At 39.8% G+C, this 72,089-nt stretch overlaps 1 protein-coding gene across 3 annotated transcripts; it reads left to right on the top strand.

Moving 5' to 3' along the window:
- The first annotated feature begins 43,068 nt into the window (after positions 1–43,068).
- disco-r (disco-related basonuclin zinc finger protein) lies at positions 43,069–71,281 on the top strand. 3 transcript variants are annotated; one of them, XM_070109557.1, is made up of 3 exons: positions 43,069–43,452; positions 45,345–45,532; positions 65,461–71,281. In XM_070109557.1, exon 3 carries the CDS (start codon positions 65,671–65,673, stop codon positions 69,988–69,990), a length of 4,320 nt encoding a protein of 1,439 aa, XP_069965658.1. In that variant the 5' UTR covers positions 43,069–43,452; positions 45,345–45,532; positions 65,461–65,670; the 3' UTR covers positions 69,991–71,281. The 3 variants fall into 3 exon arrangements, with proteins under 3 accessions (XP_069965658.1, XP_069965657.1, XP_069965656.1); XM_070109556.1 differs by having other exon boundaries at positions 45,326–45,532; XM_070109555.1 differs by having other exon boundaries at positions 43,069–43,466.
- Positions 71,282–72,089: the final 808 nt, after the last annotated feature.

Here is a 72,089-nt window from a genome sequence, read left to right as displayed (position 1 = left end):
GGTGCGAGATTGCAGAGAAAGCCTCCGACTCCACCGTTTCTTAAACGTATCCAACTGCCAGTGGTCGTTGGCCGTATGATTTGACGCTTTCGCACCGAACTGACGGCCGGGCATTTGGTCAGCAATCGCCCAAAGTGTTTCATTTTTCGCCATCGGCTACTGCCACGCTTCGTTGAGCACTCGCGCCAATTGGTAAAGAGAATGTGGCAGATTGTCGCTTTCAGAGAGAAGAATGACGGGATTTACTTGCACAAATAACGCTGCGATATTGTTGCAAATGATGAAATGGTTGGAACACAGCTCTTTCAATGAAGTGTTATCAACACAACCCAGATGAATATCGGTAAGCACCGAGTTTCGGGGACCGCCAATGTACTTCTTTGTTTTTGTTAAGCGGCTATAAATTCAGCTTCTAGAGTCCACTAACTGAAACTAACGAGCGGAAAAATTCACAGTTCTTGTCATTACACAAAACCACATTGTGACTGTCTACAGATATGAACTCTTTCATAAGGCACATACGGTGGTAGTGGTAAATGGTGGAAGCGGAACGGTACCGGGGTGAGTGTGAAGATTGTCATAAATTGTCCTCTCCTGTAAAAGAAGCGGATCATTAATAAGACACACAACAATGGTAACGAAGATCGGACGTTCCCTCCCGACTGGCAGCGCAAAAACGCCACAATTTCATGTTAACAGTCTTCCAGCAGTTGCTGGCTGCTCGTTTCGCTTGAGTTACAATCGACTTGGTGTTGTTGCCGCTTCTTGCCGTTGGGACATTTTTCCCGACTATTCGTTTTCTTTTCATCGTTTTATTCTGGCTTTAAAGCGTTTTTTGTGTGGTGTTGCACTTGTTGTTGTATAATTACCATATGAAATATAGCGACAATTTCATTAACCTGCGCCAAGTGTGCGGTCGCGGTGGCCGTGGCAATCGAGGCGGTTACTCAAGTGTCGCGTTCCGCTGCTATTTTACTATGCCAAGTAGGCAGGGGATGAGTAAGGCCAGTGATGTCGATACCAACAGGTGCACATACGGATGAGTGTCTTAATTACATACGCTCGTATTTCGGGCTTTAAGGTAATAAAAATACACTTACTAACTTAGACAAGTTTTTATTAAACAAATGACTTCGGAGCCAGACGTTTGAGTGGTGAGCCGACGTTAATCTCGGCAAACGCGAAGGAAATGGAAACTGTTAAATATGAAACTTTGTAGAATGTTTCCTTCGGAATTGAGCAGAGTTCAACAGAAAGCGCCAACTGGCCAGCTGAGCGACAGTTTTGTTATGCAACATTTCTAATTATGAGTTCAAACTAATTTACCTCTTGCTGGATAAGCACATTGCATATGTTGAACCCATTTACGGAACTTAGCTGGGCAGGGGCAGGGAAGTGTGAAACGAAGAAAATTGTCCGAAATACCAATGCGTTCGGGGAGCCATAATTGCAACACTCGGGTCGCACTGCATGACGTCTGCTGCCCATCAATAATAATAAGACAATAAGCAGAACATAGCTCCCATGCCGCCACCGTCCAACGCTCTTGCACTACACACGCTGCGGTCACAAGTCTTGACGCGTCATCTTCGTCACGATAATCAACGACGGCAACAGCCGCAAACAATGAACGCACAGCTTTATTGTGATTTTCTACAATTTGTTATTATTGTTGTTGTTGTTATTGTTGCAACCATCCACAACAAATCCATCAGCGAAATATCATAACTACAACAGCCATCAAGCACCAGCCATGTTGCTATAACTACAACTAGCCGCTACACAGCGAGACGAAAGAAGACAAGGCAAGATCAGCCGTCCCATTGTGTACGACGTTTTTCAATCTCAATCCAATTTCCCCTGCACTCAATTCCATCGGGCGAAGCAGAGTTCCCGCCGCGCGTCCCTACACCCAACGACAAAGTTTACCTGCGCGCCGCTTCATATTTTGAGGCGTCTGCCGCCAGGTCCACTCTGCGGCAGCAAAGACGGTTGCTACACAACACCAGCAACGAGGCGATCAGCGATCAAAGTGGACGACAAAAAAGCTGAAATCTACCGGAGACCGATAGCGCGGTCAACCTTCTGTCCATCATTTGTCCGCACTGAGTGCGTGTTGCTGTCGTCGTCGTCATCGTCGTCGCCGGAGTCACCATATATAATATATTTATACATATGCTTGCTTGTACATTCAACCGTGTGTGTGTGTGTGTTTGTGTGAGCAGTTGCTCTGACACATCCGTCGCTGTTGTTGATCGTTATTGGATTTTTGCTGGATCATTATTATAGCCAACAATCAAAAACACAATAAAAACAAAAACAACAACTACTAATAGCAATAGCTGACTATGTCGCTGCTAATGTAACAGCAACAGCGGCGAAAACGTGGCAAATACAGAAGACATCCAATGGATTTAAACAACTTTAACGCAAATCCAAAAAACAGTGACGCGGACGACGAATGAAAACAAAACTTGAAATATTGTTTACACGTAAATATGTGTGTCGTATACTAAGGATGTCCTTTTATTACACGTTAATATTTTAATGCTCACCATTATTTGTTATTGCAGCCTAAAATAATATTGTATACCCTGAACAAGGTATATTAAGTTTGTCACGAAGTTTGATCAGGTATAAATGAAATTATATATATGCGTAATAATGCCTAAATTTTTGAGATCTCTATATATAGGTATAAAATATAAATCTTAAGTAAATTACATATATATATAATATTATTATAGTTAATATAATCAAATTGATTGTTTCTTTTTTTAATTAAAGATATTTGATGGCTTTTACACTTTCATATGTGACTTAGAACACCCCTAATACGCGCAAACGTATAGTGTACGTGAATAAGGCATATTTGGGAAACATTCAGCATCGTAGAAATGCGGTGGAGTACTTTGAGTTACAAAATTATTAAAAGCGCCGCCATATAGCGCGTAGCCTTCATTCACACACAGCTGCCACCAAGCGGTTAAGCCTCGTGGCCATCAGCGCAACCACAACAGCAACTGTGGCAACGATCACCTCTACCTTCAATGCCGCTAACACCAATTCCATTAGTCGAAAGTGGCAAGCTGCATTTTTATTATAACCGCGCCCCCTCCACTTACTCTGCTGACCAACTGACCGATCAACTACAATTTTATGTGCACGAACGTTATCATGGTAACCATCCTCCCGCATTTCAGTCAATCTACTCCCCTTTGCCCCGTTTAGCTCTCGCCCCGCAACATCCGCTAGAACAGAGCGGTGAGAATCGCGACTTTATCAGATGCATCTTCGAAGCAGAATTCAATATCTTGCCCACATTTTGACACATTTGACAAATTGTTTTTGCGTACGCAAATGGCCTGTCTCCGCAGAGCTCCTTCGGCAATGCGGGGAGTAGTGGCGATTCAGCTTGCAATGGCCTAGCAATCGCGCATAAACTGTTTTTTGCACAGACACGTAATATATCTCACCTTTAAATGGCATAATTTTCACATTTTGATGCCATTTCCATTAATGTTGCATGATCCATTCGCTAAGGAAGAACGCGCAGCATGAGTGCAACTTCTCAAGATAGCAGTTTTTGTTGTTATGAATTTATAGATGAGAGAATACCATGTAATCCTTTATTATATAGAATTGTTGCAGAAAACGGGGTTAAATTAAAATTCTTGAATATGAGATTTATCTAATTAAGCCTCGAAAGAATCGAAACATAAAACTCATTTGAAGAAATACCGCAGACAGGCTCATTTCCACACGAAATTTTAACAGTTACTCTTGAGACATTGGCTTCATTGGTCGATGAAGCTAAGTGCTTATGGGACCACCCTCGTATTTTTAAGATAAAATTATAGTTTTTCCTAATCGAAGCTCTCTTCAGGCACTGCGTACAGTTTCTTTATAGTAAAATATTAATTATCGTATTGCATCGTATTAACTTTGAACTTTACCGCATATGGCAGCCTCATCTGTTGCGACACAAACAAATTAATTGACACCCCATCAAATAACGGCCAACAACCTACTAAAAAGAAACGTGATTTCATCGGTGTTCGACTACTGCCGATATGCATGACTTGAAGAAAAGTGACTAACCATCTATAAGGAGGAGGGAAGAGAAAGAACGACGACATGGCGCCAATATTCTGTGCTCATTGTCATGGCCGAAATCATGAAGGAATTGCTGCCGGATTTTACCACAAAAACGCATGAGTACGCATGAGCCGGATAAACAAGGCAAAGCTAACACAGTGAAATAAAGTCGGCAAGCGTACGAACACATTCGGGAAAATATGTGAGTGTATCATCGCCAAACACATGAAACTAAGCTACATATTTGCATTTTAACGGCGATTGTCTTACTACTTCCTTTAAATGCGAATATTGGAGTCACTATAGACTTATGTACCTTCAATATACATTATATACCTGAATGATGCGCTCGCTATTATATACATGTTAGTATTATTGTTGCATTGTCACTGATACGTTCACGCATTTAGAGTTCTTCACCTAACAACATTATTGTATCACCCGAGCCGTGTAGCAACCACTGGTGCCCACCAATCAGAACAAATCCGAGAAATAAAAATTCAAAGCCAAAGATCAGGGAATTTGAGCCGCTGCTGCAGCTTTTACTTGCTGCTGCTGTTGTATTTACATTGGCTCCGCAGCAGCCACCGATGAAGACATGGCGATGCGAAAGACGAACACGAAAGCAAGCGCTCAAAAGCAGCGTTTATGATGCGAAATTGCAAACTTTACCAGGCGGTCCGCTAAATAATTGGCCGCAAGCGGTGGAAGACACCACTAGCACCACCAGGTAATCCACAAACTGCCGCCGCAGCAGCAACAGTAAGCAAACAAATTGATGACAAGGGTCATGTGGAGGTCGCCGCCGCAAACAATACAGAGAACATACAGCGAACGCACACTTACCCTACGAAGCAACTCGGTTCTGGTGCGTTGCGTTGGCGTAAACACCGGCGCTGTACTTTTTGACTGGCATGTGTGCAACTGCGCAGTTTTCATCTCTTTCCTAATTCGAAATTCCCCAACAGATGCGGAAACAATTTTCACTGCCGCTTAGATCCTGCGGTTAGTAATGCCGCGCCGTTGAAGGTTTGCTTGCAATTGTTAAGTAGCTGCCGACACGATTGCTGCGCGATTATCGGTTTATGCCCACACGCAATTGCGGCCACGTCGCACTCCCGGACGCTCGCGCTGTGAGCTGGAGTGTTGTCATTAGGTCTAATGCAATGTTTAGTCAATTTTTGTGTGTAAAACACGATAATTAAGGTAATTAAATATTTGAAAATTGGTAACGCCTGTCACACGGCGTAGCGTTTTTACGGAATTATGTGCTACAAAGTGAAGGGATGCATGTGCACATGTGGTCAGGGTCAGTCGATATTGCGATGCTCGCAATGACCAATAGACTAACCATCGAGTGGACAACATATGGTGGGGTTAAGTGCAATTTATTTTTGTAGCGGATTATTGAATTAGGATTTCTGATCGTTGAACAGATGTGGTCTCATTGAAGCTTCCATTACCTGGGCATCCCTCTTTCTTAAATTTCTCTTCATACTTTTTATTGGTCCATAATTACTCAAATTAATTTTCACAAAATTTTCGTTTAATGCTCATATGTGTATAGGCTATTGGGTCTGCAAATGGTGGACTTAGAAACAAAACGATCGCTGTACAATGAAGTTGGTGCTATAAAAAGTGAAAGAGGTTTACTTCCAACGAACGCTGACTTTCTCGCAGCATTTGCTTTAAAAGTAAAAACACAAGAAAAAACCTGTAGCAATGCTCTTTCTAGTATTTCAGGAAAATAGGTCAGTTTGAATGGCAAATATACATAGCTGTAGTGCTCCGATCTGAACAATTTGTACGGAGATTATAGCGTTGACTTGAAGATAAAAAGTTTTGCAAGCAAGAATTCGATTTAGAACTCGATCAGTTTGTATGAGAACGATATACTATGGTGGTCCGATGTCGACGGTTCCGACCAATGAGCAGCTTCTTGGGTGACATGTGCAAAATTTCAGATGAATATCTCAAAAATTGAGAGGCTAGATTGCGCATATACAAACAAACGGACATAACTAAATCGACTCAGCTCGTCATGCCGATTATTTATGCATACATATATGATATAATATAGGTACTCCGACGCTTGCATTTAGCTATTACATACTTTCTGGTAAACTTATTATACCCTGTTTAAAGCATAAATATGTATTTTCAATAAAATAAAACAAAATATTACAATTTGAGTTCATATACTCAACACTAAATGGTATTCCATAAGTTTTACTGGAACCAGTGGTGCCACTCCATATTTATACCAACCAGATACACATAGCTGTTTTTTCACCGCGTAGTCACCGGTTGGTTGACTAAAATATAGTACTTTAATGTTGATCAGATTTCGATTTGTTTCTTATTCACATCCAGGCAAGCGAGGCGATTCTTATTGAAATCGAGTGTTGTGCTCAGATGCAAACGCTGTCTCATGTACTTCTATTAATTTTACAGTTAAAGCTTGTTATATATTCCTAATCCTCTCATTTCGCAAGAATCCTAAAAAGTGTAGGTCATATTGGACTATTCTTCAACACACATCTAAAAATTAAAAGCCGCACTTCATCTTTATTGCTCTTTGAACAGCAATTTAATTTATTTTTAGTACAAACCAAATATAAATACTAGTTCCCCTCAGTGCCTTCTATTCATATCCTTTCTTTTGCCTGCAATTATCGATCTTTCTGTTTTCTTTTTTCGGAACTACCTCTTCCTTTCGCTATACATCGCTTACCCATTTCCCTGCACACATTTCCACAACTCTAACCTGGGTAATTCTTATACGTTAAACGGAGACGCCCAGCAGCTGTGCATAAGCCAAGCTGCTTTTTGGGCCAATACCATTTCCCATTACAGTTTAAATGTCCACATTGCGTTAATTGGCGGTTGGCCGTCCAAACGAATTTGGTAGGCGGTCGCGGCTAAAAGTCAAAGTGAAATTTATGTTATGACATGCTTTCAGGGTGTGATGTCCCTGGTGCGGTCGCCGCAATCAAATGCATGTGCGAGCACACTTATACGTTTGTAAATATATCCGGGCATGTGGGCATTTGCAGCGCAATGTTGAGCTATCGAATCGGAGGGGTGTAACCAATTTTAAGTAATTTTTATGAAATATCGCATTTGATTTCGAAGATTGTGAACTGTACGAGCCTCGAGTAATTATAGAGCTTTTGAACCAACACTGCTGATAACTTTTATTCCAAATACGCATTTGCATAAGAACTTTCCAAGTAAATAAACGCCCTTTAGCCTTGAAGTGATGATTTCGCTTTGATTTGTAACTCAATCGAGTAGTAATGCGCCCGAAAGCTCCTAGCTGTAATAAAATGCGCTATTGATTCCGGTGATAGTGATAAAAGGATGGGATCTTTACTATTTTTGCCTTGCTGTGCCTCGCATATATTTATTGTACATACATATGTACATATAATTGCGCTATTTTCCGTCTAGTTATAATTACAAAAGAATATATTTTTATCGATTGCAACCTCTTGAGCCTACGAAAAGTCTAAAGATAATGACTACTAACCAATTTATACTTAACGCGTATGACAACACAAGCTTCGCTCTGTACCGCAACCAGGAGCAACTTAAACATATGTATGCATATAGTATATAGGCACGTTCTAACACGCTCTTGTTTAGCTAACATTACGAGATAGAGTTTATCCGTCAAAACAGCAGCAGCGGAAAACGGCCAAGCGCAGACTTCTGCAACACTGACGAGGAGTAGCAGCATCAAATTTCGCGAAAACGTGCGTTACATCGTGCTGGTCGAGAAGCCACATGCCACATAGTGTAGCCTATAATAAAACCACAGTGCTCCCAGCATTGAATCTACAGCCTTCACTGTACTCTCCTCTTTGTTTATTTTCGCTTTTCTCTTCCTTCTTTTGTGGAAGTACAAAGCTGAACGCTGCTGGCGACACGTTCATCCGCCGCTGACAGAAGCGACGTTGAATAGCCACTTATGGACGTCTATGAAGCAGTCATGCAATCGGACTGATCGGCAGCGCAACAGCCCAACGCATGAATGGAGTGCTCGGGCGAACCAGAACGAAAACTCCAGCCGGCTACAATGTACTATCCGATATATGTATATACTAGTATATGTACACGCATGTATTTATCTAAAACTATATATGTTCATTACTCTTTGGCCAAACGGATTCAAGTCATACAAACTTTTAGTTTAGAAATAGGGTAGCTTCGCGGTAGCCTAAAATAATTATTTATACCCTGGTCTAGGTTATATTCTTACCGGTTATCTTACTATTTGCACGTGTTTTACTTAAGTGTGGGAGAAAAAATTTATCAAACTATTAGAACTGTAATACGGAGTTGTATACCGTATAACTGGGGGCAATATACAGACAAAGAGTCAACTATTATTAACAAGTGACAGTATTTTTCCTTGAATGAACTACAAAATTCACATCTCTAATCCACTTACCAATCCATACATGGGTGTAGATCCTGACATGAGAAATACGGAGGAAAACAGATGTAAGCATCAAGTTGGCATAGATTGCGACCCTTCGTTTAGACCTGAGTGTGTCACTGCTTCGGATAATAATAATCTTAAGGTTCTCTCTTCTTTAACAATTTCAGAACTTTTGAAAAAGATTTATAATTACAACTTTAGATTTACTCTATCTTCTGCGCTAACTATAATATTCCTTAGCCCCCACCACATATACAAATGCATGTATGTGCGTAAATATGCACGCACGTAGTGAGTATGACGGCACATCGAGCTCGTATGGTATAGACTGAATAACTGAATATAATTGGTAAATAGGAGATGGCGTGGACTCCATTGGCCATCTGCTAGTTTCTAATCGTGTGGGCCTGCTTCGCTTCTGTCAATCACATGTAAATTATCGAAGGATTAATCGTATGTATCGAAAACTTGTTTGATGTTTTATTGCCTCAGTCACACTGTACGGGAATATAGGTGTGCAAGCTAGAGAAAAGTAACAGTAACACAAAAGCACAAAAAAAAATACAAAGAGCATATGCCACCGCGACCAGATCGTTCAAACGCCTGTCCTCTCTATTGGACATTGGCTGTCGCCCATTTTATTGCAGCAAAGTGCGATCGACGCCGCTCACTTTCTCTGTCATCCATTCGCCCTAGAAGTGGAGCATAAAGACACATATATATAGGTACAAGCATTGTTCGCTGTTTTGTGGATGAGTACATTGCGCACAAACACGAGTTAATATTCTGAGATCGAGAAAGTCACATTTTTACAAATATGCCTCCTACACTTGGCCTTGCTATGGTATCGGATCAGCCATATAGCTTTAGGTCGGTTGTGGCTTCTGTTTGCCTCTCACCTTTGTGTTTGCACCATCACTATGCTCGATTGATGATTCGACATTCTCGAAGACAATTTTGGTTGGAACTCTCAGGTAATAATTTTCTAAATCTTCTGACTTGTTCGCGGCAAGTTGTTACGGGAATTGATGCACGAGATAAGAAAGGAGAAAAGGTGTACAACGAAGATGATGGAAGCCCAAAGAGCAACTGTTTGAAGATGAGTGGCGCGTTGGTCGTATTTTATCTTGAAGTGTGTCGGAGGCGCCTGCTAAAGTATTTTGTCAATAATTTGTCACCGCCGTGTCATCGCAGCAATGTTGTGTGTCATGTCGCCATTAAGATTCGATGTTGTCGATAAGTGGAGTGACAAAACAATTAAAAGTCATCATCCCTTGCGCTTGACACAATCATGAGGAGGTCATCAACGCAGAGCAAATGCAGCAGGCACCACTCAGTAATTATTGCTGTTGTTGTTCACGAGCAAACTTTAAAATTTAATAACTGCAGCAATTATTAGAGAGGGCCAACGGAGAGTGTTCAAACTTTTCAGTTTTGATTTTTATTTATTTCTTATCTTATTTCACATAATTCTTCGCCGCAAATTGATTAATTATGGCTTTCGAATATTTTCGAATAGTAAATGGAAGTTTACATACAATAATTAGGCATAAACCACTGCAGGCAAATTATTGCATCAATCACATAGAAGCGCGGAAGACGCATTTGTCAATGGTCATAGAAGTTTCCCAGGAAATCTGAGGCAAAGGCCATTTATCGCGTTTTATTATTATTATTTATTTTGTTTTGTTTTTGTGTTATAAGCGCATACAAGTGTTAATATACAAATATATATGTATGTGTAGTGGTATTGATGAAAGTCCAGCTAAGCACAGAAAGGGCCTTTAGGGCACTCACATATGGAGCGCAGAGTAAAGAAATTTGAAAGTCGAAAGGCGGCCAACTCATTCACCAGTTTACTTCACATGATTAAAAATTTCATACCTAAACGATTAAAGGGCATTTGGAAAAGTTTTGGGCAGATCAGCTCATAAAGCGAAAAACTGATTTGTAATAATCATCAGTCATTATGTGTGCTATTCAAGCCAGCATCAGCACAACAGGGACTTTACAGCAGCAACTGCGCCCTGCGCGGCACATAACCAAATTTCGATCAACGAACTTGACGAGTTACAGTTGTGCGTATGAACATATTTACACGCTTTTAGTTTTTTCTTCGCTTTGTGCCTAGTAGTTTCCTTTCATTTGCCGTGCGTTGCCACATTCGGTTAACGCCTATTTCACTCTACCTTAATTAACTTGGCTGGAATCGAATCGAACTATACTGTGCCAAGTACAAACTGGAGGGGGGCGTGGATAAAATGGCTGTTGCTGCGTGGCAGCGCGCTGTGACGCTCACTTTGACTCTACATATTGTCATTACATTTAATGCTTTGCTTCAACAATTACAAATAACACAAAATTTAAGCCGCGCCGGCAGCTTCATATATACATGGCTAGATACATATGCGGAGATAAGAGTCAACTGCGCGACACGGCTGGCCATCGCACAGATTCAAATCCACAAACGAGTAAATGGCCATAGAAGCAGCGAGCCTACCAACCAATAAACAACAACAAATCACTAGCGACGCCCCACTCCTAATGGCATTTCAACATTAATTTCACTTGAGTACCGTCCGAAAAGTTCCCATAACTCAAAATCATTGGAAACTATTTATTGTGATTACTTCTTGTCATTCCGCTGCTGATGCGATCAATCAAGTCACTTTCAAGATTGCTCTTTGAGTTCATCCGCACTAACTCCGCAAGATCAAAGCGACTTATTTGGGCGTCGTTGCTTCACGCACACGTACGTAGGAATGTGTGTACTATGTACACGGAATAGATACCCATCACGCTGCCACTGTCCAAGACTTCCACAATGTACTTGTTCCTTGCCACTTGGTTACTTAGTTGCTGATGCAGCTAAGTTGTTGTTGTTGTGTTACCATTGCTATTGTCATTATAGCTGCAACTACTCTCGTTGCTTCGTCACTTCGTGCTTGCGTAAAGTTCTATTTAACTTGCAACTGATTACTGCGTTCCCCAGGTTTTTTAAATAAATTATTGATTTTACGGGGTGTTCGAGCTCCGACGTGGAGCGGTAATTAAATGCTATCAAAGGCGCTGCCAAGTTACTCAGTTGCTTACTGCCGCTTTGTTCTTGGGAAATTTTTAATGCTGAAGTTAAAGAAACCTCACAGCGCTTATAGAAACAAAAGAAACCACTAGAATTCTAAACATTCCAAACTTTTTCCGAAAGTGGACAAATCGTAAGGGGACTGTTTACGTAGCACGACGGTAAATATCTGGCAATCAATAAACGAGTAGAAGTTTTCCGCGTATTAAAGGTGACAATGCCGTCAATGAAATTTTGAATTAGATTGGCCCAACAAACCTAAGACTGTCCCTGTTGCAACAGATACATTAAATACTGATCACAGAGCAATAGAACACACAAAGTCATGATCCTTTATATGATCACTTTTCTTGTGTTATCCCGCCCGTCGCATCACCTGAGTTGTAGGGATGCAGCCATCTTCAGAAGCATTATGCATTCTGGTATATATTTATATTATAATTTCAAAGTTCCATAGCACTTTGCAACGATAATATTTAGCACTTTTTTATTCCAAATTATAGTATATGTACATATGTATATACACAGATGATGCCTTCGTATGGCTTCTACGGCCCGTTGTATGGCCCCACGTCAACTGCAGCGACTGGCCTATGCTCGATCCTTGCTTATTACTTCATATCTCATCCCGGCTGCAGAGACGCGTCGCCGATTGCATCGCAAGTAAACGACAGCGACTGTGAATGCTATTAATTTAGGCAATTGACATTTTTTGTTGTTGGCTACAACAAGCATGAAGACATATTTCACAGTATGATACAAATGCACTTAACGGGGGTGTGAACAAATGCCGCAAAATGCATGCCACTTTTCGGCGCTGAAAAGCTCAGTGTACTCACAGGCATTCGATTATTTACAACCATAGGCGATATTTATAGATCAGGCCTTAGTATCGAGCCGGCATAACGCACCACTACACAATGTTCTCTGCCGGAATATGTCCCGTGCATAAAACGTGTGAAAATCACACCATGGCAGGCATGGCAGGGTCGCAATGGCTCCCTTCTGAACTTGGGCTCGCATGTGGACACTGCCTGTGACGGCAACACCCGCCGAGCTGTTGACTGCTCGGTGCTGTGATTTGCAAACGTTGGAAGTGCTCCTTCGATCAGCGCCGAATGCACAGCTTGACAATAAAAATAATTTAGTGCAATGTAAAAATTTTATAACATTATAAAGTGGCATATTACACAACGCAATGGTGAGCGGGATTACATAGTCATTTAAGCGACCACTGTACTGCCCTTTGGCATAATCGAAACACAATGAACTTCACCAATAATATAAGCTGGGAAAAAGTCGCGATTGACTTTAGTCAACAGCAATCGTGCTCCCAAAGTCCCAGTCGTTCTGGGCTCCAAGGCATTCATTCAAAAGAGATAGGAGGAGACATTGATTTCTCGCGAAAAAATTGGATCGCACATTTCAGGCGGCCAACGATCGCGGTATGTATTAATTTTTCTATCAAAGTGTCAAAATGAAAGACGTTTTCAGAAACAAATCTAATTCCGTACGAGTGAAAATACGAACACCAACAAACCAAATATACCATACCAATACAAGCCGGCCGATCAAAGCACTCGCTTGCTGATAATAGTTGTTGCGCGCACTGAAGGGGCGGGGAACTCATATGACGGGGACGAGGTGTTCGTGTCTCTTATGGAGTGTTAGTGTGAGCGGTGTTTCTTTTCTGAAATGACGCCAATGTTTCGCCGCGCCGATCACTTGCAATGCTCTTGATTGTGCGCGATTGTTGTTATTGCGCACGCTGGAGACAACCTGCTGCGCTGGATGCTTCACAAGCACTTTTTTAGAAGCAAAAGCCCGTATGCCCCCACAACCTATACACAAACATCGGTGGCCACACGGCCACACACACTTGTACATCGCCGATGGCATGGCGCGAAGGGAGTGCGATGCCGCAGTGACGTTTAACCAAAAGCTTTTGGGCAAGACCGATTGCCTCATGGGCCATGTGTTCCACATCATTCGCACACGCCGATGGCATTGTATGCGGCATTAATGATAATCACATACTTTGTGTACACACTACGTCTCGAAAAGTGCGATGAGACGAAATTGGTCTATTCGTTTGTTCTTTTGTCTGTTGGATCGTTCATTTCTTGGTACGATCATTGGCGCTACTTTAATTTGCAACGATCTAATGGTAGCGGTAATAAATTGGAGGGCAAATTTCTGAAGAAATTTTATATTTCGGAAGCAATGAGAATGTGGATGAGCGCATGTTTCTTACATATTATTCACCTAACGGTTGTTGTAACACCCCCAAGATATTTTAAATAAATCTAATACATATGTGTACATTTTCTTTCCAAAATTGTTTAACAAACCAGGTCGCGAGCTTTGGAAAGGTATCAGTCACCAGCTACTACCACACCACTTAAAAATATCTCTTGAAAAATGGGATAGAGTTTAGATATAATGTTTATATTGTCTGATTTCGCCCCATAGATCTTAGGCATTCTCGCACCGTCACATATAAGAAACATAAACGGTCTTTAGACGCTTGTTCTAGAACATATCGATCTACTATTTTCAAAATTATGTTATTACCTCGCACTCTCCTTCGTCCAATGCCATAATTTAACAATTTTATAACAAATAAAAACATTTGGAATATTTTTATTAAAACATTTTGACTGTGTTTCTGTTTTTGCAAATGAGTGAATTCACGATATAACATAATTTATAACAAACAATCATCAATATCACAAAATATAACCTAAACCAACTAATTGGGGCATCTGAAGACGCCGTTCCTTTCCATCGCACGCACCATTACCTTAGCCGAATACACTGTACAAACCAAGTTCGATCGAAGCCCCTGCACTTGTCTTTGCGCCATTAGCACCGCTTTCAGGCCACAAGTAAATAAAGTAGTGTTGGCGATTCTAGTGTTTCTTGCAGCATAATAACAACACACCGTCAATTCCATATTGAGTAAATAGTAATTATTGGGTGGAACAAATATCAGAGAGAGCAGTAATTTCATTTGTTAATGGCAGAAGTGTACTTACAGATATGAACTGTCAGTGATGATCAATGATAAAATCATTTGAGATATGCGCGACCGCTCAGCATGGGATCAATTCTGCTCCAGCAATGAACGCAATAGCTTGCCAACATATATATATTTGCCTGCTAAAGAACGGTAACCTGCGCCACCCCTTAGTACATACCTGTGTATGGGTGGATACTAGCGGCGCGGCGCGGAAAACTACCTGATATTTTCCTAAACAAATCGTAAAGCAAACAAACTGCCAAATCGTAAAACTCATTTCACCAACATTAATACCAAAAAAAAAAAAACGAAAAAACAACAAAAAATTGAAAAATAAATAAAAGGAGGCAATAGCAAAATAAGAACATTCATATTCACAGTTTCACCAGAATTTATTGTGTTGTCTAATATAAAATGGAAGATTTGCTGCTGACAGTTACTAAGAGCGCTCCGCTAAGCAAGATATAAACTTTTTACTTTTATCTGAGGATGGACAAAACAGATCCAAGTCCCAATGGTTTCTGCTTTTCCATCACCTGCCTTCACTCGCCGTTTGTTTTAGTTATTGCATTAGTATTGGTATTCGGACAATTACGCAATCACAATCTGATGTTGTTGGCACTTTTCTTTGAGATTCTTCCATACTTCCGAAGTTGCCAAACTTTTCCGACTGATTCTCACTACGAGTACACTTGCACATGTATGCATTAAAAGCGACGCAAATTTTTGGAACTTGCCGTGCGGACTCACTTGACCGATAACTAAACAAAAAGTCACACACAACGGTAATGCAGTGCAAAGACGGTTTTTTACACAACAACATAGGTATGTATACGAGTATGTAGATATGTATGCATATTGGCAGTCACACACCGACGAGATCGACAACAGACAGTCAACAGCCGACAATAGATAGCGTCAGTTTTGAGCTTAACACCTTCGTAATTTTTATTTTTTCTTCGAGTAAACATTTCACTTCGAAAAAACAGTCGAAAAAAGACAGAACAACACCTAAACAGATATAATGCTGTAAACAAATTATTTTGAGAACAATTCTGTGGTACTTGGAAGTTGAGTTCCTATGTTGGCTAGTACTAATATCAGTGGAAGCTTTTCTGTTTATTACCAAAGGCATTCGCGGTGATGAGGTGATAATGGCACGACGTTATTTTAATGACTACATCTATAAAGCTCGAAAAGTCTACAATATATTCATGTACATACATATAGTATATGTTACATATGTACATATATGTAGTTTATATATAATCCTGCCATAACATCTATTATAAGTTCAGCGCGTTATAAAAATTTAACTAGAATACATTTTTTAATAAAGTTATTTTATTTAATAATGCATATATAAATTAAGCTATGTACAAAGTTTGATTCGAAAGGGTCATCCTTTGCTTTTACACAAGCCATCAAAGGGTTCGTTCACGTTCTCCGATTCTGGCTACAAACTGTACTCCAATGGTTTCAAATACGTACTTCCACACGTCCAATTATCTGCATCTATAAAACCAGCCTTTCAGCCTCTGCTGGGTAGTATTTGCCTTGGAAAATTCAATGCTCTCCAACGAAGAGAGTTTGCTTAACTCAAAAACATCCTGAAGCCACTGAAGAAGCCGCTTGCATTTGTTGAGCTTTATTTGTTTAAAGCACGTTATCAGAAGATGACCAATTGACCGCCAGGAGGTTTTCATGTGAAGATCATTTCGGAAAAGTCTTGATATTGTTCTGGTCGATATATCCATTCCCCTCAAATGTACACATACTTGTATAGGAAAAACGATCAATAGAGCGGTAAATGTGTAAAGAAATCACCAGCATTTGCATACAAATTATAATAAGAGATAACGACAGTTTTCTACGAATTCGTCCTCGTTGCAGAGTTTGTGGCAAGACTAAGTTTATATGTAAATAGTGCGTGCATACTTGCATTCCCACAAGTTCGGGCATACCGGCGTTGAAAAAAAGGCGTATTGGCTGGCCTGCGAGTTCGCCCAAGTTAACAAAATTCGCTACAACATTGACAAAAAAAATGTCCCATGTCCCTAACTAACTTATTTCCTAAGCAACAGCACACAATATCACTCGAACTCCAAAAAATTGCCAAGCATGATCAACTGAGGGTTATCTATATGTGGTTGGACCAGGATAACTGTTCAGCTGTTTGCTTTGGACTCAGGTAGACGTATGTTACTCAATATTTCTCAGGATGTGAATTGCATTGTAACCCGCTAATCGTTTTTGCGCTTCTGATAAAGTCATATACAGCTACTTTGTTTGCCTTAGTTCACAAACGCATTGTTGTTTTTGTTTATGTTTTATAGCTCACATTCGGCGACTGATTGGACGATTTTTTAGTTCAAAAACTAATTTTCAACAGAACAACAAAATAAATTAGTAAATGGAATCACGAAATCACTTCAGCCTTCCAGCCTCGGTAAGACCAATCAGTTAGCCAGCAATCAGCCAACTCCTGTGTGCTCAAAAAGACGCGCGCTTTGAAGTGCTTACTTCGGGATATGCTTTTACTTTGGTTAAAAATCCATTAAAATCAGTGGAGATATCTTTTATTTGCCCTTTCAGTCGTCTACGCATAGCGAAAATTCACACATACTTATGTATATGAAAAAAAAAACGAAGCAATTAGAATGAAGAAGCAAACGACAAATGGTCGAGATTGAAGTCGTTTTATGGCTCTCGCTATTGCACTGACCCGACACACAGTGCGACGCGGAGCGGCGTAACTCGAGTGACTTAATGAATTTCGATTTGGTGTGCGTGGAACCGGACGTCAACAACAAAAGCAACAACAGTACAACAAACAGCAATTGCAATGCCAACAACATGGGCAATGGAAGCGAAAACGGCGGGGACAATGGCAGCAAAATCAGTAAGGGTCTGCAGTGGGTGTTACCCTTGCGGCTATAAAAGCAGTCGTCGAGTGGTCAAAATACGACAACGACATTCCAGACTAAAAGGGGTGGACACCGAAAGCACATATTCGCTTATATCCATATATAACACAAATGCACAGCTAAGAACAATACACACTCATACTGCTCAGAGGACTTTGAAACCAAGTACCCGAATGTCTGTGAATGTGCGTGTATGCAAGTAAATCTTGAAGACATCAGAGAAAAAATCTGAGAGTCGGTTCCAAACAATACAGAACGTCAAATTCGCACATCTTTCTTTAATGAATTGCAATTTTAAGCTGCCAATGACCACGACTAGGGATTTAGTTGCACAGTACAGTAGCATCTTCTAAATTACAACTCGCAGAAATTTTAATATTTCACAAGCGTTGAATGCATCGCTATATTAGGACGGTGCTGCAAAGGGAGCACTTCATCTATATATAGTTTACCTCTATTTCTATTTAAAAAAGGTCTAGATATTAGTTGAACCTGAGCTAAAATGGTTCCAATTTGTGAGCCCACACTGTGCACTGCTGCGTATAACAGCTTTTGCTTTGTCCCCACATAATCTTTGTTTTACTGAGATTCCTTCGTGATAATGAAGCACAGGTTCATTTCGAGGGCGGCTACACATTTGACGATCCATGGACATCGCATTCTGCCTTACTCAGATGACGACACTCAAATTACACTTAACCCGCAAAGGGCGTAAGCGATATTGACTTGCCATTTTCGGGAGACCACAAGGTGGCCAGATTGCGAGCCGTTCAACTATAATTTGGTGCCTCTTGTTGTAGATTGTTGTTAACAGCACAACTGGTCTGTTGGTCTGCTGGTCTGCTGGTCTGCTTAATGGGCATAATGCACCATAGCCAGTAATAATTCAGTCATATTGATTCGTTGTGCAGCATTCAACTCAACTTTGCGACGCCTCGTCCTTTATGACAAAAATCAGCGAAGACGGTGATTCGCGCTTTGGCGTAGCCACTACTAGAAGCTGAATATTCACAATGAGCAATGGCTTTATGAGTAGATCTTGTTCTCGCTATTTGAGCCTCTGCCATTCAAAGCACTTCACAACAACAGCCGCAGTGAGGCCACCACGGGCATTATATAATATGTAAGAATGTGTGTGCGAGGTAGCAGTGGCGCTGAACGATGAAGGGGATGGTGTAGGGGAAGTTAGTGTCGTGATTTTGACGGACACCAGCTTGTGTTTGTCGCCGTTGCGCGTCAACAGCCAGCAACAACGAAAGCGGTTAAGACAGCAGCCTCAGCAGCAAACGCTCGAATGGCAGTTGCACACACACGCACGTAATTTGTAGCAATTTAAGCGATCAAATGCAGCTTAGGTCATCACAGTAGAAACTGTACAAAATTCTGTGAAAATTGCAGAAATCGGAACCACATATCACCGGCGTGCAACAACGCACAACCCATCGGATCGCAAACATAGCAACGGAATAGTCGCAGCGCCGAGCCTTAACCGCCGACATTGTTACTGAATTCACGAACCAGCTCGTGCAACGCATAACTCCTGCCCCATGGTGTATAATTAAGATAGTCAGTCGCCGTGAAACCAATTTTCTGTCCTTTTGAAAAGGCTCCAGGCACGGCAAGCTTTTTTCTCACATCGATGGCACCAGCATACAGCCGACATGTGTGTGTATTGGAAATTATATAATAACACGTATCTAGGTGCACACCCGTAATCATGTGATTGCAAGCGTCGCAAAAGCTAAACACTTAACGTTCTTGCAGACATACCGCTATGTATGTGTAAATATGTTCATCGGCTGGAAATAGTTTATAAAATTCGCCCTTGGTGTATATCTGAAAATTATCTGGCCTTATTAAAGATGACATCAACGCAGAAAGTGGTTAAAAATCAAAATATAAAATTCAAATTGATAATAAATTTATCAAAATGCACCGGTATTGTAAACGTGCTCAAGTGAGATCCTTGCTGGCGTTTGCAGGATCGACCATTTAAAATGACGTTAAATTTAAATTTTCTAACCGGAAACAATAAAAAACGTTTACGTTTGAATATATATTTAAAATCGGATCAAAGTTGTTGCTTTCATTAGTAAGATTGCAACTTTAGTATGTCCGTGTTCCAAAGGAATTAATTATAGCAAGCATAGAAGTTCCAATTTCAAGGTTTCAAGTTTCAGCTAATGAAATTTTGCACACTCTTCCTGAACGTAAACTAAAAAATTGCAAATACAGACATAATTATGTCACCTATAATGTTAACATATCAAGGTTAAGGCTTTGTCTTGGCTTTCGTGCGACGACTTTCTAAGAAAAAGCTTTCTTATGCTTTCTACTCATTGCTTTCCCTTCCGTCAATTACTTTATTTATTAGAAGTAATCAAAGAGCCGTTGGCTAATTATACTGAAGTTACGAATATTCAAATTTCCTAATTGTAGAATTTCATTCATACATACATATGTACATAGATAATTCCAATTATGGAATCATCTATAGAGCAAGTAATTTTGCCTATAAATTCACAAATTCAAATCATAATCGCAGACGCAAGCACCATTCACCCTTGAACAACTCCGTCTTCGGCTGTGAAGGTTTACGAAACACCTGGTTGTTTAAGTAAATGGCTATCATGTGAAATATTAATACTCCTTATTGGAATTAGCCCGAGTATGTTTCCATTCTTACCACTGTTGGGTAACCTCCATATACTAGTTCGTCTCATTCATTAGTCGAAATTCATTCATGTTTTGCACTAAACAAATCTCGAGTTACAGCGACTGTAGCAGTAGTGGAGTTCAAAAAAACGGCAAGGACATCAGTAGACGGATAGGCACTACCTATTTCGCGCCAGCTTATCACCCGACAATAAGAACTGGAGCGTCGTTTAGACGGCCAACAATAACCAAATAACAAATTTTCGATTTTACGCTATAAATTATGGGGCCCGCTTGAAGCCATCCGATCCGTTCTGGTTGTTTCTTAAAATCCACCGTGAGATGTATTAAAGCTCTTCAATATTTTCGTTAGCGAGCACATTTGCTATTGTGTTGTTGCTGTTGTCATTATTCTTTATTTCGCCTCACTCTGGTCATTGGTTTTTGTGTGTGGTGAATTGTGATTTTTGGGCGCTTCTTTCCGTTTTTCATAAATTTAAATTATTAATTTTTTTGTGTGCCTCACATCGCTGTGTATTAGAAGAGCAGCAACCAAGCGCTCAGACTATGGCGGCAGTGGCGACGATGATTGTGTCGTTTTGGTGTCCAGCCTGGCTGCCCCCCGCCGTTTGTTCGACGTCCACGAGTCTGCTGGGCGGTTAGTCTGTCTTTTGCTCCATAAAAAGTGTGTCTGCGCAATATATAAATATACATATATGTGTATAGGTATGTATGTTAATGCACACATTCGTGTTAGTCATTGTTTCTCCTAACTCCGGCTCTTCTTGTCTTTTAGGCAGCATAATTTGGGATTTATTATTAGTATTTGTGGTTGGTGTTGTTTTGATCTGCTGTAGTTCGATAGAGCGGCTGGATGTGAAAACAAAAACACGATGAATACGCATTTGAAACGGAAATTGGAAATTTAAAATCGATTTTTTTCTCCACTTTTTCGTAATTTGTCTTTTTAGGGCTGGTTTATTAGATTTGGATGTTTTGTGGCCCCAGTTGCACAGTTGATGAAAATTATGTAGTAATTTTAGAGGACAAAGGCGGACACATCCAACAAAAAAGTAAATTGGTATTTTAGACGGTGAATTTGCATTTCAAGTGGATTCTAATTGTGTCTCAACTTTTGGTTTGCCTGAGGTTTTCGTATATATTATAAGTTATGTACACTTGAGCTTCTATATATTCACGCATCTCTAATTATCCTCTGTCCCTTTAGTTGGCATCATTTCCTCTGTCATTATAATAGCCTCCAAGATTTCGTGCTCATAATTATGGTCTCCAAACCAAAGGAATTTCCAAATAGTCCAGTTTTATTGTAATTTTAAGGTTGTCAGAAGTGCGGTCTACTGACATCTTTAATAGATGCGAGAAACTGTTGTATCTCAGCGTTTTAATTTATATATGTTAATTTTTAGCATATTTTCATTTATTTCTGCTTTTGAAAGGTCTTCTTAGTGAAACTGTTAAAGCTCTCGTTCAATATGGCTGTATCTCTTTGTTGTTGTCTGATATTTTTTACAACAGCATCGTGTTGGTGTCGACTGATAGCCGCATTTGGCGGGTAATTACTAGACCCCGCAGAATCGCGAAAATCTCACCGAAATCACACGCCTAGCTCATCTAATGACACTAAAACTTCACAACTTCATTAGTGCAACTCAGTCGTGAGGCAGCGGATGTATTAAACCAGCAATTTGCAACAAGTGCAAACGCAACTTGCCACGCATCAATGCAACGTGAAGCAGTACAACGGAGAGTCTGGCAACCAATTATTCAAGCATATAAAAAGCACGCACTTGTTGGTTGCATAAACCACGACGATTCTGGAAGCGCAGATGTTAGTGGTGCGTTGCAGCAGCCATTGACGGTGACGGTGACAAACATCGATTCTATCTAGCTTGCAACGCATTGCAACAGCACTACCAGACCAACAATAGCAATAACTGTAATGAGTAATAAATCAACTAAAAAGTATAAGCAACACACACACAAGCTTGCATCTGCATAAATAACTTAAGAAGCGCTGCATATGGCATGTGGCAAGAGTTTTGTTTAGGAGAAATCTACGAGCGGACGGGCCGCAACTAACAGCCAAACTTGCAGCCGGCGGCACTTAACACCCAAATTGCGAATCAGGGAGTAGGAGTAACGGCAGCCACAGCAATAATAACAGTCGTGTTAGCGCGACAGCCGAATGAGCTCGTAAAATAATTGAAGCGTTTACAACAACAGCAATACCGATTTCTTGAACATTATGCGCTTTGCAACACGCTGCATGCAACATACGATGCAATGTTGGTGCTTCTGAGCAAAAACTTACTTCTTGGAAGACTGAGGGGACGCACGCAGGCCAGTGGGTGAATAGGCGAGCGCCCCAACCGAGTGGCCAATGACTTTTGCTGTAAAGTTTGTTATGTTGCACCGCGCGGTGCATGTTTTCGTTGATGCAACATAATAAAATGATTAAAACAACATCTTAAACAACAGCCATTTCCAAAACAGCATCAACGGTATACGGTATACTGCATGCCCCTCCGCCTCATGGCGTTGACGTGCATAAAAATGTTGCTGTTGCTCCTGCCGCTGCAGTTATTATTGCCTCTGTAGCGGTGTCGCGGTTGATGAGATTTGTAAAACGTGTACAATCGACGAAGAGGAACCACCAACAGCTGAGCAGAAAGTGAAGCAACCGTCAAAACCGAAGCAACGAATCAACATTTCACCATCGCAGCAACGAATTCTTCACTAATCATAAAATTTTTCATTTTATGTATTCTTATGCATTAAGAAAATAAACATTTTGCAGGAAGTAAGTGTGTATGCATGAGAGCAGCGGTGTTTGCCTAGCATTAATGCTTTGGCACCCTGTGTTGCCCGGATTTTGTATTGCCCTCAGGTGGCATATAGGCGTCTTAATCCCAGCAGACCAAGGTAAGTGCAACACTTGCCGTCACAAACGCCTCCATATGTATGAGTGTCACTGCGTTCATCTTTCCCGCCGACGCGGGACCAGCCACATCACGTCACTTATTCCTCTGAAATGACGAAATTAAAAAAAAGCAGAAGACGACACATTGAAATACCAACGAAATTGGTTTATCGAAATGAACGCGCGCACAAATTAATTAATTTAAAGTGCTTTAATCTGATAAATGTTCAATTGACGCATGCCAATCCGTCCATGCCTCACAACGTGATCCTCAATTACACACACATGCGTACGTCCATATGTCTGGTAAATATAATGCATGGCAGTTTCCGAATTCTCATTTTTTATCTCGACCGGCACTGTGGCTCTGAACTCGAGACGCGCTGCTCGCAATAGTAATTTAAATGTCTTTTCATAAATTTTAATTCCCCATACGTTTCGACTGCTTCTGTGTACACTAAATGCGTTCAAGTGTCTCCTTTGTGCGAGCTATTAGTGGAACAATTGAATTTTTTAATGCGATACAAATGCTGAATTCCATTCAATTCAACTGATAAACCGTTATTGAGTGAATTTACTTAATCATTCTATAAAGTAAATCATCAAACCGCCCGCGACTCCGAAATAGATGAGCGGCAGCTTTGCTTGTATGTTGGTACACCCTTTGGGATTCAGACTAGAATTCCACCGATTTCCTGATTAGCCCGATCTCGTTGTTGCACCTTGAGTTACGTCCTTCTTTACAAACGGCGACGATTGAGCAATAAATTTTCTCCCGATGGCGATTTAGAGGTGGACCCTAACCAGGGTTGCAAATAATGCATTAAAAAATAATTGAAATTTGAACTAAAACTTTTTTTTTCATTTTGTAATCCCATATTCGAGATTTTTTGAGCCCACATACCGGATTAAAAAATAAAAAATAAAAATTTTAATCTTAAGCATGTAATTAAGAATTATAGAAAATTAAAAAAAAGAATTTGCTTTAGAAATAACATTTTTTCACGTTCATTCAAATTAAAAAGTAATATTTTCAATTTTTAATTCCAACCCTCTTTGATTAAAAAATTAAAATCTAATAATTAAAATGAATCCCAAGTTTTTTTATTAAAAATTTCGCAATCCTGACCCTAATATATTTACGCTCTGGGAATGAAAAGTATCTACAAACTCCTAGAAATTCGCAATAATTACTAAACCACCGTAGTTTATGTAAGGTACAAAATTGAGAACATACCAGCTCCTTAGGCTTTTTTGTGATCAAGTTGGATTTTCTTTTTTGTTATATTTTTTAAGCTTTCGTTGTCACTTCTAAGCAGTAGCAAATGTATGCACATATTTAACATTAGTTTAACCCAAAATCACAACATATAATATAAATTGAGATTTGAGATTTGAGACCTTTCTTGTTTTCTTTTAGTTCTTCCTTTCTTTATAGATTTCTTTTGTATTCCATGCTTTCTTTAAGTACTTAAGTATTTGCTCTTATCTAATGCTTCTTGGAGTGCTTAATTAAGGAAAATTTTATGCGCGTATTCACTGAGGACGATCGCTGCCAGCTGCGCAATTACCGTCTCCAACACCGTCATCATCGCCGTGATCAAAAACCAAAAACAACATTGGCAGTGGCAGTGGCAGTGGCAGTGGCGACCAATGTAAAGCGGTCGGTCAACAACTGTAACTGCAGTTGACCGCACTCGTTCACTTAGAGCGTTGAGGGGTATTTTCTCTTGGTTTCTGAAAATTAATTGCATATTCCGGTGCGCAATGACTGCCTCCGAAAAGATCCGCTAGATCTGCACATTACCGCGAATAGCACGCCGCCCATGTACATACCGCACAGACATGCATACATAAGCAGCTACATACTTGTATATATGAAACTCAAGTCAGTCACTTGCAAGTACGATTTTACGGTATGATTTAATTCGCGCTCCTCATTCCTCAACCGCAGCCCTGTTTTGCGCTGGTTGCGCTCAACCGCATAGCACAACATCTCATAAGTCCATACTGATAAGTAAATCTAAGCTAAGCGCACACGAACGAACACATGTGCACGTGCGTTTTTTCATTTTATTTTTTTTGCGGAGCATTTGTATGTAAATATATGCGCCGCTCAGAAACACCACATACAGGGCAACACTCACGGCACATAGTTATTAACAACGAAAAACCGTAATGAACGCTTGCGCGCGTGCGCACATTCATTCACCGACCATCGCCCCTCCCGATCCTCACACCGTGGTAAAAGCCAGCTGGTTGTTGGGCAGCCAATGGTCATTGCACTGGTCGAGTTGTGCCGAACAACCCAACACACCGTCACTCCATTTGCCACTGGCAGCGCACATGTCGCTTCATGTGCTATATGTTGCCACATAAAAAATAACATTCTCCACAATTACCACAAAGTTAATAAGCGAAAAAGAAGCAAAATAATATAAATATATATACTTGTATAACAATGGGGGAACAGTGGCTGGCACTTTCTTAGAAATACTATTAGAATTTAAGTTGAGCTCATTTGCGCACATATCGCGCGGCCTATTACTTAGACGAGTATGCACGTAAGTACGCAACCGTATCTTGCACTTGTTGCATGTGGCGCTCGAAATGAAGAAGAGAAAAGCGGATAATTAGAAATGCGTATACGACACGAGCGAACTCGCCAACTGGTCAAGCGGCACAGCGCTTCCACGCAGCTGACAATGCGTGTTCTCTTGCTATTACAATGACCAGTTATTCCGTCGTGGCGCGGACTGAGCTATACGACAGAAAGTGGAAAGCACAAAACGCTCCACACGCAGTTTTAACTTAATAGAGTCGCCCCGATAGAACTGATTTCGAATCAACCGTCAGCGGTAAGTGCAACAGCAACCCAATTGCAGCGGCGAGCGGGTGAGAAAGCGTACGACGTGTGGACGTCAGATATGCAGCTGCAACGCGCGATAATGAGGCGTCGGTTTTTGCGCCATTTAACTCGGAATTATTTTCACTGCAATCGCCTCTACAACTGAGCTTATTTATGGCCGTTTTGCATTAACATGCCACAAGCCATCGCGCTGAGCGTCATAATGGTGCACCGATCTGCTCCATGTCATCTTGGCTATACTAACGAGAGCTAAAAGAAAACCGAATTATTACACACTATTCTAAAACGTCTACCGTAAACATTCTTTTAGGAAGGCATTCATCTGAGTTAACTATGCTTTAACTTTTCTCTCTAACTATCAAAGGATCAATACCAGACTGCTATTTCGATGAATCGTCACCAAACGAACAACCAACACACCGAATAAAATACGCGAATCGCACTCAATTAGCCAGTCGTGTCCAGCGTTGCCGTCAACTACAATACTATTCCTTACTATTAGTTCTAATTGCTGTACATTTTTGAAACAGAAAAAAGTATATTTTGTAAATGCTCTTATTCTGCAAAAATTATTATCTTGATAGTTTTATCATTTCAGGCCATACATTCCGTTATATTATCTCTTTTTAATTTATTATCATATTAGATCACAACTTAATGCAATTTTAGTACCAGTATTGTAGCTGTTGTCAATTGGTTTGTTTTTTGCATTTTCGGTAAGTGTAATATCTTGAAAATATTCTCTGAAAATTTCAAGTTGATCCGATAACTTCTTTTTGAGTTATTCGACAAATAACAAAGAGCGCTCAGGCACTTCAAAGCGTTCGGCAGCAGGTAGCTAGCGGCAGCTGCAAAAAACTTTAAAAGCGCTTTTCTCAAAACTATGTTTTTCGAACTGGTGACAACTGTAACTCGTAAACCGCTCAGTAGATTTTAGTGAAATTTATACAGCTTTTAGAATACATAATAAACTCGGGCCTGATCGAAGGTTTTTATTTCAAAAATTTCGATTTTTTAAGACCAATGTTGATTTTTCCTCAAAAATCTAGAAAAAATTTTCCTGAAGCCGCCATTTTGTTAATTTTTGAAAAAAAAGCTAATATTTTTCATCCGATTGATTTTAGATGAATCTCCAAGAACTTATGATTGTCCCCGCAAGGAAATTTTTTTTGAAACTGGGTCAACACAGACAGCTAAAACTTTGGATATAAATTTTTTGTTTTATGTTGAAATTTTCGGAACTTCAATTCAAAACATTGTATAATAATGCCATATTTCTACTTTTGTAAAATAACATGATTTTATATCAAAAAAAAATTACTGAAAATTCTTATTTTTTCGTGCCTATGACTACCCCTAACCCCTTAAATACTTGTATGTACGTATATTGTAAAAAGCTATCTAAAGATTTTTAATACAAAAGTCGATTGTAGAGTTTAATATGCTCTCTTAAAATATATAGATACATACACATACAACTACCAATTAAAACACCATCACCGTTATACTCTAATATCCTACAACCAGTGGGGAAACTATTTCCTTAAATACTTCTTCAAATATATTTACAAAGTATTTTAATAATCAAACCCTAAATAATTTATTTGTTACAAGTTGTTTGCAGACGCTAGGTTATTACCGTTATAAAGCATTGTCATTGGCTGTCATAACGCCGCCAATGGGAAGGCGGAGCGGCTCAAATGTCAACTTTGTCAATTGAAGACCGTGTCACCATATTGTGGACAGAAAATGTCAACTAACCAATGACATTGCGACAAGATATAGAAAGCCATGGAACATTTATAACACACCGAGCGTCACTCACGGTGAATACAGGGTTAACACACACAACACTTACAACTGCTACCCCTCCATCGTCTGCCATGACAGCAGAAATTGCGAACAGGAAAAATAATCGAATGGAATAGAAATGAAAGACTTAAACTCGAACAAACAGATATAATAAATGTGTGTACACACTCAAGTTATTGTCTTGCTTTCATGGATATGTATGTAACTACCTGAGTACCGTCGGATATATAAATTATATACATATATATAGGGAATGATCATATAATATGGTGTGTCACAAACAGCCTGGGGACTTTGTCAAGGCCGCAAGGACGGGAATCAAAAATGAAAACGCTCCCATGGTATTGCATCGCCGATATCCCTTACAGCTCGGCAGTTCACAGCTCGCATAAATGCGCAACTTGTGTGTTTTTTGCCCATGCCACTTCCAATTCGTCTGATTTTCGCTACCTGAGTGCAATGTGAAAGTGCCATGGAATTATTGGTGCTGTCAGTGGTTGCTGCGAAGCATCACGAGGATAATAATGTGATATTTAAGTCAACACAATAGACGTACGTCCCATTTTCATTTCTACATACATATGTACGTTATTGCAACTGAATGAGTGGCATAAATAGAATTTCAATATTATTGTTAGGGCAGTTGCGATGTCGCTTAATGTGGGGGTTGATGGTAATATTTGTGCGACTGATATTTGAAATAATATTTGTCTATGTCTGCGTTGATCAAGCGTGCTTATATACCAAGTAAACTGTGTGCTTATGTACATAATTACTTACATAATAAAAGCAGACAATAGAAAATGTACTTAACGCTTCCGTGGCCATCGGTACTCACAATGTTTTCCTGCCTCGAACGAGGGTGAAGAACTTTAGACGCACACCAATAGGCCAACTGACATATCAGTCGCACCGTAACATATGACACTGGAAGCGAGTGTTGTATCGGTTTAGATGCAAAAGGAAATGTAAAAAGGTGGCGGTTGGTGAATTATGAACGCGCTCGGCTTGTTAGCGGCTGGTAACAACAACAACATTCCCAACAACAATACAGAACTGCATAGGCACACATTTGCAGACGTCTCTAGATGCTTGGGCAGATGTTTGAGATGCGAAGGCAAGGTACCGCTCATAGCTTAGGATTATAATTGCGTTTATTGCTCTATTATATTTTTGAAGTTTTTACAATTATGAAATGCAGTTTTTAATCTTGTTCGGGGATAGTGATTGCACACATACGTGCATGTTTGTGCACAAACTCGCAGACAATGGAGCCCCAGGCTTACAATTGACAATTCGCTGCATACAAATACACATACATACATAAGTACATAGTAGATAATGGCAATAATCTTCGCGTCAGCGTCAACATCATCGTCAACCAATGGAAGAACAGTGTCGTCTGACTGGCCGCTCAATGACAGCGCAGCGACCCGCACTACCCAGTCCCAAGCATATATCCGTTACTTCGCATCCAAGCATTTTCCTCCACACGCTTAACTGGTTCAATGTCTGATGACTAAGTCGGATTACAGCTTGCCATTGCTGTAATAACAGCTGCGCTACATGATCTATGTACTTATTTGTTTTAAAAGCCACTTCTCCATAATTCCTCGCCATTAGTACGTAATTGCTCTTATTTACTGCGTTCAATTCGCGCCAAAACCATTTGTCTCCAGCCACTCTCGAACAGCCTAAAATCGCATCCATATGTATAAATGTACAATATATAAAGTGTACAATGTTCATGCAATTTCATTTAGAAATTGGTTTCGTTCGTCGAGGGAAGACGCTCCTTGTTTTATACTACCAAATAAAGAATTCCCGATGCTGAACAAATTAGAAAATAATAAAAGTAGCTGCATTGAAGTGTTTCCCATAGGTTTGATCCATTTTTATATATATATGTGTATACATACATATACACATACATATGTGTATAGGTTGATGCCACTTTGGTGACACTGCACATTCAATGAAACGTGTTTTTTAACTTTTTGTGCCTTTGCGCCTGTAATTTCTACTGTAATTATATACTGTGTTAGGAACATAACTATGTACCTATATACATATGTAGATATGTACATACAAGTAGTTCTTGATTGATTGCATAGTAATCATAGCAGCGCACAGTTCTTGTGATCATGATTTTTGCGTGTGAGAATGTGTGTTTCTTAATATGTTCATATATGTATGTATAGAGTAAGGACTTATATGTATATTCATGTACATATGTAAATACACCTATATATAATTAATGCAAATATTTGTATATGTGAACTTACGCGCAGACAATCGCTACTTGAAGTCATTGTGTCACATATCCAAACATAGCGTAAACAACTTGGAACCGGTTCATGAAGTGCAAATAACTGCTACCATCAATTAAATGCAATTACTGTAAATGACATTGTCTTTAGAACTCACACTATATAATATGTAGACTCGCAGTATTTTCTATTTTGTAGAGGTGAGCTCAAATCACATCAGAAAGGAATTACAATGACAGAATTGAGTGTCAACCTTTAATTAGTCCGATTTAAATACATACAAACAACTATACATATATATCTAATGATATCAGGAATATGTTGTGTGCATTTGTGTAGAAATGAAGCAAAAACTATTTTCAAAACTCTTTCTATGCCGAATCGTTTACCGAAATGGTAAAGCTCTAAAGCTTTGCATACATTGACACATTAAACAAAGTATTGCAAGGATTATCACCCTCATAAAAACTCTGATCCAACTTCAACAAAATAAGCCGTTTATAATGTAACAACAACTGATAAAAACCAAACCTTTAATTTTAGTAAACTTCTTGCCCCAAAAACCGGTATGATATGTAGGTAATATGTTGGCGAATAGGTTTAACCTCACTGGTGCCATATGTATGAAGAAAGCGTTTATTGATAACTAATCACACTGTCAACGCAGTCGCTACTGAACAACCGTATTAGGAGGCGTAGGGAAGGAAGCGCACATACACGTTCGCTGCGAAATGTGCAGTAAGTGGCAAAAGATGGAAAGGAGGCACCAAAAAGTATTGCGCGCTAATTACTCTGGACGTGAAGAACGCGTTCAACTCCTCAAAGTGGGCAAATATAATCAAAGCTCTAAACGAAATACGCGCTCCCCAATATCTCGTAAATATTATAATGAGGTGTCTTAAACACCGCATATTGTTATTCGACTCTGACGAGGGCACTCAGAGCTACGCTATCTCGAGTGGAGTACCGCAAGGCTCGGTCTTAGGTCCTCTACTATGGAACTTGATGTACGACGGGGTACTAAGAATACATCAACCAAAAAACGTGAAAACAATAGCGTATGCGGATGATCTCATAGTGGTAGCAGTGGCTAAACACCTAGATGACCTCAGGCTCAAATGCAACGATTGCATAAATGGCCTGCGCCAATGGTTTGATACCATGAGCTTAGAGCTGGCTGAGCAGAAAACGGAAGTCTTGCTCATAAGCACAAGGAAGGTGGAAGAAAGGTTATCACTCACCATAGGGGGGTGCGAGATTACTTCACAGCCGCAGCTGAAGTATCTGGGAGTAATACTAGACTCCAAATTAAAATTTAAAGAACACCTGGTGTATACTTCCGGCAAAGCAAACAAAATGTATAATGCGCTATCGAGAATGATGGCCAATAGAGGCTGCGTGCGTTCCAGCCGGCGGTTTTTAATATCAACAGCAATGAGTTCAGTAATATTGTACTCAGCACCAATATGGATACAAGCGCTAGACATAAAATCATATGCTAGACAAATAAACGCAGTACATAGGCAATCCGAGTAATAAGTGCTTTCCGAACGATATCAAGTGATGCTGCTGAAGTACTAGCCAGCGTGCCGCCTATTGACATCCAGGGGGACGAATTCGCGCGACTGTACCAGCTGTCAGTGTCGTCTTCAGGAGTAAAAAAAAGAGGAGCGAACCAAGAGCCTAACAATGTGGCAGCAACGGTGGCAAACCTCATCTAAAGAACGATGGACTCATAGACTGATTCCGGACATTCATTCGTGGATAGACAGATGACATGGTTACCTGAATTTCCACCCAACCCAAATACTGAGTGGGCATGGATGCTTTAGAAAGTATCTATTCCAAATAAATCATGATGTTAGCCCGTATTGTCCGACGTGTACAGAGTGCATAGAAGACTCCCCTCCGTTTTTTAAATATTAGGGAAAAGTTAAAATATACTCTCGGCGGTAGTGTAACGGTGGAAACTCTGACAACACATATGTCAGTCTTCTGATAAATGTAAAGCTGTCAGCGAAGCGGCAGCTCTAATTATGACAAAACTGATATACTTGCAAGAGATTAGGAGTCAGTCAGTCCGTGCCGTAGAGGAGACTTAAATGTCCTTTTCTCTCCCATGAAGTAATGCTTAATCCGGTGGTCCCGTGGGAGAGATATGAGATGGGAGTAGGTTAGATTTAGCGGATTAAAGTTCCGCACTTCGGCTTTTGCTGCTTCCCGCTACTATAAAAAAAACCAAAAATAAAAAAACACACACACGCTCATACACAACATTCATATTTGCTATGCACATACCTACATACACAAATACAAGGCATTTGCAACTAAAACAGTAGTTGATACAGCCAACTATTAGCAAAAGCGGCCGAACTTATGATTCGCACCAATTTCTGCAGTTGCAAGCAACTACCAACCAGTGCAATCGCTACGATGGGAAAACAGCAAAGCAGTTAGAAAAACAGGCAAATGCGCTGCACATACATATATGGTATAAACATTGAATATCCACATTCGCGCGAACACGTTTTCGTCAGCGCAAGCAACTGCAATTATGACTGAACACCATTTGCACATGCGCAATCCGCAGTTTGAGTAGCGCTGGCCATGGCGGCGAAGCGATTTGCATTAAAATGATGCAACTTTTAATTGATTACAGCTACCAGAGTTGTACCATTGTAATGCGGCCACAATTACCGCAAAACTTAGCGAAACTTCAACGCCCTTTTTAGCGACTCGCATGTCAACCAACGTCAACGCATGCCTCTAGATGGGCATGCTTGGGCATTGCGTTGTGGAATACCGCCCAGAAACGCAGACGACATGTAGCACCGAAGCACGCATGTGAACCGCGGTGCAACGGCCACAGGTAATTATTGTCAAACAATGCGTTGCAAATGCACAAATCTACGCATGTCGGCCGCTTCAACACCAGGACTGCACCCGCGTACGTTCGTTCTCTTCCCCGCCCAACTATGTCGGAAATGCGCCAACGACCGGTCGCGCGACGCATCACCTCGCATGCAACAATTTGCAGCACTTGCCACTTGTCGCGCAACAACGGCTCTGCTACATCACTGCCGCTCGGGTCATGGGGAGTTGAGCTGCTTAAGTGCTGATTATTGGCAAAGTACACGCTCTGACATTCGAATAAAATTATCGCATTAAAAAGCGACGCGATCGGCGCATTGCGGGGAACGCTGAGACAATCGCATTTGTACGGCGTTGCTGTGAGCTTGCGTGCTGCCTAGTGTCATTTGCATAACAATGCTGGGGACCTTCGTGGCACCGAACATCGCGCTGACGCAGTTGTCTGCTGTTAATTGTCAGCTAAACTCATCACGGCGTTAGCTTTGACGACGCACCCTGTTGATTGGCAAATCCACCACGCTCCTTCGGTTAGTGTCACTAAACGCAGTGTCGACCAGCTAGTACGTTGCTATGGAGCGGGTGGCTGCAATTGTAAGGTCGCTGCCAATGCGGTTATAAATAATTTATGTTTATTCGTTTTTGCCGCGTCACAGCTCTGCACTTGCTGGGCTGAGAAATCTCCAACATTGACTCTAATTAACTCAGTGAAATATTCAAAATATTCACTATTGTTTAAGAGTTTTCAAGTTCAGCTGACGTAAGGTATTTTACGCTTCGTGCTCAACGTCAGCTGTCAGCTAGTAGATGACTCTGTACAAGCGGTGTAACGTTCATGGTTGTCAACGCCGACGAAGTTTCGGCACTGGCCTCCAATGCCACCGCAATCAAAAACATACGGTTTTGCTTCTTACTAAATTTTTGCATTGGAATGGTATGGAACATTGGTTTTAAATTAATGCGGTACATAAACGTTTATGAAAAGATTTTCTAAAGAACCGTATGATTTTGGGCTGTGAGATGCTAGCTGGTCTTGGAATATTGATTCCAGCGATATTCGGTATTATTCGCACTACAGAGACTGAAATAGTATATTAGCACCTCTGCATTCTAACTTCAGCGACAATCTGTGCTCCAAAGCAATTCTACATTTATTGATCATTGTCTCCCGAATGGGTTGGACTTGCTGGCTACATGGCTTAAAGGCTGCATGAATAAGGCTTTGGCTGTTGAGCGATAAGCGCCATTCTCGGCATGTGCACCGCTTGCACCAAGTCCGCCAATGTGTGGCGTGTCACTTGTGGTCGTGAGAATTAGATTTAATTGATTTCCACACGCTCCAGCAGGCATTGCGCAGCGAAATGAGATCGTAGAGTGCGTATGCGCGTACGTAATTTAGGAACACGCGGCCATGGAGCATTATGGATGAGCGTACACCAGCACACGAACACATACGTGTTTATGTATGGGGCTTTGAGCGAGTACACATAGTGGATCGCGATCAGCTAGCGATCGAACAGACGATTATTTGACTCGAACGCTGTTGTCGGCCAGCCAATGGCCAATCGGCTATTGTTACGCATTCATTGAATGGATCATGCGTCTGCGTCTGGTCGTAAATGAAATTTCCAATTTCAAATGGCAATACATGTGACTCCAACATCAGCTGCAACCACATACAGCGCTCTCTATAACTGGCCTTTTCTTCACATACATACATACATACACACATACGCAGATGTGAGCTGGAGAACAGCAATGGGATTGATCGACTTGTAAACAGGAAATTAGTATTGGCAACACGATCGGTGCAAAAGTGCAATAATATGGCGAGACATTGAGCAGTTATTGGCGACGCAGCGCAATCGTGGCAAAAGAAGACGTCAATCTCATTTTAATGTGAAATGCGAAATTATCGTTTTGTGCTTTTTAAAGCAGAGCAATTGAATGCACAATTTTATTCGCGTTGATAATATAGGTTTACATTATATATGCATACATAAGAGTGTATGGGAATAACATATGTGTGTGTGTATAGGTGTGCACTGATGTTACATATATTCACACATATGTACTTAATTGAATCTTCAAAAGTCGGTCATCGTAAACAAACAACTTTTTCGGATTGATCTCGATGATCAAATATGTTATAGATCGCTCACGCTTTCGACTTTAATACCGGAACGCTCCAAAATGAAAGCCCAATTCTCTCCATTTCCGTAATAAACTGGAACCTTGATTCCAATATATATATATATTATTGTCAAAATTATTTAGTTTACTTTAGAATGTCGCTTTTTTCCCGCTGTGTATATATTCCCATTTCCATAAGGGCCAGTAGTCAAAAGTGCATAAATAGGTATGTACTTGTATGTGTGATTATTCCGCCAGGTGGAGTTACAAATGTCGAATGTTCTCTGCGTTTGCACTTGCGGCAATTGAAGCTATCAAATCGCCGCTAAACTGTGATATGTGGCTGCGGGAATTTCGGCCACATGTGCACCGCTAAGCATTACTCGGCGAATGCGCACCACCACACCGCCTTATTGCATGTTGTCTGGTCCAGATGTGCAAAGATCTATTTTTCATTTTGCGTTCTACTCTTCAACGGCCTCGCATGTAGCGCATTATCCTGATACATGCAACATTCGCCGCATTGTCTAAGCAACCGTTGCCTGGCTGTCTGATGCCAGAGTCAATGCGCCAAAAGATTGGCGAGTAGCCGCACATGCGCAGTTTGCGCACTTGGACTCTTGTTATCTTAATCTCACGTGAAACATGTTTACGTTGAGAAATTCACTCAGTCGCTCTTTGTGCGGCTCCGATTGTGGTATCAAATTTTTATTTGGTCTACCATCGTTTACTCGTAAGTGTAGCCCAGCGGCTAAAAGCGTGAACGCGGCCGTCCGATTGTGTTGGGCGCTCCACTGTAATACCAGTAAATGCATATTCCCTGGCTGCACAAGTCGTCCCACCGGCCCATACACTGCAAATTTCTGTCAGCCGGCCGCGTGCCACAATGACTCAACGAATTCCTTGCGCCACTAAGTAAATTTCGCAAATAATAAAAATCAACATTTGAACAACAGAGCTGATCAAAATAATGAAAATAAGGCGCACTAAAATTTAGCTTGCGGCATTCATTGTGTGAACTTACTTGCGGCCGCATTCTGCGTCGCCCCATCTTCCTCCATTGGGTACCACTGTGGGCTGGTATTTGCAACTCAGCCCAATAGGTGGTGGTGGTGGTGATCAATCGATCGATTAAAATGAAGAAGGAAAACAAACAGACAGAGTCGTATACGCTCGCGTACACCCATTTAGGAAAGGGCCGCTTGCCGCTTGCCGCATTTGCAGAGACTTGATGTCTAATGTGTGTTTAGATATGAGAGCATGCAATTTTCTCTCATAAACAAACGAAAATTCAATGTTCGAGTCCGCACAGACCAACATGGGACGGTCGCATGATGCTGCGAACAAATGACCAGGCTGCGACTGGCGATCTGTTCGCACCACGGGGTAAGACGTACAGGAAGGGGCGATTAATTGTGCTGATCAGACGCTGTAAAATGTGATTACAGAAAGCCTAACTTTAGCCAATGACAATTTGGGTGTAAAGAAGCATTGATGCCAGCAGCTGGCAGCCGACAGTTTAAAACTGAAAAATCGAAATTCGTGGTCTTCTATTTCATAGATAACAGCGTGCTTAGCCAAGCACTTGCTCCTCATAGGAACGTTAGAAGTGTTTGATGGTCTCAAGATTTTCATGTAAGTGTGCAATATTTTTGTCCAGTTGCAGAATATGGCTTTTGTGTGCACACCTGTGGCGTTCACTCATTCGCGGTGCGGAATGCTTTGCGCTTTAAGAGACCTTCTGTCAACTTGGTACAGCGATTATTATCGCGCTTGTTAATTAACGAATAGCCAGCGCTTCTGCTCCAGCTGGCAAAGATTCCCTTCCCACTCTTGCCACCCCTAAATGTCGTCGACACAAATGAACTCGCGCAGTGCTGCTCTTGATCAGGCCAGAGGTTTATTGGGTAGCAGCTATGTATCCACAGTCCGTCGGCATTTGCGATGTTGCAACTGGTTATGACACGCAACAGCACACGCGTTTTGTGTAAGTAAGTGTAAGTACGTTAGAACTCGGCAAAACGGTTGCATGTTGGTCCAACTGCGATAACTGTCGCATGGAATTAGTGTCGATGATTATTGACCGTGAACGTTAAGAATTTCTGAAAGGAAGCCGTTATAAATTAAAAACAATAAATTTAGCTGATTTTCGTTGCTTTAAATTAATGCGACCGAGGGCATCTGTGGACTAATATGTGAGGGAGAAAGGACCTTCTTTCTAAAGTGAGTCCATCCTTGTTAGTCGTTGGCGGCTTTTATCAGTATCATTTACACCTTGAAATTGACTGACTGCCATTTGAGGTTGAATAAAATAAACTTAAAGCTCTGTACACGAGACAACTTCCCCACAACTTTATGCAAATAGCTCCCCGCGAAGAGTATCTTCAAAACAGAGATCCCGAAACACATAACACTAATTATAATTGAACCCTGACATCCAAGAGCCCTTTTGGCCACGTCTTTATACCAATTACCCCACATGCTACTAGATCAACATATTTTAAAAGCCCTGTGAACAATGTGTTGCCTTTGCTTGTAAAAATCAATTTCAAAAACTAATCTCATACAGGCTACACTCTATATATGTATGTATTTCTATGCGTCTACGTATCAATATCTAAAACAATTGAAATGTGCAGAAAAGATAAAAAAGATAAGATTGAAAACTGTGGCAGGTGCGGCCACTCCACACAACCGCAGGCAAATATTTCGCAAAACCCACAACCATAACGTTTTCAAGTCACTCAAATCGAACCATTTTGATATTCGATATTCGATATTTATGTGAAACAATGCGCTGGCCTTTTATACCACACCACGCCACCACACAAGTTAACTGGTGTTATTCAACATAACTTAAACAGCAGTTTTGGTATCGATGGAGTCCCACGAAATATGTTATAAACTTCAAAACGCAAAAAATAAATACTTGCGATTTTCGTAATTAAATGTGTAAATTTCGCCGCAAGTGCCTTAGCCATATGTATGTATGTACTTAAGTGGCAAACGGTTGATCGACGCCGGATCATATCCGCGCTGTTTCCAGTGCCCGCACAATTGTGACTGTCAAAAAATCGAATTATTTTTGAAATATTATAAAAATATTTAAAAAAATTTTGTTTCATTTTAAGATTAATTTTATTCGCTGAAGTTATTTATAAAGTTATACATAATAAAGTTTAACATAACATATGTACCGTTAATACGCGAAATATACAAATAATTGAAAGGCATCGTTCCTGCAGATAAAATCGATTGGGAATATTAATATATCTGAGTTCCTATGGGATGTGTCGCGAGCTTAAATAAAGGCAAGCGTGGCTCAGTAAATTGTTATGCTCTATTTTTTATACTACTTTTCTATACAAAAGCAGTGGTCTTGTTCAATAATGACATTTGAACTAGTATGAGACTGGCCGACTACTGACCAAAATCTGGCATTGTCATCTCGTAGGACATCCATACGTAAAAACTACTGAGCCGCATCCATACTAGTTGTGGAGTAGTTTACAACTGGTTGAGTACCAAATAAGCACACATTCTTGAATTTTTGCTGCTCAGAAGTGTCCGCATAATGTATTCTGAAAACAGCAGACGTGTATGACCAAGAGTTTGTGGAAACAAAGGACTGAATTGGATAATCCCCACTCAAGTATTTTAAAGGCAAAGAAACAAAAGTGCATTCAATGGATCAGAACTATGTGTGGAACCTAATGTAGAAGTGGTCCTGCATGCATATGTATGCATGCTTTCGTGTAAGTGACTAGAAATATTCTTGTATAAATATATATACTCGGAACCTATGGTAATCTTGTTGGAATTTGCCGACTGATCCCTTTGTGCAACTTTGATCGCAAAATATTTTCCCAATGTTCGTATTTGTAATTATGTCCTTTTTGTTTATCGCCACCTAATTTGCAAATTTTACTCCTGCACAAAGGCAAACAAAGGAGGATGAACAGTAAATGGAACATCGGTTATTGTTTCTTTGTCTTCCAGTGACATTCAAACAAAACAAATCAGCTATGAACATCCTTTGTGACTTGTTGTCAAAATATGCTGGTATTATGTTTGAGATATTGTAGTAAGGCGACTATGCAATAAAAACTTAGCAACTCTGCATACATGGCATACTTTTGTAAAATTGAAGGTAAGTGTAAACACCAAAGTATACAGCTATCTGGGTGTGCAAATGAAAGTTATCAGCATAAAAGAAAGAACTAACTCGTAAAAAAAATAACGCCTAAGAAATAAGAGGTCATTTAAAGCTACATAAATACACACATGTATTGCTTATTTGGGATACCATTTGTCGGTATATATATATATATAAATAGACCTTTTGAAATATTCAATGCTGTTCATATAAATATATTATTTTATTATTAAAAGATACACACCATCTTCAAATCGCGACAATAATTCTGCTTTGTTATAATTTTTCAGCACAATACAAAATAAGGAAATAAGTGAAGCTTACAATGAAATTAAATTATAGAGCACCGCAACATGATTAGGCCAATATTCTTTTGCGCACCCACGTGTGGTCCGTGCTCTGCCTTCACTCGAATGTAAGAGATGCTCAATTTCATTACTTAGTGAAACAAAAAACTCCAATAATCATTAGTAAAATATTAATTATCGCTTTTCATTTCATTTATTTCAATTCTTGTACGACACATGTAAGTCTATTGCTTCTCTTTTGGTAGATAATAAAATCTCAGCACATCGAGTTTGGTGTTTTCTTTGTTCGCTTACGATTGTAGGTACATGTGGTTTCAAACCTGTCCGCCTGTATTTCTGTTGCAAAGGTTGCCGTCATTGCGGCAGGGTCAAAGGATACAAGTAACAATTATTGTGACACAGCACTAATTATCTTCTCGGTTGTTGTGTGTAGATGTTGTTGTTAGATAAAACTGTCAACAGCAACTCTCAGTGCAATGCCAGCCTTTGGTAATGGCGCTACATTCCATTAATTGATCTTTCTATATTGTGTTCCTTACGATTTGCCATAAGGATTTTTTGACGCTTTCTTTCTTGGTAAAATATTGATTTGAAATAAAATTCTCATTTCCCAAAATACGAGGTTTAGAAAATCTAATTGTCAATTTTTTTATTATGTTGATATATGTACATACCCCTGTAGTACGAAAACATTTTCAGCTACATTCATTACTTACTTTGTCTGTAGCAGCCGCTAAAGTTAGACTGCTGAGTTTGGCGATTTTCGTTAATGCACCTACTCACATTTCGTTGCTTGTTCGTGAATTCTCGACCAAAAGCAAAACTGTAACGATGCCCCAGCCACCATATTCCTATTTCCAAAAATAAAGAGAACTTTAAAGACCCATCGTTTGAGATGACTTTAAAGCGCATCGCTGAATAAATACTATGTCTAAATACTATCCCACAAATCGAGTTTGAGGAGCGTTGCGACGATTGGAAGAAGCGCTGGCATAAGTACATAATATCCAATGGCGACTATTTTGAAGGTGAAAATTACCGTTATTTTTTGAGTACACCTCGTATTGTAGTGAATACTCATGCGAATTATTTTTTCGAACAAATTACTCGTTACTAAATTTTTATTACTTAGATGAAGAAATTTTCATAAACATATGTACATATATTCGTTTGATGAAGCTTAAATGGAATTTTTATTTCAAAACATAACACATAGATGATGTTGCGAGAAAAAATATTTTTAAAACGTTTTACACCAATCCAAATTTATGCCAAACACTCGATGTTGCCATTTTTCGTCAATAATGCAGATTCTGTCTAATTATTCAACTTCTTAATAAATTATTCTATAAGATTTGCTAATTATTAACCGTTTCACAAACTACAAATATTTGCGAGGAAACAACCCAAAGCCGACGGCTATTTGGGGTTAGCCGCACTCGTAGTCCCCACACATCTCCAAATACCTCATACAGATGTACATATATAAAATTAAATATACTTGTAAGTATGGCTGCTCCTAATTTGGTTACTTAAAGGTTCCAGAAAATGGCAATCATTTAGTTCTAAATGCGATCGTAAGTATTATAATTGCTAATTTAATTGTGTTAATATTTTGATGCCAGAAGCAATGGCGCACACAAGTCAAGAGTAAGTACAATAGTATATGTGTAAATGTACATGTGCTGCTATGTATCTACACATGTGTGTATCCAGTAAAACGCTCCGGGCATAATAGAGCAGCAACTGTCTGCGCTGAGTGTATAGCAAATTATGTTCACTGGCTCTCTTCAATATTGCTCAGTAATCTATTTATAATCCACACTGCCATATCGACCGCTGCCAATATGTAAACAACGCTCTGGCGCAATGAACACTCCATAAAGCCAAGAGTATTTTCTCTTCGATGTAGCTTATCGCACTCTCAATGCTGCAGCTCACCTACAACTTGCTAAATAAACAAATGCTCACTTATTTCACCCATGGTCCCAACCAACAGTGACAATCCACAATATCACTGTGGCTATGGCTAAGTGGCTAAAGCAAGGGGGCAATTGCGTAGAGCGGATCTCGTACGCTCGTCGGCAATCGGTGGGCGGTCTGGCACAACGATTACAATGTTAACATTTTGTGTTTTTGTTGTTTATTAGTATGTGGTTGCACATTAGGCGACACGAAATTTATAGTGTCACACATATGAAAAAAGAGACCGAATTATATTGGCTGTGGACCTTACACAGCGAATACAACTTATTGATCCAACGACCACTGGTATCGCTGCAAGCGAGAAAGGGAAAACTGCTGCACAGCACCTCCGACTCGGGCCAAATGGCGATGTGTGGCTGCGGTTGCGACGATGGAGACGACGTTGGCTATGTGACGACGACACAAACATCAAAGACAGCTGCATAGACAGCGGCAGCGGGTAAAGTCGAAACACGGGTCCCTACACGCAGACCACTCACTAGCCATCAGGCTTCTCGTGTTGCCGATATATAATCAATACTTGCGTATATGAATGCCTACGGTTATATATGTACATATATCTATATACATAGATTCAAATACATATGTAATTAGGTACAGGCGAATGATAGGTGAGTACGAGTAAATGAATACACGGACGCACAAAACCGTGCCATCTCATTGATGTCAACCGAACCTAATCGAAGGTTTTCTTTAATGTTCTTCTAGACTATTTACCTTATAGTACGAGAATATTTATATCTATCTGTAAATATACCATTGTGTATTAAATAATTAATAAAAGAGGATTCGTCGGATTGAGCACAATTAATAGCAAATGAGCCGTTCATATTTTATATTTATTTGATATAGTAATCAAAAGATTAAACAATGATATATTCAGCCGAATATGGTATTCACCTACTACACAATATTTGTGCTTTACATACATGCGAAAATATTGCTTAAATTAAGTTCTTGAGATTAAGTTTATTACAAAAATCTGATTTCCTTCATCATCAATCAATCAATTATCACAAATATTAAAAAAGAAGCCAAACAAATTAAGTATATTTACAGATTTGTTATTAAACTATCTTCATATACATGTATGTCGCTTTTACATACTTAGAACAAAGTATACTTATATTTGATTAATGTATTCATATAAATCTAAAAACACGAACTCCATTGTCAAGTGCATTTTAGTTTTTTTTTTTATTGAAGCCTGGAGATATGCGCTCTCTTAATATATTTAAACAAATTTATATACAATATTGCAGCAATGTGTGTGTGCAGCAAAACACTCTTTTTACATTTGATGTTTTCGCAGCGCGCTCTTTGTAGCCGCCTTAGTATCAGTCCTAATCTCATGTTGAAACTCTCAGCCTCAGTCAACGTTGGCGCTCGCTGCTGCTCGTGGCTGTGGCTGCGTCTGTGGTCAGAATTGTTGTGATAAATAAATGTGGATGTGGCTAGGGCTGCGGCTTTTCTGCCGCTCCAATCGACCCCTCACCAGTCAGCCAACGACTCAGAGTGTATGGATTGAGGCACAGTTGGAGATGATATGGGTTAGCTTTCGCTGTTGGCTCATTCGAATGGCTGTGTCGATGGTCGCACTGCACAGCAGTCTGGTCGTCCATTTCTGTATTGCCAGTAGTCACTCCAGTGGCTTGCGACTCGCCGACTCGCCAGTTCGACACCGAATGTACGCGCTCCGCTGTCTGTGTTACTCAACCACCAAAAGGCGACCACAAAGACTGTCAGACATCAGCACGACGTAGCAGTCGAACTCTAGCAAAAAGTAAAAAACACCCGTTCGCTGTGAGTCTTCACGGCACGATACGTCACCGCGCTGTTCACACAGATACAGATAGCAAGCTAAGCAGATACAGTACGGTACGGAAGATACGGTAATGAAGCGCTGTTCGCATTGTGGCGTGGTAACGAGGTTCGAAACGATTTACCGTCGCTAAAACGCAATCGCTCTATGGTGTTTCGCAAATATATATTTCATAAAAAAAATTGATCCAATTTTGTAGTGAAAAAGTGTAAATATAAGTAATTCATTAAACTAACAGAAAAATAGAGTTTTACTGCTGTATACATATTAATTGGTTTGTGAAAGAAACATCAGTTTTTACTGAATACACATTTTATACAAGGAAATGTGTTCAAAAAATTAAATACTAAAAAAGTTGTGTTAACGAATGTTTAAAAAACTTGTGCAACAGTCACCATCACATGGAATAACACTAACATTACTAGAAGTCATACTATTCTAGCTCACAATAAGAACAACAAAGTGCAAATACATTGAAGCAACACAGAAAAAACGTCCCCTAAAAAGACACCAATGCCGCTTGAGAACGCAACCAAACAGCACTTACATAATCAAGCGGCCGAATGGAGCTCATCATTCCTTGCCAGCGACATTTTAAAAACGACCAACGACCAACGACAACTCCTGCGACGGCGGCAGCAAAGTCACACTCCCTACCACCCACCTCCTCAGCGTCAACGACATGCGCCAATGACGACGCTTTCTAGACCTCACCAACATCCCTACCACCAACGTCGTCTTTGTCAATTCTTAATTCTTTTTCCTCCCGTGTTGTTTGGCGACTCTTTTGCATTTCTCGGCCTTTTTGTTGTTACTCTTGGCTAGGTGGTGGTGTGATGTGGGTTTTTTATTCCTATGCTCGTACTGCACACGCTGCTCAGCCGCTGCGCTGTCGCCGCCACTGTCACTGCTGCTGTCGCAGTTGTCGCACTGGCATTTTTATGGAGTTTTTTCGTCGCCTCTCTTCGTAATTTTGTCGTCGAGTGTCATTGGCTGAGTCGTATTCGCTGCTGTTTGTGTTGTTTTATTGTTGTGTTTTAGTAGGTGGATATATTGCAAAGCCTTGTCGGCTGCTGAACGTTGGGTGCTGGGAACTGGGAGCTGGTAGCCGTGTTATGGATGTTATATATTTCAGTTTCATGAATAGCGGTGTGCCTGGCTGTGTGCGTGTGTGTATGGATGTGATCTTATAAGCAGTGCGAATGCGAGCAATTTGCATCAATGTGCGTGTGTGTTTGCAGGCATACTGCACAAATATATGGAAGGAATATACATGTGCATGTGTGTGGTGGTGAAGCATTTGCGAGTGCCTTACTGAGTGAATGTGTGCATTTGAGGGTCTCGGCGACTCTGGTCGGGTATTGCACAAAAGTCGCACAATTCAATGGCGACACAGCAACGAAGATGACAACGGCAACGACAATTGGCGTTGAGAACAAGAACGACGATACGATAATGTTGCCGATGACTGCCGTATTTGTTGTTGCACTTGTTGTTCATAATGTCTGCTGGCAAGTTTTCGAGTTTCGTTTCCAACTACAGCAGTGGCCTGCAGAATTCCGCGAAGCATTTAATAAACCGAAAAATGGAATTAAAGCAAAATTGAACAAATACTAACTAATAAGAACTAGAAGTTTGTTAATTTTCTCTTTTCGCTAACTGCTGCCACAAGGCCATGTGAGAACTGAAGCTATAAAAAATGTTGATAATAAGCAGAGAAAAAGTGAAAATCAATTTAAAAGTACATTGAAATGAAAGTACACACAAAAGCATGTGCATACATATAAAAAACCATATATGTGACAATGTATCTATGTATATATGATCGTTTGATTTTCGATTACAGATCTACTGCTGATACTGCATATGAAATTCTCAGTTTTGTGATTTGATTGTTTTGCATAAAATAATTTTTGTTTATCATTAAAGAAAATAATACTAATTTTAGAAAAAAGTAACGTTATCTTGCTAAACTGGCAACTGCTAAAAAAGAAATGCAGAGAATCGGTCGCAGCAGTACTGAAGATCGTCGATTATTGTGTTGAAAAGTGAAAACAACTAAAAAAGCTCGGCAGCGGAATTCCGTTTTTTAATATTGCCCAATTTTGGAGAAACAAACACGGGTTCCTTAATCAGGTGAGCTGACGTTCCTAATAACCATAAATAATTACATAAAGCAAGCTAAATTAAGTGAAGATAGAAAACGGTACTTTACCAGCGTGAGAATTAATTTGAAACTACTTCCTTCGTTACCGAGAAGCATGACAGCACTTCATCTCCTGCATAATTCGACAAAATTAACGTTTTCAATAACAGTCCTACTAGAACCCGCACACATGTTTTTCTTTCGCATTAATAAAAAGAGTGTTGCGTTATTTGCATTATTTGCACAATATTTGATTGCTAGTGCAGTAATTAATTTAGTGTTGCGTGAAATTTACAAAATTTAATTGTGCAATTATATGCGTTTCCACCGAACAGTGCTCAATAAATTTTACGGCCGACATTCGGAGTTGGGAATCAAATCAGCTTTCTGCTTGAAATTTTCATAAATAAAATAAACTCAGAAAACAAATCGTTTAATATTGAAATAGCAAACAAAACCAATAAACGCAAACAACGGAATTTCGAATTAACACATACACATGTTATAAATAAACGATTCAAAGTGCACATTACTTTCTGCGATGCACTATTTTTTACTCAAATTAGATGGATTAGATTTTCGAATAATTTGTGTGTCATAAAAAGGCAAATACTCGTTAATAAAATGATTGCCCCTAATTTAACCTACGCACCCCGTATTTGCCGGTATAGGGAATCGATAGCATACGAACGCTATAAGCAAAAGTTGCGAACAATATGTTCCAATGCATACATGCATAATTTCTAATTAGATTTGTGAAATTCGCATGCAATATATAAAACATATATAGAACTGGCAAATACACATATACATATGGTTCACATGTGTGTATGTTTGTTTGGCGAGCAAACACACTGACCACACATACATGCCTATGTTTTTACAATAATTTCACACCGTTACGCCTCGCAATTCATATTTGTTAGTTTTTAAGTTCACGCTAATTAAATGTCAAAGCTAATTATTGGTGCTGAAACGCAGTGTTTTTTGCATAACCTGCTCGCAATTTCACATGTGTACAAATGTACTTATGAATATAAGTGCATATGATCGCAATGTAAACGTATATATGTAAGTCTTACACATGTAATGTTTTAAAGCAATGAACTCGTATGCGCTTGCTGTTATTGTCTTAAGAGCCAGTACAACTGTAATGGAACACTGTTCCGTAATCAAACTCAATCAACTCATTTAGGTGTTAATATATTTATCTCAATATTGTATGTGCAAAGCTTTCTTCTAATGGAAATCAGTATAACGGAGTTAAACTGAGAACTAATTTTCCTTTTCATAAAAATTTTTGAAACTAGAATATGTTCGAGCCCACATTTGAGAGATGTATACCCAATTAAATTATTTTAGTGTCTAAGATCATAATAGAACCGTTTAACGAAAAGCAAAAAATAAAAGTAATTACCAGTTAACATAAACATTAAAGTATGCCACCTGAAGTGGTTTATAAAGAAACATTTAAAGAAATGCAAGCGCAATCTTCAGAGTATAACAATATGTAGCTTGGCAAAGTGGAAAATGTTCAAAGTTGTGAATTTGTTAGATTTTTTTTATACGCAGACAAAAGTTTATGAAGTTACGAAATGAAATAACTTCAAAGTTCCCATATGCATGTAAGAGGACCCAAATAGTTAGAGAGTATGCTTATTTTACGATGGGAACGCACAATTATTAAAGTGAATGCGCTCATCGCCAATTAGCCTCGTTTTAACTAGCCGTGTTATCATAAAATAAGAGCAAAATGCCGCAGACAACAATTAGAAGCGTTTTTTTTTAACTAGCGGCATCATAAAATAACGAAAATAAAAGTATTTTGCCAATTATAAGTTTCCCTCACTTAGTAAGATTCCCACATGAAGTATATCTGCATGTAAATAGTATGCAACCTGACTGGACAACAGCAGTATTGATTTATGTTTAACAAGACAGTCATAAAGACGGGATTCCCAAAAGTTCGCAATATCCTTTGCCAGCAATCTATATGAACTTGTCTGCCTATATATAAATGTTATATTATATGTGTATGAGTATATAGGTACCAGTGATTTTGCAATCCGGCAATAGCCCATCCGACGCTTTTAACATCAGCTGAGGTCTGATAAAAGCAAATAAGATAACAGTACAAAAACACCCAGTGCTGATTTCGTTTGAGACTAAAATATATAGTTACATATATATTATGTAACTTCAATAATACGCTTGCTTGCTTGCTATAAGAGCTCCAACTCAACGTTATGGATATAGGGAATGAGACGAACTTCCAGATATCTGTCTGGCCTCTCGTTATTCCTTCGATAGTTCCTATGTGCACATCCCATAAGTTACTGAAGCTATAGCAACCGAACTTGTTGGATACACTGCACTTCGTACTTAATCGTGAAAATGATTTTTAGCATTACCACATTTCCTTCATAACGGTTATGTAAGATGCCGCTAAAAGTGCTATAACTCTGTTATGAACAACACCAGACAGTTTACATGTATTTGAAGTATACAAAACTCTTGTTATTATTTTCTACCGTAAAACTAAAAAAAAACATATATTCTTGTATCACATGAATCCTCATATATTTTGACAGATGTTCGCCATATTTGATTTATTAAACTGTAAATGGTATCGAAACACCTGCTTGCAAATATTAATTGCTGAGGTGTTTTGACAACAACACTGCACAGACAGCATGTCACCTACAAGTTTCACGGTCATTGCTAAGCGGGGTGACCTCAAGTTAAGCTGGTGCCCCGGGAGCACAAAGTCGTTTCATCGCAGTTATCCGCACATCGAAGTGACGTTTCTAGTGGCGCAGCTTATCAGCTCACCAACTCACCACCTCAGCTGGCAGTTTGCCTTGTTTATCAGCTATTAAGTTGTAAAACGTTGCCTTCCTCCCGTTACAACGATTTTATAAAATAAACAAGCATGCATACACACACATACATACATATATATGTAAGTTGATAATAATTCAGCTGTTGTTGATGCCATTCGACTTTGTGTATCGCATTTCGTATGCATCTTGATAGCACCTTCAAATTAGTTAGCGCAAATGGGTTGAACCGGGCTGCGACTTTTTCCCGCACCAAACAGCTCACCTAACTCTCCGCCTGTATACTTGGGTATTAGCTCGACAACTTTTTTAATTCGCGCTTTTAGCTGAGATTAGCCGGCATAATGATGATGTGTCACAACCTTTACGTGTCTACACGCTTACTCTTACGTACTTAGAAAAGCATGAACGTAGTTGTTCGAGTATTTAAGTACTTGTAGCAGCAGTCAAATACAACTGTACGTGTTGCCATTCGCATTGCAATGCAACATGGCAAGTTGTGAATGTGTGCATTGGATGCCATTGCGTGTATTTCTTTTGTGGATAATCGCACGAAACTCAAGCAATTTCACAAACTAATTAAAGCCTCTCCACTCGCTTCTTTAACATTTCTATACCCAACCACGCCATTTCCAACGAGTGCTTTAAAACGATGTTGAAAACGTATTAAATCTCAACACCCTGTATTGTAATATTGATGCACGAAAACGAGCTAAATTCTTAGAAATTTTAATCATATTTATACCCTTAAAAAAGTATATATATTTGTATAAAAATGATCTGCAGGACGCGCCTATTTGTCCCTCTGTATATACACGAACTAGTCCCTCAGTTTTTGAAATATCGAGTTGCAATTTCGCACATGTATTTTTCCAACCAAGACCGCCGATATCGGACAACTATAGTATACAGCTCAATCAAATTCAAGTCTTTATATGCAAAACTTTTTTATTTGACAAATATATCTTCCCGAAACTCGGCATAGATTATTTCCAAGGCAACGCTACAATCTCCAAACAAATTGTTCAGATCGGACCACTATAGCATATAACTGCCATACAAAATGACCAGGAAAAAAATAGATATACTCTAAACAATTTACATAATATATATATGATAACGCAACTATATAAAATCCCTCAACTAAAAGCACACTATCTACATTTCTATACTTACGTATATAATGTTAGTCCTTTCTGAAATTTCCCCTCCTTATTTGTTTATTATAACATAAATAGTTAACTTGCCACATATCAGATGGGTTATGAGTAAAAATTTCTACTCGAAACCTTCCTTGACGTGTGCCCAGAGTATAGCATGGGCCTCTCTTATTTACTACACACTAATAAATATATCTTATGTGATTGTTGGAATAACAGTATGAACAACTAAATCAAGGGCTAAGTATAAATACCAACGGTTAGAGCTCTCAGATTTGTATTCCTTTTACCGCAATTGGTAGTGTTTCTTTCATTTGTTAACTTTTCCTTCCTACTCTTCAAAGTAACGGGAGTTTAAATTGTATACACATATGAAAGAAGGCACTTAGAGTTGCTTAGTGTTGACTGAAACAGGGCAACAGAGGAACTTTACTTCTGTCACTCCTTTGAGAGTGGTTTTCATCAAGTAGCAATTTCTTAGTCACACATTCTGATTTAATAAACATTTGGATTTTTATAGCGAGAATGAACTTACACTGTATATGTAATATGAATTTATGCAAGAACTGCAGACCTCCGATTATTCTTTCAAAATCGCTCGTCGTTATGATTGCGAAGAAACTCAAATGGAAACACGCCAACTTAATATTAAAACAGAAATCAGCCATATAGGTACAAACAAATCTGCATATGTAATATAATTTCCAAAGGTAACAGTAAAACTTTATAAGAAATTAAGGATAATGCAGCGGTGTAGCGGATGGCCATCTGAGTGTTCATGAAATGAGGGGCTGTTGGTAATAACAACACGTACGACGGCGTCACGTTTGTCGCACAATTGCATTTATTCACGCGAACGACATGTAATTGCATGTAATTTCCTGCTTGTCAAGCAACTGTGAAGGCACAAGCAAACGCATGCGAAACGTACCGATGCAAACACATACAAAACACATACAAATGTGTACGCTGCGCCGGACTTTGCTGTTTCGACAGTCATTGCACCGCAGAGGCCAACCTGGAGCAACAACAAACGCAATTTGCAAAAATATCACCAGCAGAGGCGCTTCGCTTATCGGCAACCGATATTTGTAAATGGCGGACAAGTCAGTGTACCGAAATAAAGGGTGCTCGTGGCCACTACCTTTCTTACAACACAAACTGAACGTTTGCAGAAATTCAATTAATAAAACAAGCGCCTTCCATTTGATTTCAATTGTCTTCTTAAATGATCTTACGCTGGCGCCATGAGTGACCAACACCATTTCATAATAACAACAACTGTGAAAGGGCGAAATATTGCTCTTCCCTATTCCCCCTTAATAGCAACAATTTGCACTACTTAGACAGCAAGCTATTTGCATGTGAGTGTGGTAAGCGTGTAGAGTAATGCCAAAGAGCATAAATAGAACATTTGTTTCTATATTTAAGAAACGATTACATACACACCATATGTTTACTGGTCCACATGCAACGACATTATCGGAGAAATGCCTTCGCGTATTTCTTGTGTTTAGCGAACAGATTCAGGCGCTTGGACCACTCAAAACACACACAGATACATGTGTTAATGCAGAGTAAATAATTATGACAAATGAGAAATAACATGTAAGAATTCAGTTGACCTGAGCACCATTTCTTTGCGAGCGCTGAACCATACAATGCGAGATAAAAACTTGGAACTGGTTTGTCAGTGCGAAAATTGATGACATCGTAGCTTCGGAAGGCTATTGTTTGATTGGTCCTCTCATAGAGAACACAAACACGTAAACAATTATTGATTTCTTCTTTGTTTGTAGAGGCTATCAAATATGTTTATCAATTTAATGGAACATTTTCATAAATCTCAGTTAATTTGGAGCGACACTTGTTTTTAATTGGTGCGACTTTTATTTGGTCAGGCTTGGAGTAACTCCTGCTAATAAAGCTTAGAATCCAAAAGAAAGAGACCGACAGTGATGTGCTTTGAAGTGACGCGATTCAGCAAAGGGGTTTTACCTCTATTGATTGGAACTTCACAACTGCATTTATTTAAATTGGAGACTTAGATTTAAAAAAAGAACGCTCCCACTCATTTTGTAATATCTCAAAAGATTTTTCGTAAAATATGCACATATAATATTTTGCGTTGATCCATATTGCTGCAAAACCGGTTGAGATCAAATGCAAGCATCTAGTTTCTAACAGCACTGCACTACGTCCACAACTTTCCGCAGTTTTATTGCAAGGTCAAAATAGGGCAACCGCGCACGAAGCGTCGAAATCGGTTCAAACTCTACTGTGCAATGATTCTCCTGGCTCACTCCAGCGTAGTTGTAGCAGCAGTGAAAATTGCTCATAAGTCACAAAGCAATTACATTGAATTACCTGAGCAGACACATACGCCACCGCGTGCAATTCACCTTGCTGCCGATGGGATTAGCAGTGGTGGAGCGAAATGTGTTGCCGTCGTTGCCATGTCGTTGCAACTAAGGCGCCTGGGCTGCGCACTGCAGGCGGAAAGCGAGCACAGCAACGGTATCCTTGAGCTGCTGTCCGTACCCCGTTCAAGGCAACGTTGTGATGAACGATGAAAACTTGTTTCTCTGCCAGCAGATGTTATTTCTTTTTTCACTAATCATTTGCTTCTTCTGCGGCAGATTTCGTAACTGCGAATCGACGAAATTGAAACCGATTACCGCATACTTGAGCCGCTTTCAACACAATCAGAAATGATGGCTCCGGGTCACACTTTACTCACTCACACTTGATTGCAGTGTAGAGAGTAGGTCTTGCCAGCGCTACATGGCAGGAAGCCACGACGATCGGAGTGTTGTGATCGACATTCAGCAGTAAAAGAAAAGATAGTGTAATAGGCTTGGAATAACATTTTATTTACAAATTACATTTCGCAGTTTTCCTCTATGCATTTCCCAGATTGAGTTTTAGGATTCGGCATTAAACACAGCCATTCATCTGTTGTCGTCATAACAATCATATATGTACATATGTATGTACATGTAGATAGTTATGTATGCATATGAGGAAGTCAGCAGATTCGTCTCGCAACCTCAAGCAAAGCCGCTTAAATGACACTTACGCGACGCACATTTCTTTCACCTTTCGTCCACTTTGCAGCACTTATTTCCAATTTGACTCCTCACCCCATCGCCGGCGCTCATTCATCTGTTGTTGCGACTCAAATCACAATATCCGAATGAGGTGGCTGTGACGACAGTGGCAATGGCAAGACGCAATAAGCTCAGATATCTTTCGCTCTGACTGTTGCCGTTTTTGCAATGGCCGTTATGATCGTTGTGATGTTGTGCTGTTGTGCTATTGCGTTGGTGTGTGTTTATAGGCACCAGCCCTGCGTCATTCGCGCTCTTCGCATTTTGTTTTGGTCGCTACGCCACCAATTACCATCGCTTCGGGCAAATTTACAATTGTACTAAACACATAAATGCAACCACTTCGGCATACATACATACATATATGTATATACATATGTATGTTGTGTGAATATGTAACCACCATACATACATAGCTACAATTGAGCATTCTCGTCTCAAGTTTTTGCACATTTTCTCCACATATTTTGCCGACATTCGATACCATTGCTGTGCGGCACGTTTGGGCTGACGGTACACACACACATACATGCATACAAACGTATGTTAACCGCCAATGCCTGCGTGCCACATGACCACATGGCCGCGTTATGGTCATGTACCCACATGGTTCCCATGTCAAACTGAATTGATACACACACACTCCCAGCTACGAGCGCATACGAGTACATATGTCACATGATATACGCGTATACCGGTGAGCACACACACATTCGTATTCGTAGTGTGTGTAAGTACGTTTTGCAATTTGTTGACAAAATGACAACCAATCGTGCGGTTCCCATGGATTGAATTGGTTTCACAACTCGTTTGATGGTTGTCACTTCGTGTCGAGCGCTCGGCGAGCTACAGCGGCCCGGTTGGCCATTTATAAATCACCGCCCGCAACCCCCAGCTATAAAAACCCAATTTTGCCGTTTTCGTCCGCAATGCGCTTTTTTGACCGCTAGTGCTGTTTAAGGTGCCTCGCACACACAAACATTTGTACATGTGCACTTCAACACATGCAATCATAAAGCGAACGGTTTACTGCAAATGAATTTCATTTCCCGTTTGCAGTTGAAGAAGAAACGAAATAAAATTAAATGCTGTGAAATGAATTGAAATTGTTTTGATTGACAAATTTGCTACGTTCAATAAAAGCATACTTAGCATTTGCGAATGTTGCGACTGTTGCCGCTAAAATGCCGCTACATACATACATGTACGGAAAATTGCGCTTGGGACAAAAGCTCAGCTTCAGTATTCTGAGAGAAGGTCTTCTTAAACATAATATTCATACAAAATGAAAACATATTTATATTATGTATACATACGAGTATGTATATAATAAAGAGACACTAGTGGAACGCTAGTAGAAATTCACTTACGAAAGTTACTATATAAGCTAGGAACGGCATAATCGAGAGCAAAGGCCTTAAAACCCCTTTGACAATTGTATCAATAAAAGTATTTTTTCTGCGCCTGTTTCGGTTAAACAGTAGACTTACTTGCTGAATTCTTGGAACCCTGAGTAATCGGAACATACGACGTATGTATGACGAGAATTTCAGGACAATATTCGTTAATAATTTCTAAATGCTTAACAATAAGAAGGGTTGAATTTTATGGGCCACTTTAAAGGAAATGTTTGGGGAAGTAAAACGCAACTTCAAATTTACTGGGCAGTATTATGGTGGTGGGGTGTGACTGGCAGAGGGGTTGAACAGCTAATATCGCGTAAGAATTCAAACAGTCAACGTCTTTGTCATCGACGGAGAAATTAAACAGCAACAATAGCAAAACCAACAAATTAACTAAACCTGCCAATACAGCAAACAGCCAACAACAGAGCGACACGACATCATTTTATACGTCACTCAAGAAAATGTCAGCGCTGTCAAGGCAGCTCTCTTAAATGAATTGGAGCAGAGTGACGAAACAAAATTCAGGCGGGCGGGTGGTCAGGTGGACATGAAATGAACAATAAACCGAACACTCAACACTGCAGCGCAAACTGTCTAACTGACAATATGGCAAATTGATGTTGCATGCAAGCAATTTGGTTGTTTGAGGTCCAATGTGTGACACGACGGGCGACAGGCGACAGGCGACAGCCGAATGCCAACAGCCAACAGTCGTTGCAGTCGGTTACAGTCTATGGTCTCTTCTTATTGAACTTAAGAATTATTTCAACATTCTAGTTATTATAACTTTTTGTGAAGTTTCTATTATTTTTTGCACGCTATGGAGACGTAAAGGCATACCACATACTTGGAGGTACTTGAAGGATTTTCAAAAGTTAGATACCAAGCGGCGAAGAGACAATTCTGCGCTTGACTTCATCACTAACCTCCTTGTCAAACTACTCATTGGCGACTGTACATAAATTGAATTTTTCCATACATTTTTTCCTGACATTTTTAATTGGGCATATGTGTAGCTACTTGATTACTGGTCACCGCTGAAAATGGCTGCTAGTGTGCTTTAAAGGTGCTTGTCGGATATAAAGCTTTCCGAAAATTATGCAAAAATCAGTCACACTAAGCGTGAACAGCTATTTCCCGTACACAAGGAATCCCATTTATCTCATACTTAATGCGATATTCATTAATAAATTAATTAATCGAATGTAATTGTGGTTACAGTACAATAAATTTATGAAAATAATGCGACATAAAAGGTTTGTGTTCCATGTTTTTGAAAGGAAAACGAGTTTTAGAACTTCCGTAAAACTTTTTGCGTCATTTTTTAATCAGATATTTTTAATTGCTATCGGCACTTGAAATACGTCGGGTATTACCGATTTATATTCGGATGCATGAACGGACGAACAAACTGACAGACGTTTGTCGCAAAATTTCTATATACCATTAACCGACATTCCTCTGTTGCTTTCAGCAGTAAAATAAAAAGCTCAAAATGCATTCGCTGAGGCGTCTTACTGCACGTCTCTTATAAAATGTGGATAATAACAATAAAAAGGCTTAACCTCATCCCGATAGTGAAAATTTTGGTAAGGGCTGGGTAAGGCTCGAGAAGGCTCAGTGTTTAATCAATGACTTGATAAATTAATTAAGAGTAAACGACGGAACTCACTCGATTGTGAAATCATGATAGAAGCGAACAGACGACGAAAAGGAAAACGTTAAGCAAAGTGAGGAAGTAGTAAAGAATCTCAATAACATTCGAAAAAAATGTGAAATGTGAAGAAAATTAATGATCAACAAGTGAACCGCGACTGACGTGAAGGCAACGGCGAGTGCCGTTCGTAGCAAACAAAAGACCAAGCTCTTAGCGCTAGTGCGACAAGCCCGTTTTCCGAAGATGGACTGAGGCAATTGCACACCAAGGCGTTGAGCGTGCGAAAAAATCAGTACTGACGCAAAAAGCAGCAACAAAGCAAACGCCAAGTGGAGGCAAAGGCGGGAAGACAAGGAGCGTGTTTAGAAAGGCGAATAACAGAAATACGAACACAAGCTGGAAAAAACTAGAAGCGCGGATATTAAAATCATTTAAAGTGTGAAACCAAGTGCAAAATTATTTACAAACTCTGAAAGCTTGAGATGAATGGAGTTGATAAAAAACCGAAGAGCATAAAAGGCGTAAAAGACAACGTTCCTAAACCTTAAAAGAATGAACAGAAATAATAGAATAAAGTTAAAGCAAGGAGCTTAATCGAAATTGATCAGAAGGATTACATGAAAGCTTAAGATGTGGCGCATGCGCAGTGCTCCATCGGCGTTATGTGTCTTGTGTGCAGTGAGCTGTTCAATGGACACAGGAGTGTTGAATGTCGTATTCGTTGAAAGCGAATGCTCGATTTCGATTCCACAGGTACAGGCAAGTTCAGGTGCAGTCACGCGTACAGTGTCAAAGGATCGCCGCGCATTTAGTGTGACACAAGAAGCCGCTACTCAAATTCTTCGCTACGGCTCTCTTTTGATCAATGAAACAAAGCTGGTGTCATATCTTGTCCGCTTTTTGAGTACACCGTTTGTAGGCAGAAGACGGCGGGGACATGAAATCGTGAGAGTTATAGTCACACTTTGAGGAAATAATAAATGTGTATGTGTACATCATTTGGAAATTAGCAAATTGCCAATTTTCGCAGCCCTTGTTGTTGAATTTCCATGTCGATATAGCAGTTGAGAATGTTCATTAAACATACAGAAATGTTAAAGGGAACGAAACTCATTAAAATAAATATTTACTCATCCAATAAACATTTGGCAGAAAAATAAGCAAAGAGTCAACATCGAATTAACGTAATATTCCGTGGGCAAGTGTCCAACAAACACTTCTCCCCTTCACCCCCATCCGCGGCCATATATAATATGTACATGGATTATTCAAGAGCAGTAGTAAGTGCATAAACCGCGCCGCTAATAAGACTCCCAAATATTTGCACTGATCGATTTGTGATCGCCAGCTTCGCTTGACGATTGAACGACGAACTCTTTGAACAATGTCGCGTTTGTTTGTGTTTGTATTTACGCGTTAACAGAAATGACAAAAATGCTTTCAACCTCGCAAAGGGTCGCTAACGAGCTGCTTAACAGCGTTAACTAATATTTTATTATCTTCCCCATTCTTATCCGAATATAATGGATGCGAAGTGAATGCGATCACGGGCTGTTTAGAATATCAAACTTCATCGTCATAGCCATAACTAATACTACATAATTCGATATACATACATATGTAAATACTATATAAACATACATATATTTGCATAAGCGTAAGGCGCACGGTGCTTTATTTAACTTTTTGACACATTTTCATAGCGGCAGAGTGTTGACGACCCATTAAGTACACTATTAAATATTTATTGATTTTTTAGAAAATGTTAAAAAGATAGTCTCGCTGCCTCGCAGCTTGGAAAAGCACGTCAGCACCTTTTAACGTAAGCATTCGCCCTCCGAAAGCACCGAAAGGGGTTGAACTGGTTTGAGATTTAAAAAATTTGTCTCTGCTTCTAAAAACCATTTTCTTTCAAATTACAACTAAGACCGCTTTGTTCTGTTAACTGCAGGAAAATATGATTCAGGCGCTATCCATTATCCAAGTTCAGTTTTTATTCGACAAACAGATAATAACATACATATAACTACTTCATTAAACGAATTATGTGAGGTGTCTTGACATTGAACTTGTTCCATGCCACGAGTGGTGCTTATTAAACAGAACAGTTATCAAGAGTTTAAGTGAAGAAGTAAAGAGAAAAAATTGCGTGATTATTTGAAGAAGACAAGATAAGTTCCGCCTACGACCTTTACGCCATTTTTATGTTTTTTCGTTTTATTTAACATTCGGAATTAAAAAGCGGCTTCAAACGTGAAGAATTGAAACGCGGAAGTATCATAAAATGAGTGTACATAAATGTGAGCATTCGCATAGATACAAACGAGTAAGGAGGTACTAAGTTCGGGCGCGATCGATTAATAATCTCACAAAAGTTATGCCCTACTCATGCGCGACATTTTGTGTCGAATTCTGTTTTCAAGCCATAAGAGATATCTCCTTGTTCGAAATATTGAGATCGCGCAGACGGACAACGTCGCGAAATTAATTAGAATTTTTACTTTACATGTATGTCTCGATAAGCCTAAGGTGTTGAACCGTTAGGTGAATAAATTTGGCATACTCTTGTGCAACATGTTGCGCGAGTAGAAAACATGCAATTATTAAAAGCACAATGACGGAAAAATAATGAAAGCCGCAAAATCAATTGTTAATATCATTAACGTTGGCATATTGTTCCAGCATACACACAAACACACAGGCACAGATATTGCGAGAGTGCAGATGAAGCCAATCAAAACACATTCAACAGTGAGACAGCGGGATAAGCACAGGCCAAAAGAACAACGCAGCAGAAACTACCAAAAATAAATATTTTATGAAACCACAAATGATTTGCGTTCATACACATGCCGTGCACTTTCATAGATTTACAAATACATTCACTTGCGATCACATACACAGACGCGATCACATAGCCAAATTTATTTGGAACCACTTTTGAAATTTCGTCTAAAGATTGACAAATGACTAATCAGCGTTTGTGGTCATTATTGGCGAGACCTTGGCGGTGTCAGCGTGTGTTGACCACACACATGTGCATACTTGTACATCAACATTTACTTGCATTTACATACACATGCAACACGCTTTGTAACCTAAAATTATTTATTATTATACAACTATGTATTGCTGCCGCAATCGAACTAGTCTTAAAAAAAATACTCGTACTATACTTTTGCTGAAATTTTCTAACTGAAACTTAATGGTGGGCTACTTTGACTACGACATTACGACATACAGAGGTGGTGGATTTGATCCGCAATTGAACACGTTTTTTTTCATGCCAATTTTGAACTATTTGGAATTAACATCTCTTGGGACACCAACACGTAAAAACCTAGTCAGGCCAGCGGTCCGTACTAGTTGTAGAGTAGTTTATTAATAATTTGTTTCATTGCCTTCTCGCACATGTCATGAGTTAGTTTGATATAATAAGTCAAAACTATTTGAGTCGTTGAAAAAGTTGTTATGTGGTGGTTATAGTGGCAAATACACTACAAGTTCCATCACCATCAACAGCCTAATCGGACGCAATTAAGTCGGTATTAGATGACGATTCTTAACAGAGCCATAAGTGTTACTGTCATTTCCTTGCCGCTTTAATTGCATAATAATAAATATATGAATACACATATACACACACACACATGTGATTAGTCAGTCAGGTGAGTTGTCATTCAGACGAAAGCGAGGCAGCTCAAAGCTGCCGCCAACTATATATAAACAGTTGGCAACCACGAGGGAGGGAGCCAATGCATGTACCATATAAATACACATCTAATTATTTATAAATGTGCATACAATTTGTATATGCACATACATACATACGTGTTAGATAGATATGTATTATGTAGTAAATACGGTAAAACACCGCTGCTTCGCTGTGTCTTCCATAGCCGGGAGCGTGAGCGCAAACTATCACCTTTTCTTAGATGTCGTTAAATATTAATGACATTTTTTGGGTCGATTTTAATTACGATTTAATGATTCGTTTTGTTTCATTCATCGTTTGCCCACCAATTGCTCATTTGGTTGTTTATTCACTTCGTAAAAGTATCTAATAATATTCATTCATTCATTAGACGATCTAACACATATATTATTCGAAGCTGAGATAATACAGTTGACATTCATAACGGATGCAGTTGATGATCATTATTGGATTGTAAAAACCGTGTATAACCGATTTGATTTCGCTTTGTGTTTGCGCCTTTATGAGAATTTCATGCTATTTTACCTTGCGGACGAAAACAGCTAGAGAACATAAAATATAATAATTTTTATTGTTTAAAAATTATGCACACATTAAAAACAAATATTTCGTAATTACAAGCGTTTTTTGTCACAATACATGTGTGTAAAAATCATATTAATGCTTGGTAAATAGAAACTATACTTTTTCTTGACCAACCGAACTTTCTTGAAGCTCTCAAAAACTCCAAACATCTATTGGAAAAATAATGGATGGATTGACATTTATACATATGTGCGCATATTATCCGGTGCCTAAGGTAAACGGATTATACAAATTATCTGCATCGCATCATCGAAGGCATGCAAGGCAGACTAACATCCATTAAGTAGTATACAACCTTGAGTTAAACTCATATGACGCCCAAATGTCCCCCATGGCCACACCGCACTAACTCTAATCGTCCGGCATAGAGTCAAATTCGTATTGACTTTTTTGAAATCATTAATTATGATTTTCATTCATCAATTTGCCTAAATTCAATCTTTAACTTCTCTTCATATTTCTTTTCTCTAAAATGTCTTGTCTGTCCGGCGGTGATTTCATTTGCTGAAAACCATTGACTGAAATTGTGATTAACACTAGCTCAACTATTTATCTATGGATATAAATATGGGTAGCCTGTAGTACTTGGCATATTAATCCCAGATTGTTGACTAACTCTCTTCATAATAATCACTAACGAAGATAATTTAATACTATGAGCCTAGGAATTGTGAGAAGGATAATACGGTGGAAGAAGCTAATTTTGGATCAGATTTTCGCCAATTCAGAAATAAGTGGCGGAGCAAGAGGGAGCAGGGGGCACAAGCAAAGCAAAATTCAAAAATCTATGCGCATATTTAAATACGGGTTTAAATACTTGAGAGCCCTTAAGATGTTGTGACTGGTACAAAAGCGGAAACGATTTGTTTAATTTAACATTGATTCATTATATAAATACATATGTATACTTGTATGTGTGTAGCTCTGGGCTACAATGTTGGAATGGTTAATTGTAGAGAGCTTAGCAAAGTTGTTGAAATACTCACGAACTTATTTTATTTAAATTTACATGCATTTGCATGTGTGTGTGAATGGTAAACAGAACAGCACAACAAACTTTTTGAGTATACAGACTTGAAGAAAATGCAATATTTTGTAATCAGTATCGTCAAGATTTATGGATAGCTTTCACTTTCATCCAAAGCCACAACCGTTAAGAGAAGAGAGCGTATACAAATATTTATACATTATTTTTAAACGATATTGAAATGGGAATCGATCTAGAACTAACTGCAGTTGTGCTTCCGATAAGTAGCAGACACAGCAGCGCTATCGTCGCCTCGAATCGCTCAGGCCGAATTCTCCGAAAATCATTTAACTTATGGCACGCAGCGTGGATAATAAAATTAGAGAGCAGCAACGCTGCTTAAACGACAAAGAAAACTAGTTTTGCTTTAAGTCGAAACGCCAGATTTGTATAGGTCTAAAATAACTCCGTGGTCTCCTCATGTATGCCACATAAGATTTGAATAAATTTTATGCTAAAGCAAATGTTTATAAAAACGTAGACTCTCAGCTATGCATAGACTCTACTTACACGTGTAACTAAGATAAATTAATGAACAACCAAGGCATTTAATCAAACAGATTGGATCGTAGGGATCCAGCTCGCCGAAAGAGTAAAGCAATAAAGCCAATAACTTTGTGTAGCAACTGTGACCTTTGCGCACCAGCCGCCGCCGCACAGATAATCAGCCGTAGAGGCCGACAAATGCCGCGCAGTGACAGAGACACTCACTCCATACACACATCCATATAAGTTACACCTTTCATGAAGCCGCAGCAGCGCCTACAACGATTTGCATATGAAGTACCGCTACTGAGAGAGTAGTGACTGCCACCGCGCCCTGTGGCGGCACGGGAATAAAGGAGTATCAAGCGAATAGCTAAGTTGACACCTTTTATAATTTTTTAATTATTTTACGCTTTTTGATTTGTTTTTATGTCTTTCTTTTCTTCTGGATTTCGGTCCATAATAAAAACAAGCAATCAAATAAGACCTTTTCGATAAATTTAATAGCTGGCTCGATTGTGACCAAGCTTAAGCCGCTGTGATAAATTTCGACCACCAAAGAGCACAACTTGTTATTATCCCACGTTAATCATATTCGGGCTAGCGCGCTACAAAAACAAGCAAACAAGCATAAAATACAAATTAATTCGGTAACATTGTGTCACAATTTGTTGTCAACTTACTCCAGGTGTGCTGCCAACTTGCGTATTAACGTCTATTTGAGTAGGTATTTATTACATATTAGACTTTTTGGTGTTTCCGCGAATTCCCTACATAGAGCGACGTTCTGCGGCTTTACTGGGAAGTTGGGAGACGAAAATTTTAATAATTTTTGCTCACCAACCACAAATCTGTGCTTCGAAATTTTTTAAAGCGTAGCTCGGATTTCTCATGGCTAAAAGGATGAATTAAATTAAGAATAAAATGTTATGAACAATCTATAATTTACAGTCATTTCCTATGGAATTACATAAACACATCGATAAAGCTAAAGTCCATCGTGAGGACTACACACATTTTGCTCATTGGCTCTTACAATTTTTAATAAGCCAAACAAGTTTATACCTTTGTCGTTATTTTCTGAATAGCGACTATTCGCTCAGCAGATAAAAACACACGCACAGAATTTTTTATTGTTACTGTTCGAAATAAAAAAGTGAAAATGTTGTTATTGTGGAATTCAACTGGACCTCGTGGCGAAAATCGTAAGAAAACATTATTGTATAAATGGCGGCTTGAAAGTGTCATGACTTGACAACTACGTCACTTCGCTTCAGCCATACACAGTGAGATAAGCGCAACGCTTACCTCCGCACAAACATACTAACATGCGATCGAAGACGACGAATACGTTTAAGCAGCTATCAAACGAGACAAAAGGTCCACCGGACAACAACAACTGGAGCTCCGTGGAACTTCGGAATGATCGAACGAGTGCGGAAAGAGCGACAATTTAAGTGGTTTGTCGGTGATGATGACGAAGAGGGTGCAACTGTCACTTCACGAAATGACAACCAACAACAATAGCAATATGGCGACATGGCAGCTTTTTCGTCCATACCATTTCTTTATAATCGTTCCCTTAGCACTCATATATATATAAATATATATACATATATATATGTATATCATTTGCGCAGAAATAAGTGACGATGCGCATTGCATTATAAATTAATATGAAAAATTGTAGTTTAGCTCTTACTCGGATAAAAACAAATAGATAACACAAATTAAAGATATATTTAAACAAAAAACTCATACGAGGCAACCCTGATCCAATATATATGTATCTGAAGATCTCCATCCCTCCGGTTAAAATTCTTAAAAAATATTATCAAAGTTCGTCGTCTTTCCTAACTGGTTTATAATAAAGTTTTACGGACACCTAGAAATATGTATAATTTTCTAAGTATTATCGTTAAAAATAATTGATTAATTATCGTACCCTCAATTGCATCGTTAGCCTACTGGCGACATTCTCTAATAGTAACTCGAATTTCATACAACTGTACCTGCAGTTTTATTACATATCATATGGATGTATGTATGTCTGACACACACATACTTACGTACATGGACATGTGTACGTATCGCAGCACAATTATGGCAATTTGGCATAGTGACTGCAGCCGCGGCCATCGCGAATTGCTCGTAATGTCATTTCAAATGCCACACATATAATTTGCAAACATATTTACACACATAAATACATAAATATGTTCATACGAGTGGTCGTTGCGTTCACTATGGCATTACTACTTTTGCTATTGCCATATCGCAGAAATACTATTTTCAAAGTGCTGAATTGAATTCGTTTTGGCTTCAGGTGTTCACAAACTTGAGTAAACTCAAATGCCATGCAAAAACTTTTTTTGAGCAAGTTTTAGAATCTGAACACAAGAAATAGAAGCCCTTCAAGCGCTTGGAATATAGAAGGCGATATGATTAATATCTCTATAAACATAGGGATGGTAATTCTAGAACAAGTTTACGGGTTTTTGTGTGTTATGCATACATAAACCCTTTACTTCTCCATTTTTAAGCAATTCAGACTCGTATGAAACTCTAACTTTTAAAGGCTGATCGCTTTTGAGAAGATTCGATTTTAGAGACACACAGAAATACACTTGGAGTTTTGTTGTTTCCTGGGTTTTTAACCAACTCCCAACGAGTCCAGATATCTATTCTGATATCACTACACTGCCGTCATTCGCAAGTAGAATTATTAACTGTACCATATGTATATGCTGCTGTCATAAAATCGTTTAACAGAACTCACAGTATTGTCAATAGAAGCATTTCAATGAATTTCATTGAGACAGTCATAAACCAAGACCTCCCAAAGCGGCATAAACTCGTATTCCACAATGCTGTACTTGAAGAAACACTTGACGAAATACTCGTAATAACAATAATGATGTGACAATTTTGTATGGTCATTTCACCTCTCAGTGATATGCGACACTTAAGACAATAACAATAGCAAAGACCACAATAGCCAAACTACAGACTACAAAGTCGACCAACTGCCGCAGGAACAGTCACGTCGAAGACTTGGCCATAACAAAAGTGCGACTGATGGGGCACTTGAGGCCGTAAGGCAAAAAAACCAAAGCATGTCTGAAAGTACTCCAAAACGAACCGATCACACAGTGCACATACACAGCACTTATACATACATATGCGCAACTAAACCAAGTTGTGTGAGTACACGGCCAAGCCTGGCTATGCGTTTGGGTTCTAAGCGCTTCTACCTCAATCCCGAAACCCTCATAGAGGCAGTAAAGTCGATGCAGTCGGGTTGATATAGTGTGGTGTCCTCGCATAAACATCAAGTAGCCCGTGTTGTGTGCTTAATACTTACACATGCAAACATGTATGCGCAAATATGTGTGGCAGCGCTTTCGTTTATTGAGCGCTCGAGCGAGAACGAAACATTTTCACAATTCCACTGTCATTGCGCGTTAACTGCAACACATACGAGTGCTGTGACGCGCCGAGTCGAGCGGCTCTTAAGCGGAACATAATGGTGCTAAGCGTAAATGTCGCGCTGCCATTGAGCAAATAAAGCTGAACGCGCACAAGCAGACAGTGTGTTTGTATGTATGTGGATGATAAGGTATAAAGGTGTAGGTGCGGGTATGCGAAAGCCTTGCCGAGTTCTTTGCCTGAGCACATCGCGACATTGAGGCGTTTGAGGTTATTTTATGGACATGTTTACTTAATGACAAGGGTCCGCAGCAAGAGCACTTGACAGTCCTGCTGCGAGCTAAGGCGATGTACGACTATTTATTTGAGAGCAAGTGGGTTTTAGTAGGGAAGCGTTGTTGAGAATGGTTGCTGCATTTGATTTCTGTGTTAATATGTTATGAGTGTCATTTGATTTTTTTTTTAATTCAACGCTTGACATTTGTTCTTTTCATTTCTTTCAGATTCTATCAGCGGTGCAATTGAACTTTGAATTTCCTTAGCTGCAAGAGGCGACCGATTCGCCATGCCGAATCCGTACGCTTTGGTGTATTCGACTTGCATATTCAGCGAATGCTTCTGTAAAAGCAGCGACCTAGGTTACATCGGCGGGCGAGATCTTCTAGTCTTTACTACAACTGCTAATACGCTAATCTGCGCAAAACGGCGACTTAATGAATATTAATCAGGAAAATTGCAACAACGGATTCCAGCAGCGACCTCCAGAACACCAATATCCGCCAGCACAACACTACTCGCTTTCACTACAGCCGACGCTACATCAGTCGGTATCTGCTGCTGCCGCTGCCGCCATCGCCACCGGACCGCACTCTCTCTCGACCAACTCACAGCTGCAAGACCTCGAGCTTGAATATTTGAAGAAGGCGCACGCTCACGCTCAAGCGCATGCGCAAGCACAGGCCGCCGCTCTTGTTTACAGCTACGAGCGACAGCAACTACAACAGCAGCAACATCAACTGCAACAACAACAACAACAACAACAACAGCAAGCGCTAGGGCGACGTTCAAGTGCCGATCACGAATTTCCCATCAAACGGAACACCCATCATCAGCATAATTTAGCAATAACGACCTCAGCTTCTATGGTTATGTCACCGAGTCGACGTCCATCGCCGCCGCGTGCAGTTGCCCATTCTATGAATATACATATGAGTTCTTTAGCGCATGCGCAGATGCAACTTCAATCCCAGTTGCATCAAAAGTTTTCGGCAGCAGCTGCCGGTGGCAATAATCTGACGCCGACCAATCATTTGACCACTTACTTTCGAAACCAGACTTCACCAGCATGTGGCTTACCGCCCCTGCCACCACTCCCACCAAATTCCAGCGGTAGCACAGCGAACACGCAGCAGCAGCACTCACCTGCAAGTTCGGTCAACACGAGTGGTAGTAGCTCTGGTGGCAACCTTCAGCAGTCAGCTAATTCGAAATCGTCGCACAATCAGCACAACCCGCTAAGTCACTTGCAGAGCATGCAACCATTCGACTTTCGCAAGATCAGTTCGGCAGCTTTTGGGGCTATGCCATCGCTGCCACCACCAGCACGCATGAGTCCCAACGAAATTGCACATCATCAACATTTACAGCAACAAGCAGCTCAGCAAGCCGCTATGCTAGCGCAAGCGCGTCGTCGCATAAATGAAGCTTCTACTCCATCGGAAAAGAACGCCGCGGTCGCTGCGGCTGCAGCTGCTGCAGCCCAAAGTAACCAGTTCTTCAATGCGATGGCTATATCGGGACATCCGTTGCCTTTTCCTTTACCTCCACCGCCCCCACCGCCTACGCACGGGCCGCCGGGCACATCTCAAACGAGTGTGCCGTCAGCATCTAGCTTACCACCGGGCTTAACTAGTAACCAAGTGGCAGCTATAGCGGCAGCGGCTGCAGCTTCTGGCAACCCAATGCCTCACAGTCTTCTGGCATCACATTTTCCCACCATCAATCCTGTCCTCAACATGGGGAAGCCTCCATCCGTACGATCTAAATCTCCAGAAACTGAAGAATCAAAGCATACGTTACATCGGTCGGACAGCGGAAATATGGGTCATCTACGCGAAAGTGGCAGTGCGGTACATGCACAACACCTAAACTCTAATCGTCATCACCATCATCCCGTATCGCCACCCATTTCCATAGGATCCACCGCCATCTCTAGTTCATACCAAAGTCAACATCATGAAGCGCGTCAATCTCGTTCAAGCCAAATGGACCACTCATCCTCTCACTCCTCACAGCGACTTACACGATTTTCTGCCAGTTCTAACCTACGGCCTGGACGAAAATCTCATTCACCGGGCAAACGTCAATGGGGAACATTGCCCGCTAATTTGGGAACACAATTTATCAACCCAGTTACCGGCAAGAAACGTGTACAATGTAATGTCTGTTTGAAGACTTTCTGCGACAAGGGAGCGCTAAAAATACACTTTTCAGCAGTACACTTGCGAGAAATGCACAAATGCACGGTTGATGGGTGTAGTATGATGTTTAGTTCTCGTCGGTCTAGAAATCGTCACAGTGCTAATCCGAACCCGAAACTACATTCTCCTCACCTTAGACGCAAAATATCACCCCACGATGGGCGTACAGCCCAACCGCATCCACTACTATTACAACCACCCAATGGACTTATGGCTGGTCTGAATCCATTCGGCACTTTTCCATTACTGACGCCACCGCCCGATATGAGACATCATCATATGGCCAGCATGCATGATATGAAGCATAGTTCCGCTGAATTAATGCATCGCTCTTATATGGACAATGCAATGTTGGGACAATACAATACACGATCTCGCCACCGCCAAGACAGTGAAAGTCATTTAGAGGATGACGAGGACGACAGCATTTTGGATGGGGGCATTCACATAGGAGATGACGATGACGATGATGATGATGACGATGACGGGGAGGGTATAGTAGTGGTGGGAGATGAAGCCGACAGTATTTTAGAGAAAACGAACTCAGAGGACTACAACACTGATGGCGATGGCGACGAAGCTACCGACATAGGTGAAAATAGTCATGATATGGATCTCACCACAACTACACCTACAACGACTGACTATAAGCAAACCAAAGAATCATCTTCCAATAAAGAACAAGGCGGTGACTGTGGCATGGTCGTTGAGTCAGGTGTGACAGATCAACACAGTAGCGAGAGTAACGATGACTCTTTGAGTGTTGCGGATTCCTTCAGTATGCGCGGCGATTACGAAAGTTATACATTTCCGGGCATAGGCAGTGGAGGTAGTAACAGTACCGCAAACACACCAAGCTCAACGTCAAATAAACGAAAACGTAAAAGTCAAAACCCAGTTCGATGTACAGTGCAATCTGATGAAAATTCCTGTGATAACTCCACTGAATTCGATGTAGTCGCCGATTTATCACTAAAAAAAGCTTCACCAAAAACACCTTTTGAGAATAAGGAAACCAAGGCTGATGATTCAAAAGAAAATACATCATTAGATTTATCAAAACGAACTCGAAAATCTCAAAGCCCTAAACCATCGATAGCTAACTCAAATCCTAGTGAGAGTACGAAAGTACTTCCATCACCACCGCTAACACCATCAACATCGATTAGTGAACCTACAAACTCGGCACGCCCACATCTATTACCCAGCTCACAGCTGAAATCAGAGCCAATCGACGAAGATTACGAAGAACAACTAGATATTCGGAGTGGTTCCAACACAACTACAGCTCAAGAACAAGAGCATTCATTAGACTTATCAGCCAGCAATAAGCGAAATTCGGACCAATTGGTGGATCCATCCGTTTCGAAAACCAAAACTTCAGATGATATTGAAAAACCAATTACCTCGATTAAGCAAGAGCAAATAGAAGACGAGCATACATTAACAGCCCCAAGTGCAAATTCGAATCGAAATGAACATTGTTTGGTGAGGATAAAAAGTGAGATGGTCGAAGAGGAGAGCAAATTGGACATATCAACTACGGAAGCAGCATGTCAAATCAAAAACAATAACAATAATGTCTTACCAGCAAATACGAACACCAAGTGTAGGGAGAAGTACGACAGCACAACTGTGTCAACCGATTCCCTACACCAGCAAACCAACCAAGAAACCAATGGAGAAATTTTATCAGAAGAGGCCGAAGTACCGATCGACAAAGATAATCCACTCAAGTGCACGGCGTGCGGTGAGGTATTCCAAAATCACTTCCATTTAAAAACACACTACCAAAATGTGCATCTGAAGTTGCACCATAAATGCAACATTGACGGCTGCAACGCTGCCTTTCCTTCGAAGCGGAGCCGAGATCGCCACAGTTCCAATTTGAACTTACACCGAAAATTGCTGTCAACGGGCGACAACCACCACCACGACTCTCTACCCGAACATATGACAACGAATAGTAATAAGAGCTTCGACGGTGCTAACAACCCAAACTGTGGCGTTCCCAATTCTATTCAAGCTGAATTTTTGGCTCGACTCTATGCTGGCTCCCACGGTTTACCTCCATTGAACTTTGATGCTCTGAAACAACATTTACCGACACCGATTACACATGCACAAAACTTTCCAGAGGCAACTTTTATGACAGACCCACGACTTTTACTCAGTCATTCAAGTAATCCATTGCTCTTCCCTGGCCTAACCGGGCTTCCAGGATTCCCCCACTTAGCACCTCACTTACTAGCTGCGCCATTCAATGGCCTTAATCCATTTTGTCGTCGGCCTTCATCCGAGTCGCACTCGCCACACTCTACGCCACCACCTTCAAGTACGGTGCGTTCACCACACTGCTCTCCACACAGCAGCGGACAACAACCATCTAAAACCTTGTCCGAACGATCCTACCAAAGTTCACCGACAGATTGCGACGCCAGCACAGGATCACCGAGCGTCCCCGAAAAAAGTCTTGCGAAAGCGTCGACGGCAAGTGCAACACATTTGCTTCCACCCCCACCACAAGGTCAGACGCCCGATAGAATATCATGACCGTATGCCACAAGCTTTGCTGAAATGATTTCTTACCGACAGTGATCACACGACTGACGATGTACATCGGGCCTGCACTCAGTCCGCTGAACTGCAGTACTGTATGCTGCTGCTCAAACTTACCAACACCAATACCAATAAAGTGGACAGACATCAACAATAAACTAGCTTACAGCGAAGATAAATAGCTCAATAATTTATTTTACAAGCGTAAGAACAAACACACACACACAATCACATAAATGCACACGAGTAAATTTTAATTTAGCCAATAGTGAATATTGATCGTAGTTTCTAGGGTCCGGGGGACATGCACAATCGCGTATGTTGCTACAAGAGATGGTGAATATGTAGGTATATTAATATTATAGAATCACGTATTAATCTAGCAATAAGAATCGATCAAAACAAGTACACAACTACACACATACATACATGTATATGTATATACACTGGTCCTTGAGTGGGTTTCATGTGATTTGTGTGAATTTCGAGCAAAATCTGCTGAATGAACAAGAATCCTGATTCAGATATACGTACATATAGTATCGGTGCTAAATGTTATATAAAATATTTCCTAACTTACTGCGAATAACAACAAAAAAGTTGGTTTTACTTATTGGAAAGAGCCTACTCACAGACTTTAACTTTAGGGGTAAAAATCGGCCTTTATTGATTTATTTATTTATTTTATTTACACCGTTATTTAAAGGACTTAAATAAATAAGACTCGAAACAGCTGCATAAATTAATTTCAATTTGATAATTTGAGAAAAAAAAGAAAGAAATTTTGATATCAGAAACCGTTTGGCTACTAGGAAAAATCCTTATACTTATACTTACGCAATAAGGATGATCCACCGAAATTGTAAGAAATGGAATTGTTTCAGTATTCATCAGCAGCGTCTAAACTCACACAGATATATGTATGTACACGCATATAAACGATTTTTTACAGTGTAAATCTGAAATTGTATTTGGCGGACCATAAATTACTACCAGTAATTGTTTGTACTTGTACAATCGACTTGTAAACAGCTTTGTTAATTAATATATCCACAAATAAATACATATAAATAATTATATAATAAAATACATACGTACATAAAATCGTTCGTATTTATTATTTGATTTACAACAAAATGGTTTTTATATAAAATTTTGTTGTCACACGATAACGCTAAGCTCTAGTTAAAAATTATGTTGTATAATCTATAGTTTAAGTGTAATATATTGATAATTAGAAAATATTGAATTTTATGCAATAAAATCTTTAACGAAACAATTGAAATTCTTGACTTGGGTCTCTTTTACTTCAGAGGAATATCTATCATAAGAATATTTCGACAACGTAGAGCTTCGCTACCCACTTACTTAGCAGCTCAAGGTTCATTATTTTTAGAAAACTATTATAGAAGTATTGTACTCAGAATTGGCAGCGGTTGAGATCCTTTTCTGCTTTCCACATAATTGGAGTTCATACCAACCTTTTTTACAGAGTAAATGCAATCGTAGCTGTGATGTGGTGATGGCGATGACAGGTGAATTAGCTGATTGAGTAGAAGACATCATAATTTGGCAATGCAACGAAACGAGCAGATTCGTGAACTAACGATTTCTAATCACCTCCGCCCCTCTGCAATTGCATGAAATCTACAGCTTCGAAGTTTTCTGTTTAAAACATTGTTTTCAAGTAAAGTTTAATTAAGTACCTATGTTTCGTAGAGACGCCTGTAACATAGCATACAGATCAAGAAGCAAAACTTTTACATGTTTTGAAGTAGAAAGTTGAAACTATTAATCAACAGTCAACTGGATGAAAAACTCGAGGTGTAAATATGACTAAACACTCGTTTATTGCATTTGCACCATGGGTTATACAATTTTGCAAGTTTCCGGGTTTTAGGATAAAAATACTATACGTTTAAGCTGTCGCAGATGAATTATCAGATGGTGGCATTCCTGAAAATTGGGATAGATCCGATTTCCGACGAATATGTTCCGAGTAAATTCAGGTGAATTCAGAATCTATGAAATTTACGTAGAATAAGCGAAAAAGAATATCGAATGAAAACACCTGCACTTCCCAAAACATTTTT

The sequence above is a fragment of the Bactrocera oleae genome, chromosome 5, assembly GCF_042242935.1.
Source record: "Bactrocera oleae isolate idBacOlea1 chromosome 5, idBacOlea1, whole genome shotgun sequence".
NCBI lineage: Eukaryota > Metazoa > Arthropoda > Insecta > Diptera > Tephritidae > Bactrocera > Bactrocera oleae.
This window is presented reverse-complemented; position numbering and strand designations above follow the sequence as displayed.

Excerpts from the sequence above, each read along its gene's own strand:
- disco-r (XM_070109557.1), top strand. The coding sequence starts at position 65,671 with ATGAATATTAATCAGGAAAATTGCAACAACGGATTCCAGCAGCGACCT.